This window comes from Lactuca sativa, chromosome 3 (genome assembly GCF_002870075.4).
Source record: "Lactuca sativa cultivar Salinas chromosome 3, Lsat_Salinas_v11, whole genome shotgun sequence".
NCBI classification, from domain to species: Eukaryota; Viridiplantae; Streptophyta; class Magnoliopsida; order Asterales; family Asteraceae; genus Lactuca; species Lactuca sativa.
Genome location: NC_056625.2, coordinates 216632762 through 216704850, shown reverse-complemented (window position 1 = coordinate 216704850; position 72089 = coordinate 216632762). Strand labels below are relative to the sequence as shown.

General features: G+C 35.7%; 1 protein-coding gene and 1 non-coding gene across 2 annotated transcripts; both read right to left on the bottom strand.

Moving 5' to 3' along the window:
* Positions 1-38536: 38536 nt before the first annotated feature.
* Positions 38537-43369, bottom strand: LOC111915004 (uncharacterized). The gene is made up of 10 exons (XM_042900714.2): positions 43248-43369; positions 41640-41775; positions 41356-41542; positions 41091-41161; positions 40730-40867; positions 40554-40645; positions 40199-40470; positions 39644-39729; positions 39458-39559; positions 38537-39194 (listed from the first exon to the last, which is right to left on the bottom strand). The coding sequence occupies exons 1-10, from the start codon at positions 43367-43369 to the stop codon at positions 39033-39035; spliced, it is 1368 nt and encodes a 455-aa protein (XP_042756648.1). The 3' UTR covers positions 38537-39032.
* A 17878-nt stretch (positions 43370-61247) lies between these two features.
* LOC111915007 (small nucleolar RNA R71) lies at positions 61248-61354 on the bottom strand. Its single transcript, XR_002858006.1, has one exon. It is a non-coding gene; the product is annotated as a small nucleolar RNA R71 (small nucleolar RNA).
* Positions 61355-72089: the final 10735 nt, after the last annotated feature.

The window sequence follows — 72089 nt, the reverse complement described above, 5'->3', positions numbered from 1 at the left end:
TCGAATCTATTTTCTCCCTTTCGAAAGCTAAAAAGGGCAGAAGTTTCCTATGCTGTTATTTGCTAATATCAGACGAATGATGCAAAACAGTTAACTTCCCATACAACCTTTTAGCAGTATTACAATAAATGTTTTGTTGTTTATGCAAATATTTATTAACAGATTAGAGACTGTCTCAATTACACATTACATGAGTCCGTTGTAAATCTAATTGATCTATCATAGTTTTCTTGGTCACCAAAATCCTTTAAGTTTCTAGTAGTTAGGTATTAAACTTTTTGGCATCACTACTAGTATAAATAAGCAAGTCATTAACGTAACTAATAACTTCATCAAACTCAGATAATACTGAATTATATGCACAAGAGGGAATATTAAAAGACTGAAAAAGAGAATGTACATGCGAAGTCATGGGGGACTTGTAAGTAGATGTCGAAACAAACCACCTCCCAGTGACTTCCTCCTCATCCTTTTCCTCGAAACTTGCGAACATCACTCCATGAGTGGGACTTCTCATTTCATCGTCATCTGAACCTGATGACCATACTTGATATGTCCGTTCTGTTGGATTATTGTCTAAGTCCATAACTATAATTGGTATGTACTTGACCCGATTTGGCATGGTCCATTTGGGTTGCATGGCATCGGAACAATTGGATAGACAAAATTGAAAAAAAGGATACTTATGATTTATATTAATATATTATAAGTTCTAATATATTAATATGGAATCATATTATTTAACTAGTATTGATCAAGAATTAATTTAGAATTAATCTAGTGATAAAAAAAGGAACTAATTAAATATGGACCCTATATATATATATATATATATATATATATATATATATATATATATATATATATATATATATATGATGGGCCAAGTTCATTTAGGTTGGGCTAAGCGTTAATGGATAGTTCATGGAGTGTTTAACTCATGGATCCTATGGAAATGAAAGGTCATGGGTATTAGGATTTACATGAATGTAACCCTAATCCTCCACACTATATAAAGAGGTCTATGGTTCATGAAATGGCAGCAGTGTGTGTACACAAGAGGGCAAAACCGATTTGGTGCAAGTATCCTTATTCTCAAGTTATTCTAATTGTTTTTGGTGTTGTGTGAATCATTTGAGGTGCAACACTTGGGGCACTAAGCTCTTAAAGGTTCAGGACTTCAATCTCAATCAAAAGGTATGTCATTCTACTAGATTCGTGTATTGTATATACTTCATAATATGCTAGTTAGGATGAAACCTTGGAATATTGAATATTTGCATGTATAATAGAGAAAACATTAATCCAAGGTTTATAGGTTTGCATGTACACCATAGGAGTGTTAGAATGCTCAAAACCCCATCAGTGGTATCAGAGACTAGACTTGTTTTCAATTATATTTGATGCAATTTGCTAAAAAAAGCTGGAAAAATCGATTTTTTTGCTGTCTGGACAAGGGACTCGACGAGTCCGTTGAGGGAAACGACGAGTCCATGTGTAAATTCATCCAACTCATTGAGTTGGTTCATGCACTCGACGAGTTGGACCCTCTAATAGCATATATTCAAGTTTTTTGGCTGGAATTGGACTAGGAACATTACCCTAAGCTGTTTTTGAACTTGTAAACCTGTTTTTTTGATGTAATAATGTTCATGCTAATCCAATTTCAAAGATAATTGTCAATAGATTCATGTTTTGTATTAGTTTAATGGTTAGGCTAATTTCATGAAAATTAGTTGATTTGAATTATCTTGTTCTTATGAGTTAGTTTAGATTGATAGAAAATTATGTGATAATCTGTTTTCGATCCAAATTGATCTAAATGTTGTTCATAATATGTGTTTTGTAACTTGTCCTCGAGTTATATGAAAAGTCACATTTATGATTTTTAAAACTCATAAGATTTCCATAAGTTATAAAAATGAAGAATCTCATTTTTTAAATGCTTTAAAGTCTTCCATAACGTGTCCTCAAGTTATGGAACTTGAAGAGTTTTTCCATTAAAACTACTTTAAACTCATAAGTTATGGAAATGAAAAGTTTTTTGAATTGTTTAAAACTTGCCCTCAAGTTTTGGAATTTGTAAAGTTTCCCCTCATGAATACTTTAATTCCAAGTTAAACCCTTAGAATTTGAAAAATTAAAATTCAACCCTTATACTATTATAATATTTATAGTTAATAGTTATATATTTAAACAAAAGTCAGTCTTACTGTTAGTAGGCCTTATTCACGAAGCCGGTCTATAAAGGGGGGGGGGGGTATAAGGTTACTGCCTATAAAGTGGCAGTTTAATGGGTGTCCACTCTCACCCACCGCTTCCTTGACTGGTGGAGGGTCGTTAGTTGAACGGGTTTAACAGGACGCTAATTCTCCCTTCATTATAAGTATAATGATAAATATAAAGTAACTAAACCTTTTATAAATTCCCAATCTTAGTTACTTTAGGAAAATGTGAATTTGGTGCTAACCCATGAAATTACACTTTGCACCTTGCTTAAGTCGTTAGTGGTACGTGTGTGGTTAAGCGGCACACTAACTTGGATGGAACAAGGTTGGAAAAGGGTGGCTTAAGGTTTATCATAGATCGGTGGAGCGAGTGTGGTTAACCGTCACATCGATTGGGTGATAAAAATTAAGAGTACCAAGTATATTTGCATGGTTATTCACACCTTGTTTGTGATCCTCGACATCCCAGTCACAAACTTGAGAGGGCACAATCGAGATTGAAACATGCCATTGAAAAGTTCAATGAATCTCAAAAGATCTAGGAGTTTCAAATCCAATTAAAACCTAATATTTTATTTCGTTTTTCATGGTGGAAATTGGTGAATCGTCATTCGCCTACCTTCAAATATTTTATAGCTTGGATTACGGCATCCCTCTTCCAAGTTATAAAATATTGTGTTGGGTCCTAGGCTTAATATTTCATATTGGGTGTTCTATTAAGGACTTAAATAACCTAACTTGAATTTCTCCCATTGTAGATGTCTGGTTCAAACAATTATGATCTTCCCAAATCTCTTGGAACAAGCTTTCCTAATGAAGATGATGTCCCACGATTGGATCATGGAAATCATTCTTCTCTTCCTCCACCTCCTCCAATTATTCTCCCTGGCCCACAAGCTCGTAGACTTGAAAAGTTCAAGATCACTCAACCCTTACTTGAAATAAAACATAAAGATGGAAGACCTGTGTGTACTCATGTCTTAGAGATGAAGTCACACATTGACAGGTTGAGAATGTTGGGTGTTGTTGTCCCAAGGAGGTTGGCTATTGACTGGGTCCTTAAGTCACTTCCTAAGTCGTATAGTGAGTTCATTACGAACTACTATATGACAGATCACGACATGACCCTTATTGATCTTTCTTATTTACTTGTTGCTGCTGAATCAAAAATGTTTTGGCGCACTGGTAAAGTAAATTTGGGGGGGGGGGGGGAGATCTACTTCTCAAACTTCCATGGACATTGACAATGGAAACATTGGAAGTCTAGAAAAGTTTTCTCTTCCCAATGGAAAGGGATCGGTCATGGTCAACCCGATGGTAAAGAGAAAGGCTAAGTCTATGACAGTCCCATGTACCATTCCCAAAGAATTTGTATGTTTTTACTGTCAAGAGAAGGGACATTGGAAGCGAAGCTGACCTAAATACCTGAAAGATCTAAAAGAATGTAGAGACAAAATGTTTGACTCTGTTTCAGGTAAGTCCACTATCTAACTCTTTTAAGTTCCTAATTGTTTATTCTTAATACACGATGTGACTAGGTTTCATTTTGATGCGTGGTAGGATCAAGCAAAGGGAAGGACACTTGAAGGAAGAGTATGATGAATCTGATCGCGAAGATGGATTTCAATCGCATGGTTCGAAGATCGGTTTTTTGAGCTACTGCTTAGGAGTTATGATAGATTGCTAGGAAATATGTAATAGCATAGTTTTCATTTAAAGTTGCATTGTAAGGAAAAGGTTTTTTCCGCATTTTATAAATAAATAAAATTTTGTTTTTGTTTTATTTTATATCTCCTTGCAATGGCATTTATGGAAAATTGACGTTTGTATGTTTCTAGGAATAATGGAAATATGAATTTGATTCTTTCATTTGTGGTAGTGTCTAAATTTACCAAATATGTAAAGATTATCATCACCCAAGTTTCAATTCGACAGAAACTTGGAATCATGCAAGTTGTATTGTATGATGAATGAGAATTTTCATATTTGGAAAATTAAGACTAATTCCTTGTTCACATGTATATGTGAGTCAAGTGAAGGAAAAATGGATCGGGTACACTTGGTTGTGCGCTGGTCAGGTCCACCACAAGGATCGATAAGACATTTCGTCATGATTTACTAAAGTTTAGTAAATATGGTTATACTTACAAGTTTAAGTATAATTCTAAAACGTTGGAAAAGTTTCGATGTATGGCAGAACGAATGAGAAGAATCAAATTAGGCAGAAAGATAAAAGTTTCTCAAATATGAAAAGATGGGAGAGTACTTTAGTATCATGTTTTGTGATCATCTTAATGATTAAGATACCATATCACAATTGGTCCTCTAAGGACATCTTAGTGCATTCCTATGGCTAAGAAGAGGAATCATGAATTGTTGAAATGGTTAAATCAAGAAGATGAGTCATACTTCGTTCCAAAACAATTCTTAGAGCCATACTCCAAGATTGTAACTTGAGTGACACATCTTAAAGAATGTTTATAACACTTTTCAAATGTAAGAGTAAAATGTTTTATACTCTTGTACATTTGAAATTTGGTAAGTTGTGATGTTTTGGATAAAACAAAGACCAACTATGGCTAATTGTGTGAAGTGTTTGTCTTGATAAGAACCCTCACTATCTCTTGAATATTTGTTTGTTAAGGAATGGGTCTTGGCAAGAGAGTCTTATATGTCAAGAGGACAGTGGGAGTCTAAAAGATCCTGAAAGATTTTCAAGAACTAATTAAGAATAAAACCTGTTGGTTATCACTAGCACACGACTTGAGGTGTGTAACCTATCGTGTTGACATATTCTTATTTCTGTTCCCATTCCAATTAAAGTTGGCTATCCATCCGAGTTCTACAAGTTCATAGTTGTTTGCATAACTACTTGGAAGCAATGGCAGGCCCTTGTGCTTCCAGGTGGCAAGAAGTGAATATTGCACAAGTTTAGTCCATATGAATTTGGATTTGTCACTAACCTTGTCCCGTGATTATGGTTTTGACAAATTCACATGGATAGGAACATGTACACCATAAAATCTAAGTGTCATAAGGTTTCTCTTCGATTCATGAAAATGATGGTGTGGAAACGCTTTCACTAAGTAGATTTTAAGTAGATAACAATTGTGATATTTGCATTCTCAAAGTCGTTAGTGGAGCATGTGTGGTTAACCGGCATACTAACATGGACTTGTGAGAAATGGAAAAGGTCGAAACGATTGAGACTATGATTACGACATCCCTTTTCATAGTTTTGAAAATTGTTTAGACACACATGTGAGATATCTAAAGAAAGGTGTATGATTTTGATAAAGTTTTATCAAAGCATCTCATATCAGAAATATGAACTTTGGTAAGAAAGTCAATAAAGTATTGATTTCTAGAAGTCCAACTGATTTTTGGATACATGTCAAAGCTAGTGGGAGCGTAATTATTATGCTGGTAATTATTATGCTAGTGGGAGCATAACCAATTATGATAAGTGTTGCAAGTTAGCAATGTTAGTTATAGAAAACAAAAGTTTCAATTGGAAAAAGTTGTTTCGATATAATTAAGGGAGAGGAAATTATACTTCATTTCAATTCTAAACGATTAGATTTAGATTTTAGTCATCTTTAGTCAAGGATATATATATATATATATATATATATATATATATATATATATATATATATATATATATATATATGAATTTTATGTTGGAATGGTTCAACATAAGGAAATTCTATATATATATATATATATATATATATATATATATATATATATATATATATATATATATATATATATATATATATATATATATATTGCGTTCTCAAAATTCGATTATGATTACGGCATCCCTCTTCATAGTCGATTTATGAAAACATGGCAAATAAAAAAAATATTGTAGTAAAAGACTGGTCTAAGATCATGTCTTTATGTGAGACATCGTGAATCGTGTCCCATATGCTTCGGGTATAGGATTGATTACATGTGCTATAATATTTATCCTTTCTAAATTTTCCAAATGCTTAGGGCATTAAGAGGGGAAAAGGTATGGAATTGGATATGACTAAAATTGATTAAGCAATTGTTGAGGACAATCTGAGGTTTACCAAAGATTGGTTGCTCATGGACAGCTGAAAGTATGGTGTAGATTTTTGGAAAGGACCATATTGACATATTCTGAAAAGGGGCAACTCTTGTTTAAAAGTAATAGTCAAAATGGGAATGTGGAAATGTCTCCATAGGTGGAAGTTATTCAATCTGTGTAACATTAGAAAACTTAATGCAAGAAAGATGTTCAAAGGAATGTACTTTGAATATGAGACTTCGTTTCCATGGAATTGATCTCCATTGGAATACTCTGTAATGTGTTTGACAAGTCTTTATGACTTTGTGCATAATCATTACAAGAGGATCAGCGCATATAAGTTTAGAATCTAACAGATTTCGGTAAATGGAAGGAATTTGGAATTCTTACATTTACGGTAAATGACAAGAATTATGTTCAATTGATCTATTCCACAAAGTAAGGATCATAGACAAACATAGTGTCCATACTTGGTGTATGGCATAACTGTTGTTTGGACAAACATAGTATGCATGCTTGGAGCATGGCATGACTATTGTTTTAATTCAAGTATTAAGTTGATTATTTGAAACATTATGCAATGAACAATGTGTAATCAATATGGTGATAAGTAAAAGGTGTTTTATTTATATTCATAAGTTCTGAGACCATATTGGATTCGATTATTCTTGTGTTTCACTTTGCATGTTTTGACTTCCCGAATAACTAGGTTATTCAAACTATCCACAGTCGATCATACTTTCGAAGTAGGTATTGAGGCAAGACTGTCATGAAGGGTCTGTAGTTTGTCTGGGACAAAGTGGTTGCAGTGTTCATGAGTGCTCCTGGAATGAGATTCGAGTATTGGATTCAACCCACGCTCATTTGAATCACTTCATGGATTTTATCATGAGTGAATCATAAGACGATGATATATTATATGTAGAGATATGAGTTGTTGACTATGATTTGGTTATACATTGATTGTACGAAAACGCATTGGTAACTCGATGTTATAAAGCGTGTCTTTGTGTATGATTCAACAAGTAGTAGAACAAGCATATGAGTCGAAGTTTATCCATTCCTTTTACCCTTGGAGGGATAAAAGCGATATATCTGGGCCCCTGGATGATTTAGTGATGACACCCCTAAGTGCTTGGCCAAGCCTGGACTGATTTGATTTGTTCAATTAGTTAGTCATCATAAATTGGAAATCGGGAAACAACAAATGGACAGAGAGAATGATTATAATCCATGTCTCAGAGCATATGATATCTAGAATAGAGGAATATATGATCCCTTATCTAATGGACAAGTCATTGACTAGGTCAGAGTTCGACAACGGCTTTAAGAGCTACGATTGCTAGTCAGGTTTTGGAGTCATACGCAATAATAGTTTTAGACTTATCCAAGTAGGAGACTGTTGGATTATTGTCTAAGTCCATAACTATAATTGGTATGTACTTGACCCGATTTGGCATGGTCCATTTGGGTTGCATGGCATCGGAACAATTGGATAGACAAAATTGAAAAAAAGGATACTTATGATTTATATTAATATATTATAAGTTCTAATATATTAATATGGAATCATATTATTTAACTAGTATTGATCAAGAATTAATTTAGAATTAATCTAGTGATAAAAAAGGAACTAATTAAATATGGACTCTTATATATATATATATATATATATATATATATATATATATATATATATGATGGGCCAAGTTCATTTAGGTTGGGCTAAGCTTTCATGGATAGTCTATGGAGTGTTTAACCCATGGATCCTATGGAAATGAAAGGTCATGGGTATTAGGGTTTACATGAATGTAACCCTAATCCTCCACACTATATAAAGAGGTCTATGGTTCATGAAATGGCACTGGTGTGTGTACACAAGAGGGAAAAACCGATTTGGTGCAAGTATCCTTATTCTCAAGTTATTCTAATTGTTTTTGGTGTTGTGTGAATCATTTGAGGTGCAACACTTGGGGCACTAAGCTCTTAAAGGTTCAAAACTTCAATCTCCATCAAAAGGTATGTCATTCTACTAGATTCTTGTATTGTATATACTTCATATTATGCTAGTTAGGATGAAACCTTGGAATATTGAATATTTGAATGTATAATAGAGAAAAAATAGATCCAAGGTTTATAGGGTTGCATGTACACCATATGTGTGTTAGAATGCTCAAAACCCATCACATTCTTTATTGGCATCCCCTTTGCAACTAAGGACATTCCCTTCGCCTTTGTTCTCACTTCTTCAAGCCTTTCAACGTAGTAGGCTTCGTCCTTAACTCTATTATTTTTTCACCCCTCTTCTTAAGCATACAATCATTTGCCATGTGATTCGCTCCACTACAGTAATGGCAGCCGAATCCTGAGTCACCTTTAATCTTCTTCTTCATCTTCGCATCTTCAACCTTGACATCTTTCTTCTCCACTTTCTTTTCCTCACACATAGTTTTTCCAGAAAAACTTCCTTTCATTTCATTTGCTCATGACTTCGCATTAAAAGGCTTTTTGAAAAATTTCTTCAAACGACTGTTCGAATAAAAAGCTACAACTTCGTCATCAGAATTGACTATTAAGCCTTCATCTTCCGAATTCTCCTTCTCAGCAATTTCTTTCTTAACCTCTCTTCCAACAACCTTCGACACAAGAGCAAGAGGACCACCCAGAATGATCCTTGCTTCCTCAGCAATCTCATTTACTTCATATTCATGTGCTTTTAACACATTGTAGATAGCATTCAGTGAAAAATAGTCGAAACTTTGTTGTGTCTTTATCATAAGGGTGACATTTCGCCATTCTTTGCAAAGTCCCATGATAAATGTTATATTTAACTCCACTGTAGACCTTGTAACTCCATATCTGTTACATTTGAATATGAGTTCATTCAGACGGTCATAGTAGAGCTCAATGAATTCTCCTTCCTTCTTCTTAAACTCACCTAACTCTAACAGACATTGTTTGACTGAGCTAATCTTTATTTTCTCACTGCCTTGATACTTCTCCTCTAGTGTATCCCAAACCTCCTTTAAAGTTTTAAAGTTGCACACATAACTATATACAATTGAGGGAAGAGGACCACGAAGTTCACGCATACATTTCTTTTCATTTTTCTGTAGATTCTCAATCTGTTCTGCAACATCTGGATTATTAGCAACAATTCCAACCCTTTGTACAATAGTAGGAGGAAGAACATCACCAATATGCATTTCCAGAGATCCTCATCTATTCCATTCAAATAGTCGTACATACGATTAGCTCATTGATCATAGAACTCAGGAATCAACATTGGAATTTTAGTTGATAAACCAAGAAGCTGAGAGTATGAAGTCATGGTGTTCATGTTAAAGTTCGCCATTTTTGTACAGAAGGTTTTTGAGAAAAACTTCAAAAATTGAGATCTAATGTTTAAAACATCCAGAAATCAATCAACAAACACTCGATTACACAAACAAAATGCATAATCGAATCAAAACAAATGATACATGATGATTTTCAGAATCCAAAGAGTGGAATATTTTGAATCTAGAATGAGACTCAAAACCTTTTGAAAAATTAATAAAATCATATCAAAACTGAAATGAATTTGTCTATGATACCAAATGTAGTATAGAATTAATCGAGTATATAATACGAGATCAGAATCAAGAAAGAATTAAGAACACAAGATCTAAATATAATCTGGTTGGCTCGATTATGCTTTTTGGAAAATACAGAGAAATATCAAAGAGTACAAATTGAATGCAAAAGCTACTCACTAACTCTAGTATTCATCCCATATATATAGGGATAAGGAAAGTGCATAAAAACATAAGGGACTAAGACTCTTAAGCTTCGATACAAAATGCCCTTATAATAAACAAACATACAAACACACTTCGACACTAAGAATGACCTAGACAGACTTCGACGCCTCACAACATCTTTCGACCTTAACAAACAGACCCAGGGCGGCCCGGATAGACTGGAGGTCTGTGAGGTGGAACAGTCAAGCCGAAGGCCCGGATAATGGTCCAGACAGGCTGAAGGCCCGGTGCGGCGGTCCAGACACGCTAAAGGTTCTATATGCATGTTGTTGTTGTGATATCTATGATTATGTGTATTGGGTTTTGAGCATTCTAACACTCCTAAGTGTACATGCAACCCTAAATACCTTGGATCTATGTTTTCTCTTTTATACATACAAATATGAACATCCAAGGTATTATCCTAATCTAGCATACAAAAAAATGAATATAACAAGATAGAATACATACCTCTTTGATGTAGAATGTCTTCATGAAGCTTGAGTGGCTAGTGCCTCAAGTGTGACACCTCAAATGGTTCACACAACACCAAATACACTTGGAATAACTTGAGAGAAATCCACAACTCATGAAATCGGCTAGCCCTTCTACCCACACTAGTGGCCGATTTTTGTGAATAATATGATGCTTATATAGTGTGTTACAATTAGGGTTACACCATGTAAACCCTAATTGTCATGACCTTTCATTTCCATGACCCATGGGTTATGTAACCTCCATGGAGCATCCATGGAGCATCTTATGCGTTTAACCCAACTTGATTATCCATGGAGCTTTGGCCCACTATATAAGTTATGGATGATTTGCACAATCAACCCATATATTTAATTAGTCTTCTTTTGATCACATTATTAATTCTAAATTAATTCTTGATCAATACTAATTAAATATTATTATTCTTATTATTAATATACTAGAACTTATAATATATTAATAACCATAAGTGTCTTATTTCTCTCATTTAGTCTATCCAAGTGCATGATGCCATATTGCCATGCAACCCAAATGGACCATGCCGGGTCGGGTCAAGTCTTACCAATTATAGTTATGGACTTAGACATTAATCCAACAGTCTCCCACTTGGATAAGTCTAAAACTATTATTGCGTATGACTTCCGGAACCGATTGGCAATCGTAGCTCTCAAAAGCTTCTGTCGAACTCTGACCTTGCCGATCAACTCTGACCTTTGTCAATGACTTGTCCATTAGATAAGGGATCATATATTCCTCCATTCTAGATATTGTATGGACTGAGACATGGATTATAATCATTCTCTCTGTTCATTTGTTGTTTCCCGATTTCCGATTTATGACGACTGGCTAATTGAACAAATCAAATCAGTCCTGGCCCGGCCGAGCACTTCCATTTGTCATCATCAAATCATCGAGGGGCCCACATATATCGCTTTTATCCCGAAGGTAAAAGGAATGGATAAACTTCGACTCATATGGCTTGTTCTACTACTTGTTGAATTATACACAAAGGCACATTTTATAGCACCGAGTTACCGAATGTGTTTTCGTGCAATCAATGTACAACCAACTCATAGTAACAACTCATATCTCTAGGTTTGAAGAATATAAGATATTATCGTCTCATGATCACTCGTGATAAAATCCATGAAGTGATTCTAATGAGCACGGGTTGAATCCAATACTCAGAACTTATGAGCACTCATGAGTGTTGTAGCCCTTTGTCCAATATCTTAGACCTCTACAAGCCAACCCATGACAGTCTTGATTCATATCTACTTCCAACATATGATCGACTGTGGATGGTTTGAATAACTTAGTCATCCAGAACAATGACCTAGTTTATTCTGGAAGTCAAAACATGCAAAATGAAACACAATAATAATGGAATCTAATATGGTCTCAGAGCTTATGAACATAAATAAAACACCTTTTATTTAGCACCATATGATTACACATTATTCATTGTATACTGTTTCAGCTATCAACTTTATTCCTGAATTAAAACAATAATTGTCCCATGCTCCAAGCAAGTACACTATGTTTTTCTAAACACTAGTCATGCCACACACCAAGTATGCATACAATATTTGTCTATGATCTTTACTTTGTGAATTAGATCAATTGAACATAACTCCAATGATCCTCTTGCACAGCCCCAAATTCCTTACTGCAAATGCAAGAAATCCAAATTCATGCCATTTACTAAAATCTGTTAGATTCTAAACTTATATGCATTGATCCTCTTGTAATGATTATGCACAAAGTCAGAAAGACTTGACAACAACCATTATAGAGGATTCCAAAGGAGATCAGCTCCTTGGAAACATTGTTCTTGCATTAAGTTTCCTAATCTTACATAGATTAAATCATTTCTAACCTTGAAACATTTCCATATTCCATTTTGACTATCACTTCTGAACAAGAGTTGCCTCCTTACAGATTATGTCAATATGGTCCTTCCAGAATTATCACTATACTTCCAACTGTCCTTGAGCAACCAATCTTTGGTAAACCTTAGATTGTCCTCAACAATTGTTTAATCCTTTTAGTCATATCCAATTCTAGACCTTTTCCCTTCTTAATGCCCCAGGCATTTGGAAAATTCTAGAAAGGATGAATATAGCACATGTAATCGATCCTATATCCGAAGCATATGGGACACAATTCATGATGTCTCACATAAAGACTAAACCAGTCTTTTGCTATAATATTTCCATTTCAATTTTCCAAGTTCTCATAATTCAGATTATGAAAAGGGATGCCGTAATCATAATCGAATTTTAGAACGTAAATAATGGACCTATATACATAATTTCCTTATGTTGAGCCATTTCAACATGAAATTCATATATATATATATATATATATATATATATATATATATATATATATATATATATATATATATATATATATATATCCTTAACTAAATACGATTAAGACCTCAATCTAAGCTTTTAGATTTGAGATGAAGTATAATTTCCTCTCCCTTAATTATAGCAAAACAACTATTTCCCAACTGAAACCTTTTGTTTTCTATAATTAACATTGCTAACTTGCAACCTTTAACATAATTATCATGCTCCCACTAACATGATGATTATTAGCATAACACTTATGCTCCCACTAGCTTTGACATGTACTCAGAAATTAGCTGGACTTCTAGAAATCAGTACTTTATTGACTTTCTTACCAAAGTTCAGATTTCCGATACTAGATTGCTTTGATAAAACTTTATCAAAATCATAATCATACACTTTATCTTAGATAGCTCACAGGTGTGTCTAAACAATTTTAAGAACTATGAAAAGGGATGTCGTAATCACAGTCTCAATTGTTTAGACCTTTGCCACTTCTCACAAGTCCATGTTAGTGTGTCGGTTAACCACATACGCTCCACTAATGACTTTGAGAATGCAAATATCACAATTGCCATCTAGCTAAAATCTACTTAGTGAAAGTGTTTCCTCACCATCATTTTCATGAATCGGAGAGAAACCTTATGACACTTAGATTTTTATGGTGTGTGAGTTCTTATCCATGTGAATTGTCAAAACCATAGTCACAAGACAAGGATAATGACAAATCCAAACTCATATGGATTGAACTCAATCTTAATTTCTTGCCACCTGGCAGCTCATGGGTCTGCCATTGCTTCCAAGTTGTTGTGCAACCAATTGAAAACTCTAAGAACTCATATGCAAAGCCAACTTTAATTGGAATGGGCACAAAATATGTCAACACGATAGGTTATGAACCTCAGGTCGTGTGCTAGTGAAGAACTTCAGGTTTTATTTTTGATTAGTTCTTGAGGCTTTCAAGACCTTTAGGACTCCCACTGTCCTCTTGACATATAAGACTCCCTTGTCAAATATTCAAGAGATAGTGTGGACTCTAATCAAGACAAACACTTCACAAAATTGGCCTAAGTTGGTCTTTGTTTTATCCAAAACATCACAACTTACCAATTTCAAATGTACAAGAGTAGAAAACTTTTACTCTTACATTTGACAAGTGTTTTTAAACATTCTTTAAGACATGCCACTCAAATTAGAATCTTGGAGTATGACTCTAAGACTTGTATTGGAACGAAGTATGACTCATATTCTTGATTTAACCATTTCAACAATTCAAGTTCCTCTTCTCTAGTCATAAGAATGCACTAAGATTTCCTTAGAGAACTAACTTTGATATGGTTTCTTAATCATTAAGATGATCACAAAAACTGATACTAAAGTACTCTCCCATCTTTTCAGATTTGAGAAACTTTTATCCTTCTGCCTAATTTGATTCTTCTTATTCGCTCTGTCATACATTGGAACCTTTTTCCAATGTCTCAGAATTACACTTAAACTTGTAAGTATAACCATATTTACCGAGCTTTAGTAAATTATAACGAATAATCTTATCGATCTTTTATGGTGGACTTAATCAGTGCACAAGAATGTGTACTCGATCCCTTTGTCCTTCACTTGACTCACACATCCATGTGAACAAGTAATTAGTCTTAATTTTCCAATACTTGAAAGTTCTCATTCATCATGCTATACAACTTGCATGATTCCAAGTTCCGGTCCAATTGAAACTTGGATGATGAGAATCTTTCCTTATTTGGTAAATTTAGACATTACCACAAATGAAAAGAATCAATTTCATATTTCCACTCTTGCTATCAATGGAATCTTATAAGCAACAAAATTTTTCACAAATGCCATTCTAAGGATATTTTAAAATAAATAAAATCAAAATTTTTCCTTTTATTTTAAAAGCTTTGCGGAAAAAAACTATCCTTACAGTGCAGAAACACATGAAAACTTTGTTGTTACCTATTCCTAAGCAATATATCATAACTCCTAAGAAGTAGCTCAAGAATCCGATCTCCAAACTATGCGATAGAAGTCCATCTACGCGATCAGATTCAACATATTATTTCTTTAAGTTTATTTACTTTTCTTTGATTCTTAAAACATGACCATGTGACCCAGTCACATCATGTATCAAGAATCTCAGAATAGAAACTTAGCAGAGTTAGATAGTGGATTTTACCTGAAGTAGAGTCAAACATCCTTAGGTAAAATTAGGCAGCTTCGCAACTAATGCTATTTCCTTTGGCAATTTAACATATGGACGTTTTGGTAATGGAACACGGGACTATCACATACTTAGCCTTTCTCTTTACCATTTGGTTAACCGAGTTGACTATGGCCGATCCCTTTCCATTGGGAAGAGAGAAATTTACTAGATATCCAATGTCATCATTGTCAATGTCCATAAAGTTTTAGGAAGTTGATCTTATCAAATAGATAAGATCATTAAGGGTCTTGTCATAGTCTATTTCATAGGTGTTCCAAAGGAACTCACCATGTGAATTAGAAAGTGATTGAACCACCAACTTTCTCAAGACTTTGACACCCAACTCTCTCGGCTTGTCAATATGTGACTACATCTCCAAGTTGTGATCACACATAGACCTTTGCTTGCCAATAAGGCTTGAGTGACCTTTAACTTTTCAAGAACTTGTGGGTTAGGGAGAATAATTGTAGGAGGTGAAAGAAGTATGATTTCCACGGGACATCATCTTCATTTAGGAAAACTTGTTTCAAGAGATTTGGGAAGATCATAGATGTCTAAACTAGACATCTTTTGGGAGATATTCAAGATAGTTGATTTAAAGTCCTTAATATGACACCTAATATGAAATATTAAGGCTAGGACCTAACAAACTATTTTATAACTTAGAAGAGGGATGCCGTAATCCAAGCTATAAAATATTTGAAGGTAGGTGAATGACGATTCACCAATTTCCACCAAGATAAACAAAATGTATTATAAGGTTTTAATTGGATTTGAAACTCCGAGATCTTTTGAGATTCATTGAACTGTTCAATGGCATGTTTCAGTCTCGAGTGTGCCCTTCAGGTTTTGTGACTGGGATGCCGAGGATCACAAAACATGGTGTGAAGTAACCATGCAAATTACTTGATACCCTTAAGTTTTTACCCCTCAATCGATGTGCCGGTTAACCACACACGCTCCATCGATACTATGATAAACATTAAGTTACCCTTTGCCTACCTTGTTAAATACGAGTTAGTGTGCTGGTTAACCACACACGCTCCACTAACCGACTTAAACAAAGTGCAAAGTGTAATTTCATAGATTAACACCTTATTCACATTTTCCTTAGTAACTAAGATTGGGTATTAATAAGAGTGTAGTTACTTAGTATTTATCATTAATACTTTTAATGAAGGGAGAATTCTAGTCCTTGTCCTACCCGTTCGGCTAACGACCCTCAACCAGTCAAGGAAGCGGTGGGTGAGAGTGGACACCCATTAAACTACCATTTTATAGGCAGTAACCTTATACCCCCCTTATAGACCGGCTTCGTGAATGAGGCCTACTAACGGTAAGACTGACTTTACTCTTATACATATATATTAATATTATTAACTTATAATATTATAAAGTATAAGGGTTGAATTTTAGCTTTTAAAATTCTAAGGGCTAACTTGGAATTAAAGTATTCATAAGTGAAAACTTTTTAAATTCCAAAACTTGAGGGCAAGTTTTGAAACTATTCAAAACTAATTAATTCCATAACTTATGTGTTTAAAGTAGTTTTAATCCAAAAACTCTTCAAGTTCCATAACTTGAGGACAAGTTATGGAAGACTTTAAATTATTAAAGAATGTAACTTTTTCTTTATTTTGTACCTTATGGAATTAATTAAGGTTACATATTTTATTACTTAATGAAGTGACTCTTGAACCTCCATAACTTGAGGACAAGACTCTTCATTTTTGTAACCTTTGCCAACTTTTATGAGTTTTATGAAACTTAAATGTGACTTTTCATATAACTTGAGGACAAGTTACAAAAACACATTTTAGAATCAACTCTTAGATTAAAATGGATTGAAAACAACAATTTCACATAACTTCCTATTAATCTAAGCAACTCATAAGATCAAGATAATTCAAATCAAATTTTTTCATGTAATTAGTCTAAATCTTAAACTAATACAAAACATGAATCTATTGACAATTATCTTTGAAATGGGATTAGCATGAACATTACCACATCAAAAACAAGTTTATAAGTCCAAAAACATCTTAGGGTAATGTTCCTAGTCCAATTCCAGCAAAAAAAAGTCGAATTTATGCTATCTGGGGGTCCAACTCGGCGAGTTGGATTGTTTTGATCACTTTTTAGGCATGGACTCGCCGAGTCTCCTAATGGACTCGCCGAGTATGATGCCCAGACAGCAACAACTTCGATTTTTAAAGCAGTTTTGCAAGTATAACAAGAAAACAAGCCAATGCTCTGATACCACTATTGAGTTTTGAGCATTCTAACACTCCTAAGTGTACATGCAACCCTAAATACCTTGGATCTATGTTTTCTCTATTATACATACAAATATGAACATCCAAGGTATTATCCTAATCTAGCATACAAAACAATGAATATAACAAGATATAATACATACCTCTTTGATGTAGAATGTCTTCATGAAGCTTGAGTGCCTAGTGCCTAAAGTGTGACACCTCAAATGGTTCACACAACACCAAATACACTTGGAATAACTTTAGAGAAATCCACAACTCATGAAATCGGCTAGCCCTTCTTTTACCCACACTAGTGGACGATTTTGGTGAATAATATGATGCTTATATAGTGTGTTAAAATTAGGGTTACACCATGTAAACCCTAATTGTCATGACCTTTCATTTCCATGACCCATGGGTTATGTAACCTCTGTGGAGCATCCATGGAGCATCCTATGGGTTTAACCCAACTTGATTATCCATGGAGCTTTGGCCCACTATATAAGTTATGGATGATTTGCACAATCAACCCATATGTTTAAGTAGTCTTCTTTTGATCACATTATTAATTCTAAATTAATTCTTGATCAATACTAATTAAATATTATTATTCTTATTATTAATATACTAGAACTTATAATATATTAATAACCATAAGTGTCTTATTTCTCTCATTTAGTCTATCCAAGTGCATGATGCCATATTGCCATGCAACCCAAATGGACCATGCCGGGTCGGGTCAAGTCTTACCAATTATAGTCATGGACTTAGACATTAATCCAACAATGTGTTATGGTGGTATTTTGGGGGAATTCACTAATCTTTGGGCTTAGAGTTTTGGATTGTGTTTCAGGTACCTCATAAGATCATGGGAAGGCGAAGGCGTGATCGCCTCATGTTTTTATTTTACGATTTTGGGATTTCTCCGATGTGAAACTTATTTTGAAAATAATTTGTAAACAATGATGGTTTTGGGTTGATTAAAAAGTTTAAAATTTTCAAGAATTTTATGAATGTTACAAGTTGGTATCAGAGCCTTGGTTTGAGTGAACTGGAGGAACACTCATGTGAATCCAGTCTCAAACTAAGGAAAGATTTTCAAAATGATTTTCAAATGGTTTTCAAAATACTCAAGGAGGATGTGATGTGTACGATCACCCGGAGCCAGTAAGTGGACCCCAAGATACCATACTGTTATTTGATATTGTAATATGTTAGAATAACATGCTAGTGATAGGCTAGGGATCATCAGGAATTACATAATAGAATTGCCTGATTATATGATGCCTGATAGCCTAGGACCTTTCTTTTATGGAATTGACATCATTACTGTAGTTGCTTAGTGTATGCATCACAGTTATTGACTTTTCTAGTTTGAAATTAAAAAGTTTTAGTTTTTTGAAATTTAAATTGTTAAACCCTAATATTTTGAAAGGTTTTAAAATTTGTCCTCAAGTTTTGGAATTTAAAATTTAATTAAAAGGTATTAATTTTGAAATATTAAATTCTAAAACCCTAGTGTTTTGAAAAGTTCAAATTACACTCTTATGGATTTTATTAAATTAATTAAGTGTTTAACTAAAAGAGAGAATTAATAAATCCATAATAATATGGTTTAAGTTTAACCAAATTAAAAGTATATTTTATTAATAGATTAAACCACTTAGTATTTTAAATGTATAAAATACACCCTTGTACTATATAAAATTTAAAGTCTAATATATTATATATGTATAAGTAAATGTCAGCCTTACCGTTAGTAGGCATCATTCACGAAGCTGGTCTATAAGGGGTGTTTAAGGAAGCGACCTGTAAAATGACGGCCATTGGGTATACACTCTTAACCACCGCACCCTTGACTAGTGGATGGTTGTTAGCCGAACGGGTAGGATAGGACACAACCTTCCATTATAAGTATAATGAAATACGAAGTAACTAAATGCTTTTATAAAATTCCCAAATCTTAGTTACTTTAGGAAAAATGTGAATTTGGTGCTAATCCATGAAATTGTACATTGCACCTTGTTGGTTAGTGGAGCGTGTGTGGTTAACCGACACTAATATGGGACTGATAAAGGATGGAAATGGGTAGCTCGTAGATTATCATAGATCAATGGAGCGTGTGTAGTTAACCGACACATTGATTAAGTGATCAACGTCTTCGAAAATACCAAGCGAATTTGCATGGTTATTCACACCTTGTTTGTGATCCTCGGCATCCCAGTCACAAACTTGAAGGGCATAATCAAGATTAAACATGCCTTTGAAAAGTTCAATGAATGTTAAAGGATCTTGGAATTTCAATTCATTTAAAACCTAATTTTCCTTTTCGTTTTTCATGGTGGAAATTGGTAAATCGTCATTTACCTACCTTCAAATATTTTACAATTAGATTACAACAACCCTCTTCTGAATTGTAAAATATTGTGTTGGGTCCTAGCCTTAATATATCATTTGGGTGTTATATTAAGGACTTAAATCAACTAACTTGAATTTCTCCCTTTTGTAGATGTCAAATTCTAACAACCATGGTCTTCCTGAATCCTTTGGAAAAAGCTTTCCACATGAAGATGATGATCTACGATTGGATCATGGAAACGGAAATCGTTCTTCACTTCCTCCACCTCCTCCAATAATTATCCCTGACCCACGTGTTCGTCAACTTGAAAAGTTCAAGGTCACTCAAGCCCTATTGGCAAGCAAACATGAAGATGGAAGGTCTGTGTGTGCACACATCTTGGAGACGAAGTCACACATTGAAAAGTTGGGAATGTTGGGTGTCGTTGTCTTAAGGAAGTTGGCTGTTGACTTGGTTCTTCAATCACTTCCTGACTCGTATAGTGAGTTCATTAAAGATTATTATATGATGGACCACGACGTGACCGTCATTGATCTGACTTATTTGCTTATTGTTGCTGAATCAACAATGATTTGGCGCACTGGTAAAGCAAATTTGACTGGTAGATCAAATTTCCAAACTTCCATGGACATTGACAATAACAACATTGGAAGTCCAGAAAAGTCTTCTATTCCAAATGGAAATGGATTGGACATGGTCAAACCATTTGACCGAATGGTAAAGAGAAAGGCTGAATCTGAGATTGTCCCACGTGCTATTCCAAAAGAGTCTGTTTGTTTCTACTGCCAAGAGAAGGAGCATTAGTTGCGAAGCTATCGTATCTACCTAAGGGATCACAAGGATGGGAGATTCAAGATGTATGACTCTGCTTCAGGTAAAATCCATTATCTAACTCTATTAAGTTCCTATTTTTAGATTCTTAATGCACGATGTGATAAGATTGCATTTTGATGTTTTGTAGGATCGAAAGGAAGCTTAAAGGAAAAGTATGCTGAGTCTGATCGCGAAGAGATGGATTTCGATCACATGGTTCGATTATCGGATTTTTGAGTTGTTGCATAGGAGTTATGATAGATTGCTCAGGGATATTTAGTAACATAGTTTTCATTTGTGATTGCGTTGTAAGGACAAGTTTTTCCACATTTTTATAAATAAAATAAATTTTGATTTTTGTCTTATTTATATATATCCTTGCAATGAATTTTGTGAAAATTGATGTTTGTATATTGAAAATGGATGTGATTCTTAGTTATGTTATTTGTGGTAGTGTCGCAAAATTTACCAAATAAGGAATGAATCTCATCACTAAGCTTCAATTGGACAGAAACTTGGAATCATGCAACTGGTATTGTATGATGAATGAGAACATTCGTATTTGGGAAATTAAGACTAATTCCTTGTTCATATAAGTATGTGAGTCAAGTGAAGGACTAAAGGATCTAGTACGCTTTGTTATGCACTAGGTCAAGTCCACCACAAAGAACGATAAGAATATTCGTCATGATTTGCTAAAATTTTAGTAAATATGGTTATGCTTACAAGATTAGGTGTAATTCTGAATCACTGAAAAGTTTCAATGTATGGCAGAACGAATAAGAAGAATCAATTAGGTAGAAAGATAAAAGTTTCTCCAATCTGAAAGGAAGGGAGAGTACTTATGTATTGTGTTTTGTGATTAACTTAGTGATTAAGAAGAAGCACCCCTCAATATCAAATATCCACCTCTTCGCTGCCACCGGATCCTGGGTCCCATCGAACTCTGGTGGTTTTGTGTTGCTGAATTCCCGGAATAGTAACGTATCCCCACCCTACGGCCTTGCAGCAGTCACCGCTGCGGTAGCCGCTGCAGCAGCAGCCTCAGTAAGAGCGGCATAACGCTCGTCGAACGTCTCAATCAGTGTGGTCTTTATGGACCCAAACATCTCCGGAATCTCTGCCCTGATCGATGCAGCTACCTCCTCCTGGATGATCCGGCGGATATCCTCCTCACTGGTACCACTGCTCTCGGACGTGAAACGTGTCCTCACCATGATCTACCGCTGAAACACGACATACAATAAATTTAGAATCCCCACGAACACGCTCACACTCGTCAACTCTTTCCTCCTTGATTCTTGGCATTCCAAAGATTCTTACTTGGGCTGCACCCCGCTCCGGTGCTTCCAGTAGTACGGGCCCAATACTACTGTCCGCACCGCACCAGAATACACTCCAAGTCCTCCTCTTCGGATTCCAGGTCTCAAGTACTCTATCATGCATAGACTACTCTCTAATAGATCTCTCATAAGTCCCTCGCTGCTACCTACTCACTCTCAAGCATCTCATAGCAGCTCACCTCTCCCTAGGCTAAGGCATCACAAATATGGCCAATCTAGTTCTAATAGCAATGCCTAGCCTACTCTAGCATGCAGATACATCATATCAATATTAACATCACATAATATAAGGGTATTTTGGGAAATCACCGTTCGGGCGCGGGCTGATCGTACACACATCTCTTGCTCTGCGTCTTTTCAAAAATCTTTTAATCTTTTGAAAATTACATCTTAAATCCTCAGTTTGAGTTCAAATACGCCCGAAGGTGTACTCGAATCCCTCAAACCAAGGCTCTGATACCAAATTGTAACACCGTAAATTTCAAAACAATTTTTCGCATTTTATAAAGGCAAAATTCATTTAATATTCATAAAAACATCATTGTTTGTAATTTATTTCATAACATATAAAAACCCCAAGATCACGTAATATAAAATTCCCGCGTGTGTGCACTGATTAGGCCGACGCCTTCCCGCGATCCTCACTAGTACCTGAAACAAATAACACCAACATTGTAAGCATAAAGCTTAGTGAGTTCCCCAAAATACCACATAACACATATTAGCCACTCGAGGCTATAACTCTGTGGGTCCGTGCACCCATACTCTGTGAACCCTCAGGTTCTAACTCTGTAAACAAGCATAGCATAATCACATAGAAGAATGCAGTGCAACACATAACATACATAGCATACAAATACTCTATCATATAACTCTGGTTACCTACTCAAGGTAAAGTATAGTGAGAAGACTCACCTCGCGTGTCTCGATATCTCACAACTCTGGGAATCTCTCGTGCCCGATTCTCCGAGCTCTAATCCTCCTATAACATCATATGTCCCTAGTTAACACTTTATATCTCTAATGTTGACTATCCCTAAGAAGTCAACACAGGTCCACTCTGGTCAACGGTCAACTTTGACCGGACTCGGCGAGCGCTAGGGCGACTCGGCGAGTCTAAACGTTCTCACCAATTCTCTAAGATTCCCTTTCTACACGTCGAGTATCCCCCCTGACTCGACGAGTTCCTTCTGGAAGAATCGCGGGGCCACCCCGACTCAACTCGTCGAGTCTGAAGAACAACTCGGCGAGTCCCAGTTCGACTCAGACCACCTGTTAACCCTCTCTAACTCGCCCTGACTCACCGATCCAACCCATAACCCGGACAGGACCACTCTAAGGCAATCTTCAAGCTACTCGCCGAGTCTGTTCATCGGACTCGGCGAGTCCATGCCATGCAACCGCTCAAACTGCTCTCTAAGGTCAGATCTGCTCCGGCAGTTCATAGGTCTGGCCTTCCTAGACTGGTTCATCACGTAAAGTCCTCATTTCGGTGCTCATAATACACCCCATGACTCATAATTTACGTTTTGACCTAAGGCATAAGGATTCCAATCCAAAACCTCCATTGATTCCCGAAAAGCTCAGGCATGGGACATTCTGGACTTCCAAGGGTCCCAATATAGGGTTCCAATTGCTTGGGGGACTAAGGAAACACTCAATCTAGTCATAAAAGGGTTCAATAAACCCTAAATCCATATACACATCAACATAGAAGGGAACAACTCGAAAATATTACCTGAATAACGTTGCTCTGTGTCCCCAACCCTCAGAATATGGCTTCTCCTGTTGTTCCCTTAACCAAGCCTCCTCCTCCTTGCAATATATCACTTCCAAGATCAATAATGGTCTTCTACCTTGCTCCAGATGCTCACAATCGAATTAGGGTTTCACTCAAAGGACTGGGGCGAACAATGACGGCCATAAGGCCCCTTATATATGTCCCAAACCTGGACGGTTAGGGTTTCGCTAAACAGCGCGGACTCGCCAAGTCCATATCCGGACTCGCCGAGTCCAGTCGCGAACCTGCGACCAGATCCGCGATCCTACTCGGCGAGTCTGAGCTCCAACTCGCCGAGTCCCCTCTTAAAACACCCAAAATCATAAATATAACAATACCTGGAATTCCGGGCTGTTACAACTCTCCCCCACTAGGACTAGACTTCGCCCTCGAAGTCTCACTCTGAAAATAGCTCCGGATGCTGCTCCCGCATCTCACGCTCCGGCTCCCAAAATCCCACACACACGCCCGAAGCATGTCCTCGAGCGTCTGAATCGTCCGCTCACTCTGACCGTCTGTCTGGGGATGATATGCAGTACTAAAATGCAATCTAGTACCCAACTCCTCATGAAATTTCTTCCAGAACCTGGAAGTGAAACGCACATCACGATCTGAAACGATCGAGATCGGCACCCCATGCCGAGATACTACTTCTCTCACATACACCTCCGCCAATTTCTCTGCTGAAGAATTCTCACTAATGGCAAGGAAGTGAGCGCTCTTCGTCAATCTGTCTACAATCACCCAAATTGCACCAACTCCTCTGGCAGTCCTCGGCAATTTGGTGATGAAATCCATAGTGATCTGTTCCCACTTCCACTCGGGAACCTCCAATGGCTGCAACTTGCCATGCGGTCTCTGGTGCTCGGCCTTGACCCTACGGCAGGTCAAGCACCTCTCGACAAACCACGCGACGTCCCTCTTCATGCAGGGCCACCAATATTCTCTCCTCAAATCCAAATACATCTTTGTAGCCCCGGGATAGATTGAGAATTTCGATCGATGTGCCTCCTCCATCAAAGTAGTACGCGTACCGCCTACAAACGGTACCCAAATCCGACCCTGAAAGGTCATCAACCCTCGAACATCAGTAACGAACTCTGAAACCAAACCAACGACCCGTTCTCTCTTCTGCATCTCCGATTGCATAGCCTCAGACTGTGCCCCACGAATGGCATCCAGTATTGGAGCTATCACGGTCAACCTCAAACATACATTTCGTAGTGGAGTGCTCTCCCCCTTACGGCTCAACGCATCTGCTACCACATTAGCTTTGCCCGGGTGGTACAGGATCTCGCAATCATAATCCTTGACCACATCCAACCACCTCCTCTAACACATGTTTAGGTTGGGCTGGTCCATCAAGTACTTCAAACTCTTATGGTCCGTGTATATCGTGCAACGAACCCCATACAAGTAATGACGCCAAATCTTGAGGGCGAACACTACCGCCCCCAGCTCTAGATCATGCGTGGGATATCTCGTCTCGTGAGGCTTCAGCTGCCTCGATGCATATGCTATTACATGCCCTCTTTGCATCAGAACTGCACCCAACCCTGAAATAGATACATCACAATAAACTACAAAATCCTCCATCCCTTCCGGGAGAGCTAACACCGGGGCTTCGCACAATCTCTGGCGAAGTGTCTCAAAAGAGGTCTGCTGCTCGGGTCCCCATGAGAATGCAACCCCCTTTCGGGTCAATCTAGTGAGTGGCACTGCAATTCTGGAGAAGTCCTTAATAAATCTCCGATAATACCCTGCCAATCCAAGGAAACTCATGATCTCAGAGGGTGACTTCGGCACCTCCCAACTTATCACCGCCTCAACCTTGGCCGGATCGACCAATATCCCTTCCTGATTAACAACATGTCCTAGGAATTGGACCTCCCGCAACCAGAAGTCACACTTGGAGAACTTTGCATAAAGCTTCTCCGATCTCAAAACCCCAAGGACCTCCCTCAAATGTTCCTCATGCTGCTCTCTAGATCTCGAATACACCAAAATATCATCGATAAATACAATCACTGACCGATCCAACATCGGCCTACATACCCTGTTCATGAGATCCATGAATACAGTCGGGGCGTTGGTGAGCCCAAAAGGCATCACCACAAACTCATAATGCCCATATCGCGTCCTGAATGCTGTCTTCTGTACGTCCTCATCTCGCACTTTCACTTGATGATATCCCGACCTCAAGTCGATCTTGGAAAACCAAGATGCTCCCTGCAACTGATCAAATAAATCGTCGATCCTCGGTAATGGGTAACGGTTCTTGACCGTCAACTTGTTCAACTCCCGGTAATCAATGCACATCCGGTGTGAACCATCTTTCTTCTTGACGAACAGAATAGGTGCTCCCCATGGCGAGCTGCTCGGCCGAATGAATCCCTTCCCCAGCAACTCCTGAAGCTGCGAGGATAACTCTTGCATCTCTGGAGGTGCAAGACGATAAGGCACCTTAGCGATAGGCGCGGCCCCCGGAATCAAATCAATACTAAACTCCACTTGTCTCACCGGAGGTACTCCCGGCAGCTCCTCGGGAAAGACATCTGGAAACTCACGCACCACCGGTACTTCCTCAACTGAACTCGGTCTCTCGGAAGTCGCTCGCGTATCTATCACATACGCCACAAAACCCTTACAGCCCTGCTGTAGACACTGCCTCGCTCTGGCGGCCGAACAAAACGCTGACCCAGAACGTGTACCCTTGCCGTACACCTTAAGGACTCCCCCACTAGGGTCTCGTATGGTCACCAGCTGTCGCTCACAGTCGATAACCGTACCGAATCTGCTCAACCAGTCCATGCCCACAATGACACAGACATCACCCATCGCAATAGGAACCAAATCAATCGGCAACTCTACACCGAAAATCTCGAACACGCACCCACGGAGAACCTCCGTGGCATATATCACCCTCTCGTCAGCTATGGAAACTCTCAGAGGCCGACTCAATGCCTCACGACTAACATTGATATGCTGACTAAAAGCCAAAGATACAAAAGACCGACTTGCACCCGAGTCAATTAACACCAAGGCAGGTACAGAATTCACAAGAAAAGTACCTACGCATAACATAATATAAGCATAATATCTCAACATCAAAATAAATACATGAAAGGAAACGTACCAGCCACCACATCGGGCGCAGCGCGGACTTCCTCCGCAGTCAGCTGGAAGGCTCTCCCGCGAGCTCTCGGTGCCTCGGTCTTCATAGGCCGACTCTCTGTAGCTCTGATGGCGGCAGGAGCAGATCCCTGAGGTGCTCCGCGCAGCTGCGGACACTCAGCCTTCCGGTGTCCAGTCTGGTTGCAGTGAAAGCACACTGCAAACCCCTTGGGGCAGTCCTTGGCCATGTGCCCCTCCTTGCCACATTTGTAGCAAGACCCCGCTCGGCAAACTCCGTCATGCCCCTTGCCGCACTTTCCGCAAGTGCGGCCCTTCTGGCTCCCTGGTCTGGGATCAGCAGGCTTGGCTTGCTTGGCGGCCGGCTGCGACTGTTCCGGTCGCCGATCCCTCCCCTGAGACTCCGCCTCCTCCCTGGCCTAAGTCTCAAGCTCGATCTCCCTCTTCCGGGCATTTGCCTGAAGCTCGGGAAATGTCCGGTACGAGGAGTTCGCAGCGAACTCCCGAATATCCCGCCTCAAGATGCTCAAGTAGCGGCTCATACGTGCCTGCTTAGTGGGCACGTGCTCAGGGCAGAACATCGCCCTCTCGTGGAACATCCTAGTAATCACCGTAACAGACTCAGTACCCTACTTGAGGGTCAGAAACTCCTAGGCCAAACGCTCCCTCTCCACCTGGGGAACGTACTCATCTCGAAACATGGTGGTGAACCTCTCCCAGGTCACCGCAGAAAGCTCAGCAGGCGTATAATGCGCCGTTGCAAACTTTCACCAGTCCTTCGCTCCCAAGCGAAGCTGGTTCAGCGCGAATCGGACCTTCAAATGCTCAGGAGACGAGCAAGTGAAGAAGCACCCCTCAATATCAAATATCCACCTCATCGCTGCCACCGGATCCTGGGTCCCATCGAACTCTGGTGGTTTTGTGTTGCTGAATTCCCGGAATAGTAACGTATCCCCACCCTACGGCCTTGCAGCAGTCACCGCTGCGGTAGCCGCTGCAGCAGCAGCCTCAGTAAGAGCGGCATAACGCTCGTCGAACGTCTCAATCAGTGTGGTCTTTATGGACCCAAACATCTCCGGAATCTCTGCCCTGATGGTTGCAGCTATCTCCTCCTGGATGATCCGGCGGATATCCTCCTCACTGGTACCACTGCTCTCGGACGTGAAACGTGTCCTCACCATGATCTATCGCTGAAACACGACATACAATAAATTTAGAATCCCCACGAACACACTCACACTCGTCAACTCTTTCCTCCTTGATTCTTGGCATTCCAAAGATTCTTACTTGGGCTGCACCCCGCTCCGGTGCTTCCAGTAGTACGGGCCCAATACTACTGTCCGCACCGCACCAGAATACACTCCAAGTCCTCCTCTTCGGATTCCAGGTCTCAAGTACTCTATCATGCATAGACTACTCTCTAATAGATCTCTCATAAGTCCCTCGCTGCTACCTACTCACTCTCAAGCATCTCATAGCAGCTCACCTCTCCCTAGGCTAAGGCATCACAAATATGGCCAATCTAGTTCTAATAGCAATGCCTAGCCTACTCTAGCATGCAGATACATCATATCAATATTAACATCACATAATATAAGGGTATTTTGGGAAATCACCGTTCGGGCGCGGGCTGATCGTACACACATCTCTTGCTCTGCGTCTTTTCAAAAATCTTTTAATCTTTTGAAAATTACATCTTAAATCCTCAGTTTGAGTTCAAATACGCCCGAAGGTGTACTCGAATCCCTCAAACCAAGGCTCTGATACCAAATTGTAACACCGTAAATTTCAAAACAATTTTTCGCATTTTATAAAGGCAAAATTCATTTAATATTCATAAAAACATCATTGTTTGTAATTTATTTCATAACATATAAAAACCCCAAGATCACGTAATATAAAATTCCCGCGTGTGTGCACTGATTAGGCCGACGCCTTCCCGCGATCCTCACTAGTACCTGAAACAAATAACACCAACATTGTAAGCATAAAGCTTAGTGAGTTCCCCAAAATACCACATAACACATATTAGCCACTCGAGGCTATAACTCTGTGGGTCCGTGCACCCATACTCTGTGAACCCTCAGGTTCTAACTCTGTAAACAAGCATAGCATAATCACATAGAAGAATGCAGTGCAACACATAACATACATAGCATACAAATACTCTATCATATAACTCTGGTTACCTACTCAAGGTAAAGTATAGTGAGAAGACTCACCTCGCGTGTCTCGATATCTCACAACTCTGGGAATCTCTCGTGCCCGATTCTCCGAGCTCTAATCCTCCTATAACATCATATGTCCCTAGTTAACACTTTATATCTCTAATGTTGACTATCCCTAAGAAGTCAACACAGGTCCACTCTGGTCAACGGTCAACTTTGACCGGACTCGGCGAGCGCTAGGGCGACTCGGCGAGTCTAAACGTTCTCACCAATTCTCTAAGATTCCCTTTCTACACGTCGAGTATCCCCCCTGACTCGACGAGTTCCTTCTGGAAGAATCGCGGGGCCACCCCGACTCAACTCGTCGAGTCTGAAGAACAACTCGGCGAGTCCCAGTTCGACTCAGACCACCTGTTAACCCTCTCTAACTCGCCCTGACTCACCGATCCAACCCATAACCCGGACAGGACCACTCTAAGGCAATCTTCAAGCTACTCGCCGAGTCTGTTCATCGGACTCGGCGAGTCCATGCCATGCAACCGCTCAAACTGCTCTCTAAGGTCAGATCTGCTCCGGCAGTTCATAGGTCTGGCCTTCCTAGACTGGTTCATCACGTAAAGTCCTCATTTCGGTGCTCATAATACACCCCATGACTCATAATTTACGTTTTGACCTAAGGCATAAGGATTCCAATCCAAAACCTCCATTGATTCCCGAAAAGCTCAGGCATGGGACATTCTGGACTTCCAAGGGTCCCAATATAGGGTTCCAATCGCTTGGGGGACTAAGGAAACACCCAATCTAGTCACAAAAGGGTTCAATAAACCCTAAATCCATATACACATTAACATAGAAGGGAACAACTCGAAAATATTACCTGAATAACGTTGCTCTGTGTCCCCAACCCTCAAAATATTGCTTCTCCTGTTGTTCCCTTAACCAAGCCTCCTCCTCCTTGCAAAATATCACTTCCAAGATCAATAATGGTCTTCTACCTTGCTCCAGATGCTCACAATCGAATTAGGGTTTCACTCAAAGGACTGGGGCGAACAATGACGGCCATAAGGCTCCTTATATATGTCCCAAACCTGGACGGTTAGGGTTTCGCTAAACAGCGCGGACCCGCCGAGTCCAGTCGCAAACCCGCGACCAGATCCGCGATCCTACTCGGCGAGTCTGAGCTCCAACTCGCCGAGTCCCCTCTTAAAACACCCAAAATCATAAAGATAACAATACCTAGAATTCCGGGCTGTTACAAGGTATAGGATCGATTACATATGCTATAATATTTAACCGTTCTGTCGATTCCAAATGCCTAGGCGTTAAGAGGGAAAAAGACAAGAATCGGATATGACTAAAGTAAATTAAACAACTGATTGGTCACTTGTGGGCAGTTGGAAGTATGATAATGGATGGACCATATTGACATTATTATGAATAGATAAGATTCTATTAAGAATGAGTTTTCATATGGCAAATATGGAAATGTTTCCATAATCTGAGTTGGATATTAAGAATCTATGAGTAGGTTATAAACTTTTATGTGAGAAGGATGTTCAAAGGAATGTACTTTGAATTTGAGACTTCACTTTCGTGGAATTGTCTTGTAACAATCTTTAATAGAATGATTTGTAATATCATTAGCAAAGTCTTTGTGACTTTGGTGCTATGACATTGCAAAAGGTTCATTGCATAAAAGGTTAGAATCGAACACCTTTTATAGTGGAAAGAATTTGGTATTCTTACACTTAGAATAAGGATTTGGAATTGTGAAATGAGTGTCATTGAAAATGTGTTCAATTGATCTATTTCACAAAGTAAGGACTGTAGGCAAACATAGTGTGCATTCTTGGAGCATGAGACAACTATTGTTATAATTCAAGTATTAAGTTGATTAACCAAAACATTATACAATGAATAATGTTTAATCAATATGGTGATTAAATAATAAGTGTTTTATTTATACTCAAAAGTTTTGAGACCATATTGGATTCGATTATTCTTGTGTTTCACTTCGCATGTTTTGACTTCCCGAATAACTAGGTTATTCAAAAATCCACACTCAATCATACTCTAGAAGTAGGTAATGAGGTAAGAATTTCATGAATCCGACTGTAGATTGTCTAAAGTGTTTAGACATAGCAAAAGTTTGATGCAGTGTTCATGAGTGCTCCTAAAATAAGATTTGAGCATTGGATTAAACCCACACTCATATGAATCACTTCATGGATTTTATCACGGGTGATTGTAAAACGATAATATCTTATATTCTTGAAACTGAGAGATATGAGTTGTTGTTTACCAGTCGGTTGCACACTGATAATACGTAAACACATAAGTATCTTGATGTTATAAAACTTATTGTTGTGCGTAATTTGATGAGTAAATAGTGCAAGCATATTATTCGACGTTTATCCGTTCCTTTTACCCAAAGTGGGATAAAAGCGATATATGTGGGCCCCTCGATGATTTAGTGATGATACCCTAAGCGTTTGACCAAGCCTGGACTAAGTTGATGTCTTCAACTGAAGTCTATTGTCAGTCATCTTAAATCGGAAATCGGGAAACAAAACATAGACATAGAGAATGATTATAATCCATGTCTCATGTCTATACGATATCTTGAGAATGGAGGAATATATGATCCCTTATCTAAAGGACGCGTTGCTGATAAGATTAGAGTTCGACAACGGCTTTTGAAAGCTACGATTGCTAATCAAATTCTGAAGTTGTACTTGCAATAACAGTTATTAGACTTATCCAAGTGGGAGACTATTGGATTAGGTGTACTTCTAAGCCCATAACTATTTTTTGTATGTACTTGATTTGATTATGATCATGGTCCTTTTGGGTTGCCTTCACTCATGCAACTTGATAGGGTGACAAGAGGAGAGAAAGTAGAATTTATTATATGAATAATAAATTAGTACTCTAAATGGTTTTATTAATATATTACAAGATTAATATATTATTTGGAAATCATATTATTTAATTAGTATTGATTAGAAATTAATTTAGAATTAATTTAGTGATCAAAAGAGACTGATTAAATAATTGGGGGACTGTTATGTAAATCATTGATAGTTGCATAAATGGGCTGATGGACTCCATAGAGTGGAGTGGACGAAATTCTATAGGGAAGCCCTATAGATTTCGTCCATGGGCTCTAAGGAAGGAATTCATGGGCTGCTTGTTGCCGAAGTTAGGTATTAGGGTTTTCACCTGAAAACCCTACCAACCACAGCTATATATAGGACCCCATACAAGGGGATTTTCGGCCTAAGAATTCAAGAAAGAAACCCTAGCCGAAATCCTTCTCTCCTAAGTCATTCTACTTGCATTGGGTGTTTGTGACTCTATTAGAGGTGCAACACTTGGGGCACTAGGCTTTCAGAAGTCAAGATCAAGAAGGATTAAACTTGTTATTGCTACATAACAAGAGAGGTAAAGATTCTAACCCTAATCATATGTGATTTTTCAAATATGTATGCTAGTTATTGGGTTATTGCTTTGGTATTCATAGTTATATGTTCAAGTTAGAAAAACCTAGATCAAATCAATTAGAGTTGCATGTACACCATAGGAAGGATGTTATTCTCAAAACCTAACATCATACCCATCATCACATTAGGTGTCGCACGAGCCTCCTCGACCGTCAACTGAAAAGCCTTGCACCTCACCACAGGTGCATCCGCCTTACCGTGGTGACTGTTAGTGATCCGAAGAGTCGTAGGAGCAGGTGCTGACACGGGCCCTGAAGCAGCCAAACTCGGACATTGAGCCTTCTTGTGGCTGCTCTGATTGCAATGAAAGCAAATCATATTAGATCCTAGGGGGTGGTGGTAGCAGAACAATCCCTGTCCGACCGCACTTGAAAAAGCTAGAACCACCCACCCTGCACGCCCTATCGTGCGTGTTGTCGCACTTGCCACAACGGCTCTGGCCCCGTTGGCCTCTCGATCTCGAATCCTGAACCGTGGGCCTCTTACTCGATCTCCCTGAAACCTGAGCTTGATCTGGCTTCCTTTTCATATCCATCTCTCTATCTCTCTCTCTCTCTCTATCTCTCTCTCTATCTCTCTCTGGCTCTCGCTATCATATCCTCCAGTGTCGTGCAACTCGACCAGTTCACAAACTGCTAGATATTGCTCCTCAACATCTCGTGGTACCTCGCCTTCTTCATCTCCTCGTCCTCCATATACTGCGGAACCAAAATCCCCCTCTCACGAAACATCGCGGTGATCTCATCCACCGTCTCAGTAGTCTGATGGAGATCTTGAAAATCTCGCGCCAACTGCTACACCTCATTCACTGGTGCAAACTCAGCCTTGAACCTGGTCACTTGTCTTTCGAAGACAGGAAGCAAGTCTGACCTTTTCCCCTATCAGGGCAACTGCTGGTGTGGAAGGCATTATCAACATCTGCTAACCATCGCCTGCTCTCTATTGGGTCCTTCTCCCTATAGTTGTCCAGAGCCCTACATGCCCGAAACTCCATGAAGGTCAATGAACGTTCCCCTATCAAGTCCACCATCTCATAACGAAAGGAGCTCAAAAGCTCAACGAAAATCTCCATAATGCCCTCCTTAACCATACCAAAGATCACAGGAGTCTGCTCAAGAATACTACGCATGATCTCAAACAAAATGAACTCTCGCGTCTCATCCAAATACCCATCTCCATAACCTGAGCCTAAGCCCTCACCAACACCAGAACTACCAACCGGTCTGCCTTGAAGAGTCACCATACTGAAAATAGACTATATAAACCATTAGAATACACATCAAAATATATTGAGGGATCACAACTCTACAAGCTTCCTGGTTTCATTGCGGCTCTCCTTGAATCGAGTACAGAACCTCTACTTCCAGTAGTACGGGCCCATACTACCTTCCACATCTATCCATACTTTCCTTAATGATTGCCCTGAATCTACCACGTCACTCTATATCCATACAATTAATCCTCATCTATATAAGGCTCCCAACACTAAATCTCTTCCTAGGTTTTCCTAGGGCAAACTCCATACCACACTTCAACATCAGTTACAAAAGGAACTCCTGCTAACTTCCTCTAACTAGCTCACGAATACAATCACATATCACCAAAACCAGATAATTCTATGAATGAGAGGTCTCACACTACAACGGTTGGACTCAAACAAGACCTGCGTAATAGAGTTAAAACCTAACCTTATGAAATTATCTAGTCTCTGTAATATGTAACTTAAAATATTCACTTACTAGTTAGTTGTGATAGTGAAAACCCCAAAAAATCACAAAACAAGCAACATTCGAGCATCAAATAATCAGAACCAAACGTAACCTAATCATGCCATCCTATCACTGAGAGATCACTACTAGCATGCAAGTCTACAAGCTCATATAATAAGCATATAAAGGCATCTCTTATAGCATTCTATCATACAATTATTGAGCATATCCTTATCCCTAACTAGCATGCGATTCACAAATTCACAAATCAAATCATAACGAATAACATGTATGGTTATTTGGTGAAAACTTACTTGAGCTCAGTCGATTGCATGCACCACATCCTTTCTTGTATTAGAAAACCTTTTAAAAAAACATTTCCTTTTTGAAATTTTTTACCAAATCCTCAGTTTGAGTTCAGACGCACCCAAGAATATGTCTGAATCCCTTAAAACAAGACTCTGATACCAACTTGTAACGTCCCAAAATAAGACCCAAAAATTTCATTTTTATTTTAGTAAAATGGTAATCTAAAACATTGTTATACAACCAAGATAAACCAAAATATATCACTACATCACAAAATATCAGAGTAAATAACAAATGCAGAATCAAGTGGTGTGTGCTCTGCAATCATCCCGAGCTCTTCCCCTTTGATCCAGAAGTACCTGAAACATAAACTTAAAATCGTAAGCACAAAGCTTAGTGAGTTCCCCAAAATACCCCATACCATACATAATAAACACATACTGGGCCCCCGCCCTTCATCCGGTCCCACCAGGCCTCGAGTCCCACTCGGCCTCGGGCCCCGCTCGGTTTACAGATCTGTTAATCACCAAGCCCTCCCTAACATCGGACCCCACCCGATACACATATAAGCATATAAACACATAATCATACTAATACATGCAATAATCACAAAGATAACAGAACACAATACAGTCATCGGGCCTCGCCCAACATTGAACCTCGCTTAACATCCATACCAATGCATACACATGCAAGAGTCACACAGACATCTAGAAGCCTAACATAATAAGCCATGGGCTGACATTGGTGCCTTCGACCCACTAAACATAGTGAGGAAACTCACCTAAGAGTGCTAAATCTCATAGATAAATCTTTGGCTGCTGGTCCGCTAAAATCCACACGCTAACAACATAAAATAACATCCAATTAATAATTAGATCCCGACTCACACTAAGAGTCCAAACTAGGGTAAAAGACCTTTTTATCCTTTACCTAACTTGGCCTAAGGCCATGGCCCATGCCAACTATCCAAAAGGCCCAAATTCCAAGATGATCACCCAATGCCCAAATATGGCCCAATCTTCCAAACTAGGCCCAAATCACTTTGTGGGCCTTAAACCAAAAGAGTCCAATAAAATAGCATCAGCCCAAAAATATAATTCTAATGGCCCAATAAAGCCCTAGACTCCTAAGGTCCAACATGGGCCCAATACCAAAAAGTCTAAATCCGAAGCCCACCTGCTGAGTACAAGGGGCGTACTCAGCTCGTACGCTTAGCGTACTTGCTCTAGGTTTAGTACGTACAACGTACCAACTTGTACACCCAACGTACTCCCCAGTTGGCCAACCCACATCAATATGCACTTAATCCATTCACCCCTACTCTAAACTCTCATATCTTGTCCCAAAAGATGATTTATCACGTAAAGTTGACAAGTTTACATGCATGCATGGCTTAGTGGGGCTTTAGAGCTCAAAAGAGCTTAGAAAAGGGTCTTAATACAAGCATGAATCCATAAGCACCATAAAGTTTGCATTTTTATGCATAAGGGACCCATAAAATATCCAGATCTAAAGGATCAATCTTCTGAAACGACCGTAACTCACAAGGACCAACCAAAAGGGACCAAAATATCCATAAACAAGCGCAAAAGTAGATCTATACAAAGAGTTGACAAGTTATGGTCTTTATACCTCAAAAGTCACGAAATGATGAAGCTAAATCTGGATCTCTAAGCTCTTCTCCAAAGAATGAGTCTTTAATCTTCTTCTACCACTTCAAGATACACAAAAACACACCAAAATGCTTCACAAGAGCTCAAGAACACCAAAACAAAGGCTAAGGGCGAGGTTAAGGTTTTCAAGATATGGAGGCTGGATAAACATGACCAAATGAGGCTATCACAAGGTTTTTATACGGTGCAAGCGCTAATAATTAAGGTTTCATAAATTCTCACGTATGTCATGCATACTCCACGTACACCCAACGTACGTGGATGAGCTCTACGATCATAATCTGGTTAGTATGCTAAGCATACCACCCAATACGCCTCGCGTACTAGCTTAAGGACCAATTTTGCAAACTTATTAAAATAGAGAGGTTAAATATAGAACTTACCAAATTCAAGTGCTACATTATTATTCGTCAATACTTTATGGTTTAATTAGAAATTAAAAGTGAGAGACTTATTTTGTAATAAGTCAAAGGTTTAACTTATGAGGATAAATTTATTAACATAATTAAAGGTTTATGCACGGATAAGAGGAGTTTAGTTGTTTAAGAAAAATAACTCTAATCTCGTCTTCTTTTTCTTCATCCCTTCGTTATCTTGTTATGGAATATAAACACAAGCGGGTTTACGACTTTATTGATTGCTAGTTTGGATTGTTGTTTTGGGGTGTGGCTAAAATAAATGGATTCTACATGGGATCCTCATGTGTTTTATTCTTGATCATTGAAAAAAGTAAACACACAAACCTTCTTGTAGTTTAGTTTTTTGTTACTTGAATTCCATGAATGTGGATCTATTAGATGCATCATGGTGGTTGTTTGTATTGATTTCGTTCCTCTTTGATTATTGTTATGAAAGTCGTCATGATCCAATAAGCCATATAGGTTAATCCCAAATTGTTTATCCTGAAACCAAAGAGTTTACTTTTAAAGAAATTTATCTTTAAGCTAGAGGCGAGGGGAAAACATCTAATCATCCTTTTATGACTAATTACATTGGCAACCGACCATGTACCGATAAACTAACCATCATCATTCATAAGATGTGATCAGAACAAGTCCATTATGTGGTAATCTAATGTTGATAAAATGTGTTTTTCTTAGATCGCTTTCATAACCACATGAAGACCTTCCATGGTAGTACCATAATAATGAAATGAAAAAGGCGACGTGTCTCCTTGCTTCACGCCCTTTGAAATGGAAAACTCTTTAGTTAGGGAGCCATTAACGAAGATCGATGCCCTACCGGATTTAAGAATATCTCCTATCTATTTTTCCATTTACCACCAAAATTCATTTGAAATAGGACATAGTCACAAAAATCCTACAATAATGAAGCATAAGGTTTAATGAGCTCTGCTTTTAACATCGTTCTTTTCTTTGATTTTTTAGTTCATGAGCAAATTTCATTTATATCAAACAGTTCATCTAGAATACTGAGCCCTTCTACATATGGCGATTAGTCACAACTCACAACAAAAGAGATCACTTTTTTAAGGCGAAGTGGAAGGAGTTTAGAAAGTAGAAGAAACCAATCAAACTTATGGGACAAAAATCTAAGAGGGCCAAGGGATCCCAATTTTAGGTATAAGTTAAATGAAAGAAGCATTACACCCATGTGAAATATTTATTTCCTGTTATTCAAAAAAAGTTTAAAACTTCCACAAACTTGAGTTGCACTAACACCCCGTTCTCGAGTTCAATTTAAGGAGAGAAAAGAAAGGAAATGAGTGGAAAGTGAGAGGAAAGTAAAAGAAATTGGTGTTCCCGAGTTTCATTAAAGGAAGGAAGCGGAAGGAAATGGAGGGATGACTTTCCCTCCTAACTTTCCTTCCGATTTGGAAGGATTTGGAGAGAAAGAACAAAATGTTTAACATTCCTTCAATTTCTCTCCAACTCGGGAACACAAAAGACAAATTTATTTTCCTTTCTTTTCTCTTCTTTTCTCTCATTACTTTCTTTTTTCTTCTCTTATTTTCTTTGCTACAACTCGGGAACGGGGCGTAAGAGGGTGTTTGACAAAGCTTAAAACAAAAACTTTTAAGTGATTACCGGTTCCACACCGGTATAAGTCATCTTTGTAAAAACAACTTATAGCGGCGTGGAACCGGAGATAAGCCATTTTTTATAAGTCACTAACCTATAACTTATCAACTTATAACGTTTTGATACCGTATAAGCTAATCCAAACATTTTTTTAAAAACTTCGTTTTGATACCGCTATAAGCTAATTAACTAATAAGTTAAAAAAACACTTATCATTTCAATTGGAATGAATTCGACTTCAAGAAACATGCAATTGGTTTCACTTTTTTTTTTTTGAAACAGTGCTAAAGAGCTTCGACCTAAATTCACTATCATCTTTGAATTTTAACAAAGATTCACTTTCAGTCTCCCACTCACCATTAATGGATAGCCCATTAATTACAGTTCCTTTCTTTGTTGCCGTTTATTTGGTTAAATTTTATGATTCCATGAAAGAATAATGAGTTTTCCTCGGGATGTGACCTCACATTCTCGTCATTTTAATCTTGCCTTTTGCCTTAAATCCGACTTCCGGGGATGTTCAAACTCCCAGGAAATCTATTTTTGAGCGTTAATTTCTTAGATATCTGCAGACAATATTTATCAGGACAATAGTTGATTTAAAAAAACAAACAAACTCTTTAATTAATGAAAAGAAAAACAGGAGCTAAACCAGTCAGAAAGTAAACATACTGGCATTGTTTACATTAGCACACACTTAGAAGCTTCAAAATCCAGTTGTTGGACATGGTGTTCTGTTTTACAACAGTTTCATTTTTACACCACAAATAGTTATAAAAAAAACAAAAAAAAGGTAGTCAAGTAGCTAAGTGGTTGGGACAACTATCAAACATGGTGTGCCACATAAAGGCTCTGGAAAGCACCATCTCCAGCTCTTGGTGATTCCAATTGTGGGTTGGCAAATGTTGAAGGAACATCACCATCTCCTGGAAATCAAGCTTTAAAAGCTTATCCGACCACTGCATTATACAAAAAAAAAAAACATTCAAACCATTTTATTTGCAAACAAGGTTGAAAACCTAATCAATTTATTGCAAAAGGGTGGTTATTTTCATCAGGCCTATAGGTGGGCCATCGCCAACAAGGAAAGCCCAATCTATATTGGAATTAAAGCCCAAACTTGAATCTTTGACTTGCACTTGATAGGGTAAGGGTAAGGGTAGGGGTAGGGGTAGAAAAGTAATTTGAATACACACCCACCCCCATGAACATCTCATCTTACCGTTAAAAGAAAACTGGCAAATATATACACAATGAAATCCGGTAAAGCATCGCCTTCAGCAAGATACGTGTCCCATAAACGTGTAACAAGATGGAAGGGAATCTATAATAAATAAAAATATAATTTAGAGGGTGGGGTTTTGCATATAAAACAAAATTTTAATATCAAAGCAGACTGCAGACAGACCTCTCGTATTAGAAGACAGTTGAACCACCGGAAAGCAAACTGAAGAAACTCAAGCCCTTGCTTATCTATATGTCTTGCAACCGGTTCTAAAATTGTGAACTCATAATTAATAATTCATATACATTTTTATATTTGTAAATAACTCATCTAGAACTATGATAAAATAGGCATAGAAAGGGACAATGTCAATAATCAAGTTTCACATTTGTTCCACCTCAAACTTTTTTCCAAGAGGTTTAACCACTCAACATTTAGTTATGTTCCTTTGTTGTGAAATTCTGAATTTCTTTTAGAATTTTTTACTTTTTGTTAACAAACACTAATGCTGACATATGATGTGGCTGGTCTATAGAATTAATTTTTCAATTTTTTTTTTTCCAATGGTGTTACATTAAATGGTCAATGTCACTAAGGAGACTTTCACAATTGTTCAATTGTTGTGAAATTTTTGTTACTGTGGTTATATATATATGAGAGAGAGAGAGAGAGAGAGAGAGAGAGAGAGAGAGAGAGAGAGAGAGAGAGAGAGAGAGAGAGAGAGAGAGAGGGCAATACCGTCAATTCGCCTGACAAGTTCCTTGAGCTTAAAGACTAGCCTTTGGATCCCAGGCTGAGCGAATGTATAATGGTCTTGCATACCATCAAGCAACTTGGATAAACACCAATAACAATCGGCTTCAACATTAGAGATCTTTTCAGGATCTAAATCAGCAATTGACCAGCTTTCAACACTCCCTTCCAAGTGTTCTGACAAGAAAACAACTAAAAAAGGTGTCGCAAGGTCGTTTATTCCCTGCACATATCCACTTGCTGGATGCCTGATCGCCCTGTAACCATTTTTTTTTTCAAATTTCAAACACCGATCTCACAAATTTATTTCTTTCAACAAGGTCAAATAAGTAAATCTAACCATGTGTACAGTATACACTCCAAAGATTTCTGCACTTCTGCTTGTTGGAAGAATGTGACGTCAGGCATAGTTCTAGGACAATCAACAGCAATCTGATATATATATACTAATCTCTTCATCAGATTGGTCACAAAATGCAATAATATTTTTACTCTTTAGTGAGTGTGTGTGTGTACCTGGCGCAACATACTAATCTCTTCATCTGTACGTTCTTCATCTGAAACGTCATAATACTGAGCAACACAGTCAAAATATTCGATGCGCTTTCTTCTTAGGACTCCCTCCCTTCGATCTGAATTAGGGGGTGCATATCCCTGTTGTCATTTTATATTTTAAACTTAACGCGACCAACAAAAGAGCATTAACTTATAAACAACATAAGTTAACTATCTATTCTATTGTATGTAACACAATACAAAATATTAACTACCATCACCATGCCATTGTCAACAAAGATAGAGAGACTAATGCCCCTTTGTTACTTACAAATTACAATTTACAAAAGACAAGACAAAAAAAAAAAAAAATCATGATTACCAAGAGAAGCCTCCATACATTAGGGCGAAGATAAGATGGCACTCCACTCCAAGCTAACTCACGCAACTTGTCTACAAAAAATGTTCCAAAATAAAATCCAATCGACTGAAAAACTTACAATATAAATGAGTAGAGGTAATAGTTTCATCGATTTGTTATTATAGCCAATACAAAGAATTTTCACCTCTAGAAAGAAGTGAAAGGAGGAAACAAACAAATAAAAGTATATTGCTATTTATTGCATTAAAGATTGAAGGGAACTTACCTAAAATGACAGTTGTTCCCCCTAAAACTTTGGTGAATTTCATTATCCTCGCAGTATCTGTAGCTCGGGCACCCATCACAAATCTTGGAGCCTCCTTTGCCTTATCCTCAGAATTTGATATTGACAATGATGAGTTTGACTTGTTATCAGCTGTACTTGTATTTGGTTTATTTCTAAGAATGTGATCCTACAAAAAAGTTGAGGAGTGCAATTAATGAAGAGGTATTTCATGGCAGATGAAGATGAAATGGGTTGGATGGTACGTCGTTATCATCCATGTATACGTGTTTGCTTGGTGGGCTATTGATTTCCGAGGGGCTCCTGCTACTGCTACCACCAGGAGAAGCCAAGATAGTACCATCCGCCGGATCTGATCTTGTTATCAACACTTTACCAGGAAAGCTGCGACCCTTTAGTAGCCTATATATTATATTACATAGATACATATGTATATACAACAAATCACTAAATCAGATAACGTGGTATCAAATATGAAGGGTTGTTAACTGAAGTGAAAAAATAGCAACGTACTTCCATTGGTTTGTTTACTATTGTATCCTACTCTCATTTCGTCCTATTACAACATTGTATTTTGAAATATCTACCATCCAAATACAAAACAATGTTCATTGCTATAGTGTGGTAATTATGGTTTATGAAGAAAACAATTGAAAGTACAATGCATTATGGAAGGGTGTACTGGTATTCCTTGTCCCACATCGCCCACAAGAAGGGGAGATGTCGGGTTTATATGTCTAACTCTAAGTGTCCCCTCCTCCTTCAAGCTGCCTTTTACGAGTGAGTTCTACACTTATGTTCATATCACATGGTTAGATTTTTCCAAAGTACAATGTCTTATTTAAGAAAAAAAAATTACAATGTTGGAATATCAAGAAATGAAAAGTAGGATGGTGTAGCACACAAATAAATGAAAGTACGTTGCTTTTTCTTGCATTTGGACCAATTATAAATTAATGAAAGTTCTTCCTAAAGCAAGTTAGCATGTTTGTAATTTTTGTCATATTGACATCGGTCTCAGTGCTAATTTAATTGAATGCACACCAAACACTATACATCATGTCATGTCCTACAAAACATAGGGGGATTAATGAACTCAAATTACGTCACTAACCAAAAATAGTATTCATTAATCTCCATAAGAAGTACCATTTTTACAAACACCCGTATGCCATTATTTATGATGATGATGATGATGCAAAGATCAATAGACTAAACTTCTAGTAATCATTCATGGGGTTTGACTTCTCCCTAATCCTTGATATTCAAGTGTATGGTTTCAGATGGCATACCCTCCACCATATATATCACCCCATCGTTATCTTTATGGAAAAATAAATAGAGATAACCCCCCGATTATGCATATCCGACCTATAATTACAAGGTTCAAATTTAAAATTAAAGGATTAATGGTCTTGTCTTTTGTATATCCTTAATATTTAGTTATACATTAATGTTTTTCGCTTTAGCAAGCACCCATAACAAACTATTTATAAAAATCAAATTACAAGCGTTGGAACAATATCCAATTAATTGTTTACCCACCAATGTATATATAATCACAAGGAAACAGAAGGTGGGTTATGTTTTTATTTGCGAAAGCAAAAGCAAACTAAAGAACATAATACAAAAGTTTGCCACATTGTATGAGCTAGACATAAACAACCTCGAGTAACACATCAACATCGACGTTTAAACCTGCAAATCCAAAATTACTGATTTCTCACCGATCATAAATCAATAGTTAATCAATTCGATTAAATACAAGACAAACCCATGTGTGTATCCTATACGATCAGCTAAAAAGAAATTTAAATGAGGAAATTTACAAATTTCAAATCTAGGTATATGATTAGATACATAAAATAACATACCCTTGAACATTTCTCAGAGTTTGATTAAATCTTGAATCAAGGGTTGTGGTATGAGAATTATTTGGAGACGTCTCTTGCTTCAAATTTTCTTCTTCTTTGTTGTAACTGTTGTCGCTCTTCATCGTTAGTTGGCTACAACCATGGTGGTTGTTCGTCTATTACTCGTCACCTTTGAGACCCAAAGGTACAAAAATTCAATTTCATCATGGTCTCAATAAATTTATAGTTTTCTACCCTCATGTTTGTAATTTGTGTTATAAACTCTACACCCTATGTACATTGTTTGGCTACTTTATCTTAAAAAAATAACAATTTTATTTCTACGACTATACATCTTTATCCTATATAACTTAAGAATACTCTTATTCAGTTGTCGAAAGCTCTGTAATTTAATGCCACATGGCATGTATAATTCATTGCTATTTGCGAAAAAAATAGTTTGTGGTAAGGGTGTTTCCTGATGTATCGTTCGATTGGAAACAGTTTTTCATTAGGCTGGGTATACGTTTTTTGTTTGTCCGTTTATTGGTAGTATTTGATTTTCTGGTTCCATTATAATTGATTTTTCTTGGGTGTATAAATGAGGTATATTGGACAATCTTCTCAACAAATGATATGTTTATACTCAGTTACCTAAATAATGTATTGGACTATTGGTTGTTAAGTTTTTTTTATTTGTTATTTTGTTTATCATTAGTCGTTGATTTATTCGTTTTTGTTTGTATGAAACAAAAAGCAAACTAAAGAACATAATACAAAAGTTTGCCACATTATATGAGCACGACATAAACAACCTCGAGTAACAAATGAGCATCGACGTTTAAACTTGCAGATCCAAATTATCGGTTTCTCACCTATCACAAATCAATAGTTAATCAACTCAATCAAATACAAGAAAAACCCATGTGGGTATCCTATAAGATTAGCTAAAAAACAATTTAAACGAGGAAATTTACGAATTTCAAATCTAGGTATACGATCTGATACATAAAAGAACATACCCTTGAACATTTCTCAAAGTTTGATTAAATTTTGAAGCAAAGGTTATGGTATGAGAATTAGTTGGAGATGTCTCTTCTTCTTCTTCTTTGTTGTGACTGTTGTTGCTCTTCATCGTTCGTTGGCTACAACCATGGTGATTGTTCGTCTCTTACTCAGGCTTTTTAAGACCCAAAGGTACAAAAATTCAAGTTCATCATGGTCTCAAAATATTTACAATTTCTACCCTTATGTTTGTAATTTGTGTTATAAACTCTCTTAGCACTCCCACCCCAACCCTTCTTATGTACATCGATTGGCTATTATATCTTAAATAAATCACAAATTTTATTTCATCCCTCCCAATCATAACTTTATTTTAGTCATTTACAACTATACATCTTTATCCTATATCACTAAAGAATATGTTTATTTAGATGTCAAAAGCGAAATTTAATACCACATTGCATGTCTAATTCGTTGCTAATTGCAAAAAAATTATGGTAAGGATCGTTTTCTGACATGTTGTTCGATTGGAAATACTTTTTCTTTGGGCTGGGTTTACGTTTTTTGTTTGTCCATTTATTGGTAGTATTTGATTTTCCAGTTTCTGTTATAACTGGTTTTTCTTGGGTGTATAAATGAGGTATGTTGGACAAACCTCTCAACAAATGATATGTTTATGCTCATTGACATAGATTATGTATTGGACTATTGGTTGTTGAGTTTTTTTTTTATCATTGGTTGTTGATTTATTCGTTTTTGTTTATATGAAACAAAAAGCAAACTAAAGAACATAATACAAAAGTTTACCATATTATATGAGCACGACATAAACAACCTCGAGTAACAGATTAGCATAGACGTTTAAACCTTCAGATCCAAAATTATTGGTTTCTCATTGATCACAAATCGATAGTTAATCAATTTTGTCAAATGACAAATCCATGTGGGTATCCTATAATTTCAGCTAAAAAGCAATTTAAATGAGGAAATTTACAAACTTCGAATCTAGGTATATGATCAGATACATAAAAGAACATACCCTTGAATATTTCTGAGAATTTGATTAAATCTTGAATCAAGGCTGTTTGTATGAGAACTAGTTGGAGATGTCTCTTGCTTTAGATCTTCTTCTTTGTTGTGATTGTTGTTGTTCTTCTCGTTCGTTGGCTACAACCATGGTGGTTTTTAGTCTCGTACTCAGGTTTTTTGAGACCCAAAGGTACAAAAATTCATGTTCATCATGGTCTCAATAAATTCACAGTTTTCTACCTATTGAGTAGAAAGTTATCCATGTATGACTTTGTAAATGGTTTGACTTTTGTAGACCCACTTGCATGTAGTAAAGTATCCTTGTGACATGATATATATATATATATATATATATATATAGAGAGAGAGAGAGAGAAAGAGAGCGAAAGAGAGAGAGAGAGAGAGAGAGAGAGAGAGAGAGACATGTAAACACCTCTATATAAGGTGAGTTCATTCCACATGTAGATGTGTGCTTGAGAGATGTAACATTGAGAGTGTTAGTGTGTGTTAATTATGTTGATTTATCTAGATCCTTTTTTGTAACACCTTACATAATCGAATGCATCTCTTAAATACCAAATTCACCGTGTTCTTTGTGTTTTCTTTAATTCCTCATGCCAAACCAATGTTCATAATTCACATCAATTGGTATTAGAGCGGGTCTTCGAAGATCAACATGACTTTTTGAAGAAACGATTTTTGATTTGGCTACATTCAACACAATTGGAGCATTTATGGTGAGTCTCTCTGTGATCTCTCTAAATCTCATTGATTCGTGCGTTTGCATTTTTTTATTTTTGATCAGTTTGATTCATTGGATCTAATTCATTTCATCCTATTGATGATCCAATATAATTTTTCAATAGATCAAGCCCAAATCACGAAATTACTGTTCACGTAACATATTTGAACCCAACATTTTTAATCTGATTACTATTCGTTCAAGCCCAATCTGATTAAAGCCCATATCGTTGATTCATACTTTTGAGTCCTAAACAAAAAATTACTTTTCTTTAATTCGATTCCATTCAAATATATCATTAATGTTCATCGGTTCTAAGCCAAACAAATCAAGTTCCTCAGTCAAAAGTTAATTCCAAGGTGTTTGGATTAGCTTATTAGCTTATTGCTTATTAATTTAGGGGGTGTTTGGCTTAGCTTTTCACAGCCCAAAAGTCCTTTTTGGAAAAGAAAAAAAAGCAAAAGATGTTTGGCAAAACTAGTTTTAAAAGCTACTTTTGGAGTTTTTATACAAGGAAAATGAACATTTTGGAAAAGTAGAAAATCCTACTTTTTGTAACTTTTCCAAAAAAAGACTTTTGGGTTGTGAAAAGCTAAGCCAAACACCTCCTTATTTATTTCTAAAATAACAACCTGATTTTTTCCGAACCAAACACCCCCTAAATTGAAACTAAAAGTTCGATGTATCGTCAAATTCTTTCTATTTGAATAAAAAAATCAGTTTTATGTTTGAAGTCGCAATTGAATTGAGTCGAATGTTCGTCAAATTCTTTCGATTTGAATCAAGAAATCAGTTTTACGTTTGAAGTCGAAATTGAATTGAGTCGAATGTTCGTTTGACGGTGACTGTGTTGGTCGTTGATTCGAATTGATTAGAATCGAATTTGACTGATGTTTGGAGTTGAATGTCTTGGAATCGAAAGAAGGATTTCGATGGTAATCTCGATTGTCAAAAGTTGTTCACATTTTGGAGTTAAAATTGAATTTGAGTTGATATTGTGAATTTGATTTCGAATAGTGTATTTGAATTTTTCTTGGTGTCGAACCGGAAATTGATTTGGGATCGAATATTCTTGGAGTCAAAGTTAGATCTATTTGTATGGAGAAGTCAATTTCGATGGTTGGCGGTTCCATTTTGATGGTTTTATGTGTTCTTTTGGTGTATTGTTTGATGTCGATGGCTAATAACTGAAAGCAAAGGACATTGGAGTCTGATCGATAACGAAAGGGTCCTTATGTAAGATTCAGTTTTGAAGGATTAAAGATTTGGGATCGATTTTGACGATTGCCGTTTTAATAACGAAGGAATAATTTTGGGTTACTATCGATGATATGTTGACTTTACAGTCGAATAGTTGAGTAAATCAATTTCAAAGGGATGGTTACTAAACACGAATGGTTGATTTTGATTGTTGATTTCGACGGGTATTTGATTTGGGTTGATGAATGAAAAGCGAAGGGTTCTTGTGATATCGAAGATTTTGACTGATGACCCTTATTTGCATAAAAATCTGTCGATAGTATATTGAATGCATCTGTTAAACATGGAAATCACCTTATTCTTTAGGCGTTCTTTAATTTCGCATGTCAAACCAATGTTCATTTATTTGTTATTTGTCGTTGTATAATTATTGTTTGTATTTGTCTGTAGAATATGACATAAAGTAGTGTCGGTAGGATGTAACATAAAGTGTAAGACCCTCCATAATCTAGGGGTCTAAAATGTAAATATATGTTTGTCGTATTGCAATCATACGATTGCAACAATAATTGTAATCGACTCTTTTGAGCCTATAAATTGGGCCTTTGCCCATAAGAAATAAACAAGAGTTATTTGAGTGTTTAAGACTTGAGTTGAATCTCAAAGTTCTTCTTCTATTGAAATAGTTTTTCTATTTTTGAATAGCAAAGCCCTATCCAAAACTATCCAGATAATCATTCAATTATTCAACATAATTCATCATCAATATAATCCAACGCATCATTCAGAGCCCTATCCAAAACTATCCAGATAATCATCCAATTATATTCAACATAATCCATCATCAATATAATCCAACGCATCATTCGGGTATAATCTTCTCTTAATCTTTATTAATTATGTCATGTCTTTAATTTTGGTATCAGAGCTAAGTAACTTTCTTATTATTATTTTGCATACTCAATCTTTCGTTCATAAGAATATATGCATATGTAGCATCAGAAGCATGATAATAAATATTCATCGTTTTACAAATCTGTTCATAAATACTCATATTCAAAAGTCATCGTTATAACTCAATATTAAAATTAAATCCACAAACAATTTCAACATATATCGTAAGAAGGTTTTTAATATAATTATAACTATGTACCAACAAGTTAGAAATATTTTTCAAAAAGTTTTTAATTCTCCGGATGAAAAGTTTGGTTTCATCACTACCATTATAAATATAAGAGTAATAACCAAACCCCACCATCAACCTCTTATTGAAATTTATAACTTTTAGTTGTAACTTTGAAAGAAAATTACACTTTTGTTTTAATCATGGGTTTTGTAAGTTTAAATATTAATAAACAAGAAAAAATAAAAAATCTTGAAGATAAGATAACAAGATTAATTTGTTAAATATCTCTCAAGAAATAGAAAATTCACCAATCATTATTAATAACGAAGAAAATGAATCTGGATATACTTTTGATGCTTTAATAAACAAAAATAATATTAATAAAGATGCTATAAGAAAATCAAATTTTACATTATCTGAAAAACATAATTTTAGAAATAACGCATTAAAAATTTTCTTTTCAAGAAAAAATATTATATATTATGGAAAAATTATAGGGGAAGAACCAATACCAATAGAATCAACACAAGGAAATATTATTATACCAATAATAAATAAACAACAAATTAGAAATAGATTATCTAATATTAAAGAAGTAGATATAACAAAAATTGCTTATATTCATATTTCAACTATTCAAGTAATTCTAAAAAGTATTTTTAGTTATTTAGATACACCATTAAAATTAGAAATTAGAGATGATCGTATAATCAATAATCAAGAAAGTATTATTGCAAAACGAAAAGGTAATTTAATTGAAGGAAAAATAAAGTTTAATATTAATATTCAACTAGGATTAAGTCTTAAAGATAAAAATCTAAGTAATAGTATTACCGTACGATATAAATTATTAAGACAAAATTTTATGTTAAAAGGTAATTATCCATTTACTATTACATATCAAATAAATTATGCATTAACAAACTCTCATCATAGTATTACGTTTAAAACAAAAGATAGAATTTATATTGATAAACTATTTACACCTTTATTATCACTTGAATCACCAAATATGACTAATAATAAAATTTTTAATGAAACTAATTTTCAATCAATAATAACTACTCCGTTAATAAAAAGAAATTCGATTATAGAACCTCCGATCTCAACTATTATAGGTAGATCTCCCATTACGGAATGTCAACCTACAACATCTAATAAAAATAACGTTGAAAAATTAGAAGATATTAAAGAAATGATTAGATCATTAAGTTTAAAAATATGACAGAATCATCTAGTAATTCCTTAAAATATTTTAAAACACTTGAAGACCCATATCTAAATATAAAACCATGCATACCAGATAAAGAAACGATTATAGAAATACCACAAAATTTACCACAAGGAACATTATATAATATTGGACTTAATTCTGAAGAAGATAAACCAATAGGAGATAAATTAAATATAATTAGTCAAAAATTAAATAATATTATAGAAATAGAAAGTTTACTTGTATTAAAACAAATTCCTGAATTATTACAAAATCTAACTCAACAGAAAATATTACTTGAAAAATATTTAAAAATAAAAACTATTAAAGAAGAACCACTTAATGAAAAACCACCAATCAAAGAAAAACCACTTACTATTAAACGACCTTTCACATGGTAAAAATAAATAAAATTATAAGCAATAAAACTCAAGTATATTGTAATTTCGATAATAAATATAAAGTTAATTTACTTAAAAATTGTGGAAAGATTTAGAAAATTCCACAAAGCATTTAAAAGAAAAAAAATCTTAAATACACGAATTAATTTCTAAAAACAAAAATTATACTGCATATCAATTAATTAAAATTGGAAGATTAAGAACTCAAATTAATCATTTTAAAATAGTAATAAAAAACATTAACAATTTAATTAATTTTCTTTCAGACGCTTTAATAATTTGTTAAAATGAATTCAAAAGTATAAATTAATTCTTCAAAAGATAACATGCTTTGGACTAATATATTAAAAAACCATGGAAAAATAAATTCTAATATCTCTAATACCATTCAACATTTAGAAAATACTTTATCATATGAAGAAAACTATTTGTTAAGATTACACTCAGAAAATGAAGAATATAATAATCAATTAAAAAAGGTATATCGATTACAAGAAGGAATTAAGAAATACAAAAAATCACAAAATCGTAATTTAAAGACAATACGCAATGCTTCAACCATTTTAAGAAACACAACTTGTTAATATGAAAACTTTGCACAGATATAGAAATTTATAAACCAACTCTAATGAGTAGAAGAAAAACAAATATTAATCCAAATAGTACCTTTATTACAACTAAAATACAAGAAAAAGAACTAGTCTCATATATAGATATAGGAGCTACTTTATGTTTCGAAAGAAGAAAGATATTAAAAAATTGGGAAAAATTAGAAAAACCATTAAAAATTACAATTGCTGATAAATCAATTCACAAAATTTGGTTCGTAGGAGAGACATAGATATATTAATTGAAAAGACACAATTTAAAACTCCAACTATATATCAACTTGATTCAGGAATAGATTTAGTAATAGGAAATAATTTCCTTAAATTATATCAACCATTTATACAAACAAATGATCATATAAGTCTCAATCACCCGACAAAAGGTATTATAAAAAACTGCAATTATCAAACATTTTGATCTTATTAAAATAATCAAACAAGAAGTAGGTTTTCAACTACATATACTACTAACGCTCGCTAAAGAAATTGTTGAAAAACAACTTGAAGAAGTATGTAGTGAAAACCCGCTAGATCAGTTAAAAATAGAAATAATCAAGAAATAATAATATTATTAAAAAATCCAAATGATGAAGTTAATATTCCAAATAAAATTCCATATAGTATAAAAGATGTTTCGGAATTTAAACAAGAATGCACTGAACTACAAGAAAAAGGAATCATTCGACTTAGCACAAGTCCCCATTCTGCACCTGCATTCTATGTAGAAAATAATAATGAAATAGAACGAGGAAAACGAAGAATGATAATTAATTATAAAAAAGAGTAAATTACACTAATGGTCCCTATGGTTTGGGGTGATTTGCGCGTTTGGTCCCTAACTTATTTTTTTAACTCGAAAGGTTCCTACTATTTGTTTTTATCACGCGCTTGGTCCCTACTATTTGTTTTTGGTATGCGTTTGGTTCCTATCTTACCTAAAAAGACTATTATTTAAATAGAGAAAAATGATGGGGTAGGTAAGGTAAGGTGAGGGGGATGGGGTTGAGGGCATATTTATTTAAATAAATTAAAAATCAAGGGCAAAATAGTCTTTTTAGGTAAGTTAGGGACCAAGCGCGTAACAAAAACAACAGTAGGGACCTTCCGAGTTAAAAAAATAAGTTAGAGACCAAACGCGTAAATTATCATAAACCATAGGGACCATTCGTGTAATTTACTCTATAAAAAAATGAACGATGCTACTATAGGAGACTCATACAAATTACCACGAAAAGAATATATTCTAGAAAAAATAAAAGGAAATCCACATTTTAGTACATTTGATACAAAATCTGGATATTGGCAACTACGCTTACATGAAAATACGAAACCACTAACTGCTTTTTCATGTCCTCCTCAGAAATACTATGAATGGAATGTCCTTCCATTTGGTTTAAAGCAGGCACCAACAATATATCAACGATTCATGGATGAAACCTTAAATGGTTTAGATCGTATTTGTCTTGCTTACATTGATGATATAATTGTTTTTACAAAGGGAAATGAACAAACACATATCAATGCAGTTATCAAAGTTTTACAAAGAATCAAAGAAAAAGGTTTAGTTTCATCAAAAAAGAAATCAAAACTTTTTCAAACTACAGTTGAATATCTTGGTCTAAAACTTAGAGAAAATGGTCAACTATCTTTAACAGACAATATACGAGAAAAATTAAATATGTTTCCTGATAAACTTGAAAATAGAAAACAAATACAACGATTTCTTGGCTGTTTAAATTATATTGCAGAACAAGGATTTTTGAAAAACTTAGCAAAAGAAAGAAAAGTTTTACAAAAGAAAATATCAGAAAAAATACCTTGGTCTTGGACCAATACAGATACTATTTTGGTAAAAAGTATAAAACAAAAAAATTCAAGTTCTCCCCACTTTATATAATGCAAAAATCGACGATTTTCTAATTGTGGAGGCAGATGCATCACAAGACACTTGGGCAGGATGCCTAAAGTCAATCATACGTGGAAAAGTATTATTGGGATTAGATAGTAAGGGAAACCTCATATCTAACTCATCAAAAGTATACAATGATAAAGCATACATTGGTATGAAAATACCATCCGAAGTAAACTATAATAAAGCATACAATGATATGAAAATATCACCAAAAGCATACACTGATATGGATGTATCATCTGAAGTACTAAAAACACATAAATATGAGCAAAAACTATGCAAGTATATATCGGGAACATTTTCCAAAATGGAGCAAAATTATAGCACACATGAACGAGAAGCACTAGCATGTCTCAGAACATTGAAAAAATGGAAAGTCGAACTACTTCAAACCAGATTCGAATTATGCACAGATACTAAGTATCTACTTGGCTTTTGGCGATATAAATTACAAGAAGATTATAGTCGAGGACGATTGATTCGTTGGCAATTACAATTACATCAATTTCATCCAAACCTCAAGTATATTAAAAGTGCCAACAATCATATAGTAGACAAATTGAAAAGAGAATGGAAGCCATCATAGCACAACATCTAAAAACATCCTTACTAAAAATGGAAGAAACACCGTTCATGGAAGACTAACGTCAGCAATGACTAAAGCACACATCATTCAAAAGTATCTGTCCTTTAGGTGGCAGGAGGAATGATGCAAGCAATGACGTATAAAGCCATTATTATTGAAGACATTATTGAAGACACTTGTCCTTTCGTTGTGAAAGGAATTATTATTTGTTAGTTGTCGTTGTATAATTATTGTTTGCATTTGTTTGTAGAATATGACATAAAGTAGTCTCGGTAGGATGTAACATAAAGTGTAAGACCCTCCATAGTCTAGGGCTCTTTCGAGCCTATAAATAGGGTCTTTGCCCATAAGAAATAAACAAGAGTTATTTGAGTGTTTAATACTTAAGTTGAATCTCAAATTTCTTCCTCTGTTGAAATAGTTTTTCTATTTCTGAATAGTAGAGCCCTATCCAAAACTATCCAGATAATCATTCAATTATTCAACATAATCCATCATCAATATAATCCAACGCATCATTCAGAGCCCTATCCAACACTATCCAGATAATCATTCAATTATTCAACATAATCCATCATCAATATAATCCAACACATCATTCAGGTATAATCTTCTCTTAATCTTTATTAGTTCCGTCATGTCTTTACTTTCCCCCCCCCCCTTTTCTTATGTACATCTCTTGGCTACTATATCTTACAAAAAATAACAAATTTTATTTCATTCCCCCTTATCATAATTTTATTGAAGTCATTTACGACTATACAGTTTTATCCTATATAATTTAAGAATATTTTTATTCAGATGTCGAAAGCTCTGCAATATAATGCCACATGACATGTCTAATTCATTTCTATTTGCGGAAAAATATTTTGTGGTAAGGGTCATTTTCTAATAGTTTTTTCGTTGGGTTGTGTTTACGTTTTATTTTTCATTTATTGTTAGTATTTGATTTTTCTGTTTCCATTATAACTGATTTTTCTTGAGTGTATAAATGAGGAATGTTGGACAATCTTCTCAACAAATGATATGTTTATACTCATTTACCTAAATAATGTATTGGACTATTGGTTGTTAAGGTTTTTTTTAATGATTTTTTATTTTGTTTATCATTAGTGGTTGATATATTTGTTTTTGTCTGTATGGAACAAAAAGCAAACTAAAGAACATGATACAAAAGTTTGCCACATTATATGAGCACGACATAAACAACCTCGAGTAACAAATGAGCATCAACGTTTAAACTTGCAGATCCAAATTATTGGTTTCTCACCTATCACAAATCGATAGTTAATCAATTCAATCAAATACAAGAAAAACCCATGTGGGTATCCTATAAGATCAGCTAAAAAGCAATTTAAATGAGGAAATTTACGAATTTTAAATGTGTGTATGCGATCTGATACATAAAAGAACATACCCTTGAAAATTTCTCAAACTTTGATTAAATTTTGAATCAAGGGTTGTGGTATGAGAATTAGTTGGAGATGTCTCTTGTTTCAGATCTTCTTCTTCTTTGTTGTGACTGTTGTTGCTCTACATCGTTCGTTGGCTACAACCATGGTGGTTGTTCATCTCTTACTCCAGATTTTTAAGACCCAAAGGTACAAAAATTCAAGTTCATCATGGTCTCAACAAATTTCAATTTCTACCCTTATGTTTGTAATTTTTGTTATAAACTCTCTTAGCCCTCCCACCCCAACCCCTCTTATGTACATCGATTGGCTACTATATCTTAAAAAAATAACAAATTTTATTTCATCCCTCCTAATCACAACTTTATTTAAGTCATTTATGACTATACATCTTTATCCTATATCACTAAAGAATATTTTTATTCAGATGTCAAAACCTTTAGAATTTAATACCACATTGCATGTCTAATTCGTTGCTATTTGCAAAAAAATATTTTATGGTAAGGGTTATTTTCAGACGTGTCATTCTATTGGAAATACTTTTTCTTTGGGCTGCATTTACGTTTTTTGTTTGTCCATTTATTGGTAGTATTTGATTTTCTAGTTTCCATTCCATTATAACTGGTTTTGCTTGGGTGTATAATTGAGGTATGTTGGACAAACTTCTCAACAAATGATATGTTTATGCTCATTTACATAGATTATGTATTGGACTATTGGTGTTGAGTTGTGTATTATTTTGTTATTTTGTTTATCATTGGTTGTTGATTTATTTTTTTTTGTTTGTATGAAACATAAAACAAACTAAATAACATAATACAAAATTTTACCATATTATATGAGCATGACATAAACAACCTCGAGTAACACATTAGCATCGACGTTTAAACTTGCATATCCAAAATTATTGGTTTCTTATCGATCAAAAATCAGTAGTTAATCATTTGTATCAAATACAAGACAAATCCATGTGGGAATCCTATAATTCCAGCTAAAAAGCAATTTAAATGAGGAAATTTACAAACTTCGAATCTTGGTATATGATTAGATACATAAAAGAACATACCCTTTAACATTTCTGAGAGTTTGTTTAAATCTTGAATCAAGGGTTTTGGTATGAGAACTAGTTGGAGACGTCTCTTGCTTTAGATCTTCTTTGTTGTGATTGTTGTTGCTCTTCATCGTGCGTTGGCTACAACCATGGTGGTTGTTAGTCTCGTACTCAGGTTTTTTTGAGACCCAAAGGTACAAAAATTAATGTTCATCATGGTCTCAATAAATTTATAGTTTTCTACCCTCGTGCTTGTAATTTGTGTTATAAACTCTCCCATACCCCCCCCCCCCCCCTCTTATGTACATCTCTTGGCTCCTATATCTTAAAAAAATAACAAATTTTATTTCATTCCCTCCTAATCATAATTTTACTTAAGTCATTTACGACTATACATATTTACCCTATATAATTTAAGAATATTTTTATTCAGATGTCGAAAGCTCCGCAGTTTAACGCCACATGGCATGTCTAATTCATTGCTATTTGCGGAAAAATAGTTTGTGGTAAGGGTCATTTTCTGACGTGTTGTTCGATTGGAAATAGTTTTTTCGTTGGGTTGTTTTTACATTTTTTTTTCGTTTATTGTTAGTATTTGATTTTCCTGTTTCCATTATAACTGATTTTTCTTGGGTGTATAAATGAGGTATGTTGGACAATCTTCTCAAAAAATGATATGTTTATGCTCATTTACCTAGATAATGTATTGCTCATTTACCTGGATAATGTATAGGACTTTTAGTTGTTAAGTTTTTTTATAGATTGGTTATTTTGTTTATCATTGGTTGTTGATTTTTTTCGTTTTTGTTGTATGAAATGTCATAATCAAGTTTTAACTACTCTGTGGGACAATGTGTGTACATGAAGGTGTTGGAATTCATCAACAAATTGTAGCTGTTGGGTTTTTGTTCAAGTTGTGATTTCAAAAATCATCAAATTATAGAGTTTGGAACGGAAGTCTTTTATAAAAAACTAGACGAATCCCCGCGCACTGCGCGAGAATAGAATTATATAGTTAAATAATAAGTTTTACCAAATTATTATTTAATATTTCTACTTTGAAACAAAATGTTAGTAGTAAAGAAAAATATAGTTAACATATTAGTTTTATTAAACATTGTAGTTTAACTTTTAAGTCATTATGATATATACAATTGTTTGATAATTTTATAAACCGTTTAAAATTGTGTAAATTATATATCAAATGAATGGTGATATAACGGGTAACAAAACGTATGAACAAAAATATGAACTGCAACTTTAGTAACATAAAAATAGAAAAACATCTATTATAATATTTGTATTAAAAAAGATATATATACAACGAATAATAAAAAATATGAAAAATAAACACTATAACTTTTAATAACATAAAAACACTAAAACATCTATTATAACATTTATATTAATTCTTCATATTTAAATCACAAATCGCTTTAAATACATTAATGTTTTTAATGAGTAAAACTTTACAACCTTATAAAAGAAAGGAAAATAAAAAGTTATAATGATTACTAATTAATAATCATAAGTTAAAAACTCTTGAGTTGTAACTAATAAATATACATAAATTAGAAAACCCGTGAGTTTTAGTGTGAGTTTCAAATGAATGTGGTACTTGGAAATGTATTATTATTATTATTATTATTATTATTATTATTATTATTATTATAATATTCGTCTAAATAATTGGTTTTGATGCATCATTTTAATCTCTTCAATTATTAGACATAAAGATATTTAATTATAAATTTATAACATACATAAGTGCATATACATGTTAAACAAATCACATATAATATATATATTTTCGTAAATGTGATATGTAATTCTTGTCATAGTAATATGGATAAATTACTTTCATATGAAGAACATATCATGATAAGTCTATTATAATTACATATCAAACGTTCAAAATTATGTTATCTTTTAAATATTGTATTTTAAATATGTTGTGTAGGATAACCCAACAAAAAAAATAATAGAAAATAAACATAATCAAAATAGAAAAACTACAATAAAATAAATAAGAACATTGAGTGGTTGAATATATAAATAAAGATGTTACATAAACATACATTTAAATCAAAAGAAAAAACTAACATTTGTCAACTTTGCTCAAACAAAAAAACCTATATCTATTCTATGAATCTTCTTTCTTCATTTAACACCATTCAACCATAGAAACTTGATGACAATTCTTCACTAACCTGCAATCAAAATATTTTTCTTGAAAAAGAAGAATCATAAAGATATTCGAAGCAAAACATTGATGTTTGGAGAGTCACATTCAAGATTGAGTAATACACACAAATCACATATAAAGATTAAATGAGAAACTGAATATAAAGAAAGAATAGAAAAGCTTCATTTGTTTTTGTTCAAAGAAAAAAATCATATTACAATTATCATCGATGCGACATAACTCATTTCTTCAAATCATCATATTTGGATCGTGAATGCTTCAACTATATGAAAACTTTTGAATCACAATATCTTCAAATCTTTCTTACATGTAAGATTTTATATAACACAAAAGACACAAAAGATTGGCCTTTTATAGTAAACTTTTCACTAAATGCTAATTAAACATAATATAAATTATAAAACTTTTGAGTGTTAAATCATAATTAAGAAAACTTTTGAGTTGCATTAGTTAAAAAAAGAGGTTTCAAATGAATGTGGTTTGAGAAAGTTAAAAAGGGGGTTTCAAATGCATGAGATTTAAGAAAAAATGCTAGCTTTATAAATATGTATGATACATGAATAAGATAAAACCACCAAAAGATCACTTTGCATGAATATGTCATATTAAAATTGTTGGAAATAATGTCTAATGTCGTTGGGTGTTTGGTAATATTTCTAATAATAGTAGGGTCATTTTGGGTTAGCCTAATAACACAATTTGCTATAAGGAATTGGAGAAAAATAAGTTATTAATTTATTAAGTAATTAATAAATCAATTGGAAATTATTTGGAATTAACTAAATAGTTTTAATTAATTAAAGAGCTTAAATATTAATTAAATATTAATAATTAATTGGAATATTCTAGAAGCTCGTGGAGAGCTGCATGGGACGATTCTGCTTATCTATTAATGGGGATAAGTTAGGTTTTAAATACGGTAAGGATAAACCCTAAGAGTTTGAATCCATTAGGGTTGTATATGTTACCTATAAATAGACTAATGTCAAGCCCTAAATGCCAATCCATTCTCTTAAAGTCGTCTACCTCTCTCTCCCTCTCTCCTCTCTACGAAAATATAATCCCACTCCTATGGTTATATATTTTTCAAAAAAAAAACATAACTAGGTTTAATCCTTATTGGTTACTTTGAGTTTCGGGTCTGACTATATTGCAAGAACTGGCAGTTATGAGATCACAATTGATATTAGCATGTTTAGCTCATATTAAGTATAGATTTTTTTTTATCATTTATTAGCTAAATTATCGCATATCATGGACAAAAGATACTTATAAATGTTTGAATTATGTTTTCAATCCAAAAGTGAAGCTCGGAAGCAAAAGGAAGCAGGAGAAGCGATTGGGAGCTCGGGAATTGAACAAAGAAGAAAACCACCAAAAACAACACCTACTCGGCGAGTAGGGTCGACTACTCGGCGAGTCCGATCGAATGTTCGAGAAGATAAAGACTCAGAGACTTATCGCATACGAGGATTAAGAGATGGACTCGGCGAGTCGGCAATGGACTCGATGAGTCGGTTCGCATCTATAAAGATAACTTCTCAGATCGACATTATCAATTCTGGAACCCTTCTGGAGAGATTAGCTGCGATTGAAGAGCCAGAAGAACCCTAGAGAACGAAGATACAACCTAGAATCCAATTCCGAAGGAGATTTGAGGCAAAATTCTCATCATTCTACTTAATCTTTTGTTTTCCATTATGGCTAGACAATTAGAATTTGGTTATTTGCTATTTATTACCTCAATCATGAGCTAAAACTCTTAAACTTCTGTTTGGGGATACAAAATTGAGACTATGGTTTAATTATTGGTAGGATTAATTCAATGTTGGTGATTTTTGTTAGTTTTAGCTTGCTAAAGAACCTTGTGTGTGAATGATATTTAATTTTCTGTTAATAGGAAGGTAATTAAATAGTATGAACATCTTTTGATTATCAACCTCATATGTTTATGTGACCACTTTATCATATGTCTAGGATTAATGAACATGAAACTAGAATTAATAAGAAAATTAGGTAAATTCATGTGTGAGCTTGTGTGATGATCATCAACAAGAAGTTAACTAAAGGACCAAATTAGTTAACTATTGCAAGTCTAAATTAACCCGAATAATTAATCTAGTGAATTTAATTAAATTAGACAACTGATCACTGTTTGAGTTAGTTTGTTCACTAAGGATTAGTGTAGTGAACGCAAATCTAATCACTTGAATCGGTAACCAATAAAAGAGTTAATCCATTGCACTATTACCATAAAATCAACCATAGGATCAATTGAGTTGAACTAAACAGAAGTCCTTCCCATTATTGAATCTAGTAATTATTTGCTTTTCTAGCTTTTACATTAAGTGATAGTTAGTAAGTTTTCTAGTCTTGTAAAACTAGAGAAAACCCCTACTTATTAATTAATTTAGAAAAAATTAGTTTTTAGTTTTAATTTACCGTTCCCTGTGTTCGATACCCTACTCATTTAGCTATACCACAATTGATAGGTCAACTGCCTTTGTGTGTTTATTTTATAATTAAAAGTAGGTTTAAAACCAGTTGAGTTTACACACATCAAGTTTTTGGCGCCGTTGCCGGGGAACGGTTCTAAATTAGCACTAAATTCTAGTTTAATAGATCCTTTGTGTGGGATTTATCTTACACAAAGTTAACTCTGAGGTGATTTAGTAATTAGTATAAGTTTTAATAAAAATTCGTTTTTAAAAGTAATTAGAATTTTTTTTCTGGTTTTGCCTTCAACTCGCCGAGTGCACTCGTGCCGACTCGACGAGTTCATCGTTGTTCACAGTTTTAATTTTTAATTTTTCTTTTTGTTCTTTTTACGCGTTTTTTGTTTTGCTTGCAGTTGTTTCATGACCCGAGGATCTGATACACCTCTGCTCCCTCCTCTCGAAGACCCGAAATCCGCATTAAGGAAGAGCAAAGGAAAAGCCGTTGTAGAATCCGCTTCTTCAAAGAATTCGCCACTAAAGAACCTCAAGTCCGTTTTCAGCAAGAAGAAGAGCAGCAAATCAGGAGCATCCAGCGCCTCTTTGACAATCGAAGACCCAATTAAAGAAGACACTGAGTACGAGACCGAGGAAGAAGAAGAACCTACATACGAGCACGAATCCGATTTTGAAGACGATTTAGCTATCACTATGGCTAATATCGATGAAGTCCCCATGGGGGAATGGAAGAAGAGGATGCGCGATGACACTGGCCCGGGACTTGTACAACCCGCAATTCCCGCTACCGCTACTTTCGAGCTAAAGGGTCATATCCTCGCCCAACTCAAGGAGATTCTCTTCTATGGAAAAGACCACGAAGACGCCTACAAGCACTTGGATGAAGTGAATGATGTGGCTGACTACTTCAATGTACCAAATGTGCCACGCGAGACCCAACTACTTCGCATGCTTCCAGTCACATTCAAGGGTGCTGCAAAGGATTGGCTCAAGTCACTTCCTCCCGGGTCGGTCACCACATGGGCTAAGATGAAAGAAGAGTTCATAGACCATTTTTGCCCGCCTTCCAAAATAGCTAAGTTGAAGAAAGCCATTGCCAACTTCGAGCAATAACCCGGAGAGTCTCTTTATGAAGCTTGGGAAAGGTACAAAGGTCTTCTTAGAAATTGCCCACACCATGACCTCAATAGCCAACCAGAGGTCTCCATCTTCTATGATGGAGTCAATGTCACCACACGGCAATTGCTCGACTCGCAAGGCCCACTCACAAAGAAGGCACCCCCGGTAATCAAGGAGTTAATTGAAGAATTCTCTAAGCATTTTAGAGAATACCACAATCCAAGAAATGAAGTAAGTCGGGGGTAGTGAACTCGGCAAATGATGGCATGGCGGCGATGATGGCTAAGCTCGATAGTTTAGATAGAAGGATGAAAAAAATGGATCAAACAATCCATGCTATTCGAGTTGGATGCGAGAACTGTAAAGGGCCTCATCTCACGAAGGATTGTGACTTGGATGAAAATGGAAACATTGGCAGAAATCAAAGAAGGAATGGCTCCGGTATGAAGAATAAAAGAAGGCTAAGGAGGAGAAATACAAGCAGAAAGAGAGGGGATTTTATCAAAAGGAAGAACTGGTAATGGAAAAGAAAGCCGATTTAGAAGAGATGCTCACTAGATTTATAGCCGCGTCCGAGAAAAGACATAATGATCATGATGCTGCAATACAAGAGACCAGGAATATGCTAAGGAATCAGCAGGCATCTATTCTCAATATTGAGAAACAGCTAGGACAACTTGCACATCAAGTGAACAAGAAAAGACCGGGTCAACTTCTAAGTAACACCGAGAATAATCCGAGAATGGAAAATGTGAACGCTGTGACTTCCAGCTATGAAGAAATTTTCACACCTGCACAGAAGATCTCCAAGGAGAATACCTAAAAGGCAGAAGAGTCGGCTCCAGCTAAACCCGACCAGACTCGCCGAGTCCTTCTAATGGACTCGATGAGTCCACGCGCTGATGACAAAACTGTTATTCCCTCAAAACCCTACAACCCCCCTTTGCCATTCCCAATCAGAGCCATGCCTGGTGAAAAGGTTAGAGCTTATAAAGCTTTCATGGAGCGTGTTCGATCCCTTCAAGTCAACATTCCATTTGTGGAAACAATGCTTCAAACACCCAAGTACTTTAACTTGCTAAAGGGTCTCTTTGCTGCTAGAAAAGATTTAGCTGAAGTCGCGGAGATAGTATTGAGTGAGCTACCAGAAAATAAGGGCGACCCGGGGAGCATCATAATTCCTTGCCAATTTGGAAATGTACTTGCCACTCAAGCGTTGACCGATTCGGGTGCAAGTATCAACTTAATACCCTTCTCTTTCTTTAAGAAGCTGAATTTACCGGAGCCAAAGCCTGTTAATATGAAGATCCATTCGGTGGACAAGACGACTATTCAACCAAGAGGTGTTTGTGAAGATCTCCTCATTAAGGTCGACAAATTTATTTTTCCTGTGGAATTTGTGGTACTTGATATGAAAGAAGACCCCAGAATTCCAATTATTTTGGGGAGATCATTTTTGAACACCGCATGCGCATTGATAGATGTATGCGAGTCCACACTAACGTTGAGGGTAAGAGACAAGTCAGCGGTGTTTAAAGCTTTACCAGGGATCATGCGAGAAGAAGGAAGAAAAGAAGAAATCTCATTCATTGATTTGGATGATGAAATACTTCAAAAAGAACTTGCACTTTTGCAAGAAGAAAATCCAAATAAGTTTTTGCTATCCTCTGGAGGTAATGAAGATGTTAAAAAAGACTTGGAGGAGATAGAAAAGTTGTTGAAAGGAACCGATTCGGAAAACACAGCGGAAAGTGAGGAATACGATCCGACTCTCCGAGTCGATTGCATGGACTCAACGAGTCCAATCGAAAATCTCAACATTTTGGATAATTTAGATCTGCTTGGTACCAGCTCTCTGCATGTTCTGGACAAGAAGATTTTCCCTAATTCTTTAGAAGATCAAGCAGCAGAAGGAGGAATAGAAGATTTTCAACTTGTTCAAGTAGCATGCCTTGACACAATAATGCAAAATGATGAGGATAATCCACTTGAAGAGGAGGAAAGCAATGAAGAAGAGGAAAAGTTAAGGGAGAGATGATGCTTATCACCCACTCATTACTAAGCCTCGAGCCCGAGTTTTCACTAATCATGAAGTAATTCGATTTAAGGAAAAGGAAGTGCAAAAGAGGGTGCGAGAAAATGGGGTAAAGAAGAAGAAGGTGAGGAAAAGGGAAAGCCTTGTAGCTGAAGATGATGCTATGAGACAGAAGAGAGAAGAATTGAGACGGGCTTACAAGAAGAAGATACACGCTTACAAGACAAAGTACAAACCACAAAAGATTAGGCGTGCATTCCCGATGCAGAAAAATGAAGAAACGTAGAGGGGAAGAAGTCCAGCTAACGGCTCCTTAAAAAGAAGCGTTTGGCGGGAGGCAACCCGTTATTAGAGTTTGCTTACTTTCATCTTTTTCGTTTTAGTTTGATTTTTGTTTTTAGGATTTTATTCATCTTCCAAATCATCATACATGACTGCTTGAGAGTGCGTATGAACTAAGAGTGGGGTGGAATGAGTTTTTAATGACAAAATGATATTATTTTCTGAATTGTTTGCAAGTGACTCGCCGAGTCTGACCCTGACTCGACAAGTCGATTTTATTTACAGAAAAAAAAATTAATTTAAAATGAATTTTTACAACCGGTAACTAGGGTTTTTAACCTTAATAAGATCATTTTCCCCCTATCACTTGCTGTGCGCCCTCATTTGCTTTCTCTCTCAAGCATTCGTCAAAGTCTTCACTCTTTCTTTAAGATTTTCGAATTTTATCACCAAAGGTACTTAATTTCTTCCTTAATTCTGTTAAAGCCATGATTGTTAGATGATCTAGGGTGTCAATTTCATAGAATACCCGATTTTGAAGTTTAGTGAATTTTTAGGGTTTTGATTTAGTATTAATTATGTTGTTTTGGATGGTTATTTCTCCTTTAATACATCTTAGAAATGTCTAGGGACAAAACCCTTGAGAAAAATTCCAGGTTTTATGGTCAAATTTTGATCGACTCGTCGACTGACTCGCGCAGTTCATATGACTCGCCGAGTCGTTCATGGACTCGACGAGTCTAGTTGGGGACCCAACTGTAATCTGTTTTGATGATTTTCTATGTTTTATGGGTTGTGTGTTATTTGTTTTGTAGGGGAAATGTTTCACAGAGGTCAAAGCTCAAGTTGACACCAAGGAGATTTTCCGTGGTTAAATTTTCCTCGAATTGAATCGGCTTCAACAATGACAAGATGGAAGAAAAAGTTGGTTGAGGTCAGAAAGAAGGAGATTTATGTACCCAACAGGGTTGATTGGGATTAGTTGCAAAATGTTCAGTATGAGGAGGATTTAGCACCTTATCTTTTGAAGGAATTTACATACGAGGGGGAGACAATGATTTGTCATGGATGGAGCAGGGTTTTTAGAATTCAAGAATCGGTGTACCGGGAACTTTGCTGGGAATTTTTCTCCACGGTATCTTTTCGTGGAGGAGACGATTGCTATCACCCCGCGAGTTTCAGTTTTTGCCTTGGGGGCGAGTTCCATCAATGCTCCGTTATTGATCTTGCCTGTCGGTTGGGGATTTACGACCGACCATTGGTCTCGACTTCTATCTTTCGCGCCTTTTTGGAACACTCTCATAAGGTGTTCCCCGATGGTGTTACGAGTACGGGTTGGTGGAACACAATCGCCAACAAGTTATACATTCCGAAGTCGGCCCAAGAAGGAAGTATTAGGTCACCCACGCACCGTCTCATTCACCGCCTTATTTCCACCACCATCAATCAACGGAAGGATGACAACAAGGTGTCCAACCTTGATGTCTTTTATCTTTGGAGCATCATCACACCCGACACCTTTTGCAACATTCCGTGGTGTTTGGCTTCTTATTTGTCGGAGGGTGCAGTCAAGGATCGCAAAACCTCCAAAATTAATGATGGCATGTTCGTCACCCGGCTAGCCAACTCATTTGGGTTGATGACCCATGGTGCATGGAATTTTATGACGATGATTCCTGCCCCTACATTTAATCCCATTCTTTTTCGGAGGGCGAGAATTATTGAGGATTATGGCGGTGGTCATTATGCTATCACGCATGATGATCCGATGGTTGGTCCCGAGGCGCCGGGAAGGAGGGTTCAGTCGAGACGAGAGCGAGACGTGTAGGAGGAACCACCGGTAATTCCGGTGGATAACGATGAAGTGCCAATGGACTGGTATAATGTTGAGATGAGAAGAATGTAAGATCAAATGGCGAGGAGTCTCAATTTTAGCAACGAGTCCAACATTCGACCTTTTGACCACTTCCATATTCCGCATATTGATGGGGGTAACTTCCCATACATTCTATCTTGGGATGAGGTGATTAATGCAAAGAGGAGTGGAGCTAGTGGAAGTGGAGCTGTGCATGGAGATGATGAGGAGGAGGAGGATTAGTTTTCTTTTATTTTTTGGAACAATTTTCAATTTATTTTTGTTTTGTTTGGTGTGTTTGAATTTTTAGTTAAGACTTTTATTTTTATGCTTGATGTTTAATTTGCCTTGATGACTTTCAGATTTTGGATTAGGAATGCTTGCATAGAGGGTCTAGAGTTTGAGAGAGAAAGAAAAAATATAAAGAGTGGAAAAGAGTCAAGAAAGGGCGGAGTTTAGAGTTAAGGTGTCGAGTTCGGTCCTGTGGGACATGAGTAAATGAGTCTAGAAGTTATGAGAAGTTTTGAAGATTTATCAAAAGCTGAAAAAAATGTAGAATGAGAATTTTTCCACCCAGCGGTTTACTCGATGAGTGCACTTAACTGACTCAACGAGTCGCTTTGTATTTTCGCAGTTTCGAAGCTGTCTGCGACTATACTCGACAAGTCGCTTATATGACTCGACGAGTCACTTATTTTTACACCAAGAAGACTGTTGATTTGATGTTGTTGAATATACCACTTGACCATTTATTCTTCCCTATCGATTCTTGAAGACCTTACACTATTTTTCCTGCATTTTTGGAGCTGTCCACATGTGATTTGATGCCCAAAACGTGGATGAGCCATTTCCATGTCTAAAGTCAATTGAAGAAGGAGTTGAAGAATAGAGATATCGACCTAGCGACTGCTATCCCAGGGGAGTTTGTTCCAATTCCCTTTTTATTTTATTGTTCTTTTTTAATGCATAATATGCAATAGGGACATTGCATAAATTAAGTGTGGGGTAGGGGGTTGATGTCATTTTAGTAAATGTAGAATCTTAATATCCTAATTTAGGTCTAATAAATTTTGCATACCAAAAATGTGACTTACGAATTAATTTAGAAAATTTTGGTAAAAAGTAATTAGGATTTCATGTTAGAGTTATGTTGATGATTGCATGAAGACCCAAATGTTTAGTTGAGCCTATATACGTTCTAGTGCATTTGTGGCTTCCTTATTCCAGTGAAATCATGGGACAAAAACACAACCTTGCTTAGCCCGAAGGATGCAATATGTTTAGCATCGTGTACCAGAAATGTATCCAGGAAAATTATTATCGTTAGCCAATAAAGGTTGAGGTTGAGCGCCCCTGCTTAAGCATGTAGGGTTTTGAATGAAAAAAGTGAGGTACATGTAAAAAAACAAAGAGAGAGAATTGCAAGAAAAGTTTGAAGAATTTTGAAGCAACGAAAGTGAAGATCAAAAGATCCAAATTCCAAGAAATTCAAAAAATTGAAGATACCAAAAATCAAACAACAAAGGTGGTGAATTCAAAGAAATCAAAGATCAAATCATCAAGGAAGTGAAGAATTCAAAAGAGATCCATAGTGGTATCATAAATTGTAATTCTAGATTATGTATGCTTGGTTTTCTCAACTAAAAATACCTTGAGGATAGGAGGTTTTATGCGGATGGATTCGGAGGGATGCATAAAATGAGCATTGTTCGGGATAAGTGGGAGAATGTCTATGAGGATTGTGAGTATTTGGAGTATGGGGTGTTTAGGAAAATTTTTAGACACAAATGTATGCGTTGCGGTCTTGGCATAATGGCTGAGTTAGATTGGAGTTGTCACATGTGATTCTAATGTGCTAAAATTCAGTTTTGCTTGGGGGCAAGCAAAAGTCAAGTGTGGAGTATTTTGATATTAGCATATTTAGCTCATATTAAGTATAGATTTTTTATCATTTATTAGCTAAATTATCGCATATCATGGACAAAAGATACTTAAAAGTGTTTGAATTATGTTTTCAGTCCAAAAGTGAAGCTCGGAAGCAAAAGGAAGCAGGAGCAGCGATTGGGAGCTCAGGAATTGAACAAAGAAGAAAACCACCAAAAACAACACCTACTCGGCGAGTAGGGTCGACTACTCGGCGAGTCCGATCGAATGTTCGAGAAGATAAAGACTCAGAGACTTATCGCATACAAGGATTAAGAGATGGACTCGGCGAGTCGGCAATGGACTCGATGAGTCGGTTCGCATCTATAAAGATAACTTCTCAGATCGACATTATCAATTCTGGAACCCTTCTGGAGAGATTAGCTGCGATTGAAGAGCTAGAAGAACCCTAGAGAACGAAGATACAACCTAGAATCCAATTCCGAAGGAGATTTGAGGCAAAATTCTCATCATTCTACTTAATCTTTTGTTTTCCATTATGGCTAGACAATTAGAATTTGGTTATTTGCTATTTATTACCTCAATCATGAGCTAAAACTCTTAAACTTCTGTTTGGGGATACAAAATTGAGACTATGGTTTAATTATTGGTAGGATTAATTCAATGTTGGTGATTTTTGTTAGTTTTAGCTTGCTAAAGAACCTTGTGTGTGAATGATATTTAATTTTCTGTTAATAGGAAGGTAATTAAATAGTATGAACATCTTTTGATTATCAACCTCATATGTTTATGTGACCACTTTATCATATGTCTAGGATTAATGAACATGAAACTAGAATTAATAAGAAAATTAGGTAAATTCATGTGTGAGCTTGTGTGATGACCATCTAGTGAATTTAATTAAATTAGACAACTTATCACTGTTTGAGTTAGTTTGTTCACTAAGGATTAGTGTAGTGAATGCGAATCTAATCACTTGAATCGGTAACCAATAAAAGAGTTAATCCATTGCACTATTACCATAAAATCAACCATAGGATTAATTGAGTTGAACTAAACAGAAGTCCTTCCCATTATTGAATCTAGTAATTCTTTGCTTTTCTAGCTTTTAGATTAAGTGATAGTTAGTAAGTTTTCTAGTCTTGTAAAACTAGAGAAAACCCCTACTTATTAATTAATTTAGAAAAAATTAGTTTTTAGTTTTAATTTACCGTTCCCTGTGTTCGATACCCTACTCATTTAGCTATACCGCAATTGATAGGCCCACTGCCTTTGTGTGTTTATTTTATAATTAAAAGTAGGTTTAAAACTAGTTGAGTTTACACACATCACAATCAAAGCAACAAGAGGTTAGTCTTCAATTTTTGGTTCGTTTTTAAAAGCAAGTTTCTATAACTAGTAAAGCATGGATCTTAGGGTGCATGTGTACATAAGTTATGTTCTTGTTTCCACCGCGTTGATCATGTTTATAAATGCATAGAAAACCCAATAATTGTATCAGAATTATTAGGTTTTAGTTGTTTGCATTGCTTAAAAAATGAAAATTTGAATTTCTGGATCTAGATGTCTCGCAGCGCAAACTCCCCTAGTTGCAGCGTGACTTGGTGAATTTAAGATTTTCTTTGTTTTTGAAAATCTAGGGATAAGCCTATTGATTAAAATATTATTTTAATTTTTTAAATCTGAATTTTCAAATCATAGATTAATTTGAAATATTATTTAATAAAATTTTAAATATCAACATTTAATTAATTAAATTTGAATATTATTCAAACTTGAATTTAAAATTTGATTATATATCTTGAAAATTATTTAATAAGAAAATTAAATTAGAATATTTAAAAGAAAATAATATAAATTTAAAAGGTTTAAATTTAGTATATGGTATGATTACTATATGTATAACAATCATAAGACATGTGTCCTCACATGTTTAATTAAAACATTATCATCGAATCAAGACTAGGCTCACTTGCTCTAATACTTTAAGAAAATTTTAAGGAGGTCTTTGTGAATCCTAATGATGTCGGTTTTTAAAAGCATCATTGCTTACCACGCTTACCACCCTCACTGCCTTTTTATATTTTGAAAGTGGAGTTACCGAAATGGTTTGATTGGATTTTTTTTTCAAGATTAAGAGTATTAATCAAAGCAATAAAAAATCATGTTTTATATATTAAAAACATGAGCCATGTGTTACCCATAAAAACACATATATTGTTTATATTTTGATGATGGAGCATGTATGATTAACCGTTACGTCATTGTGAAAATATAAATCAATATGATGTGTAACTCGTAAAATTATTTTGTTGATGGAGCATGTGTGGTTAATCGGCACGCCAATGCGAGAATAATTTGAATCAAGTGTCACGTGGTTTTGCATGGTATTTTTTGTTGAGAGAAGAACTTTGTGGATAAAGATTATGAAATGGAATGAAGTTAATGTCAATAGACTTTTTTTTAATCTCAACAATAATTTAGATGTGGAATGATAAAAAGGAAATATAAGAACATCAATTACATAAAAAACATAATACAATTAAAGAAATACTTTGTTGAATCTTAACCAAGTTTTCTTGTAAGTTTGAAGCCAATAAACAATGAACAACAATAATAGAAATGGATAAGAGACTTATATTTAGATAAGATTGTGATTTCAAATTGGATTCCGTTAGACACAGTATTAAACTAACACCAATACCCTATATATATATATATATATATATATATATATATATATATATATATATATATATATATATAAGAAAAGTAATATCTAAGGACCGAACCATGCCCTGGTATGGCGTAGAGACGACCATGCCTCCAACGTTTCAACTGGTAAAATCTTCCAAAAGATCTTTTCTAGATAAACTAGCAGAAGGTACTCTACTTATTCAGCCAAAAACACGACAAAAGGGTGTGGTATCTTCGCATCGACTTCTCAAAAGATCTTCTCATCATCAACACAATTGTCTTCACATCTCCATACGTTACATATTTGCATAACTTCTAAAACAGCTAACCATTTTTATTTATATTTAGCTCCCGATGGTCACTTCATGCTTCAACAATTCCCCCTAAGTGACCTCACAACTATTCATTCACTTATAAAGTTTAATAAACCTGATCAACATTCGACAAAATTTTCTCATAGCAATCAACCAATTAACCTTTCGTGTATTTCTTCCTTCATCTCTTTGGTAGAGTGGTTTGATATACTCACAACATTCAAAACTCCTTTAAGTTAAGCATTTGTGTATCGAATAAATGATGATGTAGGAAGGAAGTTCTTGTAGGGTTTGAAAATACTCCATGGATTATGGCAATGGCCCCCCTTTTGAAGTGTAGGTTAAAAGCCCAAGACTTGTCTTTTCCCTATAAATAGTCATGTATTATTCATATTAAGGTTAAGATTGAGACAAAATGTAGCCGCCACGTTGTGAGGTTTCTTATATAGAATTAGATTCTTTAGTCTACTATGAAACCATAATTTATTCCTCATGTTTTGAATAAATCGAGTGATCATTCGACATATCTTCATATTTGTGTTTGTTCTTATTTTCTGCATCTTATTCATCAAATCACAATTAGGGTTTTATTCCCAACAAGTGGTATCAGAGCGGGTCTTTAAAGATCTATTGATTTTTGATGTATTGGTTCTTGATTTGATAATTTTCTGCACAAGTTATTCAAGATTATTGGTGTTTTGGCGTCTTGGAATCAAAATTCTTTTCAAGCAACTATCCATGAAGATTTATGGTGTATTCTACTGTTCAGGGTAATTTATTCTGATTCATATATTGTTTGTATTCTCTGTCAGTTGATCAATTCATAAACTATATATTACATCGGTAGATCTATTCCATCGATTTAGCCCAATCATTTTTAACTTATATTCATCTGTGACAACCCGAAATTTCCAATCGTACAAACCCTACAGTCAAGCACTTCAAATTAAAGTCAAACACATTTCTGCTAAATTTTAGCCGGTTTAAAGTCCGTTTTGGGTGTTTTGTTAATAATTCTTCAGACGAATGAATAAAAGGAAGTGCCTTCTAGGGTCTTGGAGTAGAAAACACACACATAACACCTTGATAAGGAGTTCACGGCCAAACTTTTGGTGTTTGGGCCGTAAACTCATTTAAGGTCGTAAACTCATGCATATAGCATGAGTTTACTCTTCATTTCCTCATTTCTCAACTTTCAAACTCAAGAACATCAACTTCTCTCTCAAGTATCATAACACTTTTCTTCCAATATTCCAAAAATGTAAGTGTTTCTACCCTTGATTTGTTGCTATAACCTTTCATCTAGTTGTTATACACCATTTCATCCATGAAATATCTTCATTTGATAGATATTCAAGTGTTCTTCATTTCACCAAGAACACACACCAGTGTTCTTGAGCCTTAAGCACCCTTACAAGCTTCTATATTGTAATTACTCTTGTCTTAGCTTGTTCTATGCTTAAATCAACTATACTACACTTAGAAATCATAAAGAAAACAAGGTCAAAAGGGAGTTTACAGCCAAGGAACCTCCTTGGGCTATAAACTCTATTTAAGGGTCCAAATGAGCCCTAATCCCTTCCAAAGCCTTGGAATCAAGTGTAGAACACTTCTAACATGAACTAAGGACCTTAAACATTGAAATGGTACATAATACCATGAGTTTACGGCCGTAAACTCATGGAGATATGGTCCTTAGGCCGTAAACACTTGTTAGTGGTGCCATGGTGCCA

Bases quoted from the DNA above. Each gene is read 5' to 3' on its own strand.
- LOC111915004 (XM_042900714.2), bottom strand. From the start codon at position 43,369: ATGAAGAGCGACAACAGTTACAACAAAGAAGAAGAAAATTTGAAGCAA. The intron at 39,730-40,198 runs GTATTGCCCTCT...TCACAATTTTAG, and splicing joins ACTTGTCAGGCGAATTGACG to AACCGGTTGCAAGACATATA. The intron at 39,195-39,457 runs GTAAGATGAGAT...TGTATAATGCAG, and splicing joins TTGCCAGTTTTCTTTTAACG to TGGTCGGATAAGCTTTTAAA.